At 40.2% G+C, this 72,089-nt stretch overlaps 1 protein-coding gene across 1 annotated transcript; it reads right to left on the bottom strand.

Annotated features, from left to right (window-relative positions):
• Window positions 1-42,552: 42,552 nt before the first annotated feature.
• Window positions 42,553-66,901, bottom strand: CDC7 (cell division cycle 7). Its single transcript, XM_081326090.1, has 12 exons — window positions 66,652-66,901; window positions 65,719-65,803; window positions 61,786-61,869; window positions 58,949-59,084; window positions 54,490-54,583; window positions 54,259-54,401; window positions 52,918-53,161; window positions 51,099-51,194; window positions 49,928-50,091; window positions 48,451-48,533; window positions 47,426-47,575; window positions 42,553-44,193 (listed from the first exon to the last, which is right to left on the bottom strand). The coding sequence occupies exons 1-12, from the start codon at window positions 66,772-66,774 to the stop codon at window positions 43,799-43,801; spliced, it is 1,797 nt and encodes a 598-aa protein (XP_081182216.1). The 5' UTR covers window positions 66,775-66,901; the 3' UTR covers window positions 42,553-43,798.
• Window positions 66,902-72,089: the final 5,188 nt, after the last annotated feature.

Here is a 72,089-nt window from a genome sequence, read left to right as displayed (position 1 = left end):
GTCTGTGGCCCATTGGGAACTGGGCTGCGCAAACAGCAGGCAAGCACATGAGCACACAAAGCTTCATTTGCACATGCGGTGGGCCATGTGTGAAACCATTCTCTCTCCCCCTCCTCACTGCCTCTGCCACAGAGCCGGAATAGTTGGGAACCGCTGTGTTAAATTGTTATGTATGCAGGCACCTGCATAGCAACAGCCACCAGGGGGCGTTGGCCTGAACAGTTTTTGGCGGGAAACCCAGTTTCGGCGGGAAACCTAGGGCCAACCCCATTGGCTGTCCGCTTACCTGGCTAGGTATTTAAGGAGGCCAGGTAACCCTCATTCCCCAGTGGGCCATCCCCTCCAATAAAGAGCTGAACTCACACTCTGGCTGGCGTCTCTTCCTTGCGTCGGACCCACTACACAATATAAATGATAAGATATAATTGAATGTAGCCGTGGGATGGAATGATGTGTTTTTTAAAGGTTCAAAACAAATGGGAAAATAAGCCACTCTACTAATGCTTATACTTTTCAAAAGTTGTTTAGTCCTCTCAATAACCCACCTCTCAGGGCTGCTATTGTGGGGAAAATAAGAGAAGGAAGGGGTATGAGGGATGTTCTTCACCTTGAGTTATTTGTAAAAGTAATAAAGGTGGCATACAATCAATAAATAAATATATCTTGTTTTGTTTTGTTTTTTTCTCCAGCCTCTGTCAGAATGCACTTCTGCTCATCTTCACCTTCAATGTCTCCCGTTCCATCTTTCCTTTCAAAAGATGTATTTGTTCTGTTTGTTACTACCTTCTTTGTATTCTAGGTCCCTCTTCAGATTTTCTGGAGATGGAAGTAGGCAAGGCCCATTGCCAAGCCTGCTGCAGTTCGATTCTGCCCTTTTCAACCCCATTAGGGCTATTGCTACAACCACTCCATGGGAAAAAGACACCAAATAGAAGCTCTGTAAGGCAGCAGTGTAAGCAAACAGCAAAGGTAATGAAGATGGGCCTTGATTGTGACATATACACATGCAGGCATTTTGGTGAAGATGCGTAGGTGGACCTGGAATCAGGAAAGTGTGTTTTTGTATGCAGGTTTCTGGATGGGGAGTACGTTCAATGCAGGTCTAGCATGTTCCAACTCCACCCCATCCCCAGTGAAAATGATTAAATCCAGTGCTTTTTTTGTAAAAGAAAGAAAGAAAGAAAGAAAGAAAGAAAGAAAGAAAGAAAGGTGCTGGAACTCACACACGCCATACAACCCACCTTGCCTCCCCTACAAGGTTCCATCCAAAAAAGGTGCCGGAACTTCGTTCTGGGAGTTCTATGACAAAAAAAGCCTTGATTACATCTATCCATTTTTCCTTCCTCCTGAATATTCCCAATAATGTACATATAATAAGCAGCCTGCTGGGCACATCCAGATAAATATTACAACTTTAATGAATTCTAAAAGGATACATGCCTAACATTTTAGCAAGTTGGGATCAGAGATACAAAAAGGTATTATAAAAAGGAGAGAGCTTTGAGTTTAGCATTATATATAATATAATAGAATATAATAGAATATATAATAGAATCAAGATCACGTGAAGTATTAACACCACTTTACAATGACTTGGTAAGGCCACACTTGGAATACTGCATCCAGTTTTGGTCACCATGATGTAAAAAAGATGTTGCGATATATATATATTTCTGAAAACTCCCCTGTGTTGTGTTTGTTTCTTATCACAGCATGTTTCCTTCATGTGAAAAGGTATTTTGTCAGCAGTTTATTGCCATTCGCTTGCTTAAGCTGGGAATGTCTTTTTGTAAGCCAGCATGGTGCTCCCTAGATCTCCAGTGTACACTTGGAAATAGAGGAAATGTGTATAATAGTTGAGGGGATAGATGGAATTTGCAATCCAGCAATGCTTTTTCTGCAGTTAATTGTATGGATTCGATGCATGTGTTCTGCATTAAGTTTCATAAGAAATGAATGGAATACTAAACAATGGGGAGTAAAAGCAATGTTATTTATTAAGCATCGTTTAGGCTTGTTTTTTTAAAAGATATGAGGGTGTAGTGCAACGTTGACCAGATGGTCTGATTTTATAAGCCATGTACTAAAACTATAGGAAGCCCAATAGGCCTTTTAAAAACTGTAAAGATTCCAGTATGCACACTGGTTATAGGAAGATTGTAATGTCTGGTGCACATACTGTCTGCCTCAGGTATATTTTGTTTTCACAACTGCAGCTGGTCTAGATGTAACACTACAAACCATAAGTCCATTCAGTTCAATAGGGGTTACCCAACTAGCAGTTCTCCAGATCTTCAGGTGAATAACATTCTTTCCCAACATCCACTAGTTCAGTGGCTCCCAACCTTTTCTATACCCCACATGCCTATAACGCTTCTGATATATTTTCACATCCCTTACAAAAGTTTGAAACAATGGCGATGAATTATGCATATACACTATAATTTTGAAAACCCAAGTTTTCAGACCCCCTGGAATATCTTCTCGCAGTTACAGGGGGTGTGAGCACCCCTGGTTGGGAACCCCTGCATTAGTTGATGCTTACGTTAAACTGGTGATAAACAGGACTGAATATCATCAATTTCTACATTTTATTATCTGTCTATCTGCTTGTCTGTCTGTCTGATCTCTCTCTCTCTCTCTCTCTCTCTCTCTCTCTCTCTCTCTCTCTCTCTCTCTCTCTCTCTCTCTCCATCCATTCATCCATCTTCTACAGGCAATGTATATTAGTTTTACCAAAGAGTTATTGTGAGATATAAATGTGTAGTTTTCATGTGTTATTTAAGATAGCCCAAAGTGATATGTGAAAACAAGCTATGTTTATGTCATATACATTTAAAACAAAGTTGAAGTGCAAAAGTCTCCATTACCAACAAAAACAAAAAAATAGTGTTTCCACAGTGAATAAAAAACCTCATATTACAGTGATTGAAATAAACTAAATGTGCCAAAAAAGGAAAACAATTCACTGAGAGAAAAAAAAATCCATATAACTGTAAATAATTAAATAAAGTTAATTCAACACACTACACTTATCATTAAATCGAGACCCCATAGCATCATATTGTGTCATGTTCTCTTTTTTTAGAGTGCAAAGATGTTTCCAAAATAAATAATAAACTCTGAAGCTTGGCTCTGTTTCTAAAAATGAGTTTCTTTCTAATTGCATAACATTATCTTCACTTTTATAACACGTAAATGATGTGAAACAGTGTTTTTTAAGAACAAAATGCAGGCGCAATGCAGCCCATTGCTTTTCACTGAAAACACTGGGGGAAAACCCAAAGACATTCCATATGATGCATGGCTAAACCTTTGGCATTCTCATTCCAAATTGAGAACCGCCAAACAGAAAGTATTAAATTTGGCCCCATAGTAAGCAGTTTCTAATGTGTAAATGCAAACATCAGAATATGTTGAATGATTAAAATAAGTGTTGGCTTTTTTTGCTGTTCTGTTGTTTTTGACTTATCCATAAATATTGGCTTTACAAAGGATTATTTTATTGCATACACTCGATTAGGTGCATATCTCCGTCACAGAGGTGAAGGAAGTTACTCCTTACCCTTTTTCTCCATCCATCCATGTAAGTGGACTGTGTTTGGGTGTAGCATTTATTGAAATAAAACAGAGGTGCATAAAATCATAGCAGCTTTCCAAATTATGTGCATAATAATTTGTCTAAAGAATAGCGTGGACTCTTTTCACGCATATTCCTTTTGGAAAGACTAAAATGGATAAAAGTTTTGTGAAAATTGTTCTGCAGAGAAATGAATATACAAATGAATGGCTATGCAATCATTGTGTCCCTCATTCGCATGCCTTCCAGTTGCCATTTGCACAGAGGTCTTACGTGTAGGAGTTTCTAATGTGGGTCCTTGCAAAAGCAGAGGGAGAATTAATATAGTTAATACATTTTTACATTGCTGCATTATACATTGCTACATTAGATTTAGAATCCTAGGCAAATAAACAGAGATTCAAGTTCCTATGCAAACATAGATTGGGGATCCTATGCAAATAAATTATCGAATGGGCAGAATTTGGAACAGGTGTGTGTGTGTGTGTGTGTGTGTGTGTGTGTGTGTGTGTGTGTGATATGTATGTAATTCAGGGGTGGCACTGAGCTCCTGCCAACCTAGCAGTTCAAAAGCAAGCATATGTGAGTAGATAAATAGGTCTGGGGTCCGCTGCCTTGGAATGCCAGGAGATGGAAGAAGATTCCATATTGCATTCTGTTAAGCAATTGTGTAGCAGCTATTCAGATGAATTCAAACTTGTGATTATATGTATGTATGTATGTACAGTATGTATGTATGTATGTATATGTATATGTATATGTATATGTATATGTATATGTATATGTATATGTATATGTATATGTATATGTATATGTATATGTATGTATTTATAAAATATATATTAAACATTCAAACTTACAACAGTCTTTGTCATCATCCAGAAAGAAAAAAAGCAATATAGTCAGGAACACAAGAATGTCACAAGGCAAGTACAGTGTACTGAACACACAGAAGAAAAAGGAGGGGTGGGGAGGGAAACTCCCCCTTTATATTTATGGCAACCAATCATAGCATAGATTGCATCATGCATGAGTCAGCACTCTCTAGCTCAGGGGTCTTCAAACTTGGCCCTTTTATGACTTGTGGATTTCAACTCCCAGAATTCCTCAGCCAGGCTTGTGGACTTCAACTCCCAGAATTCCTCAGCCAGGCATGCTGGCTGAGGAATTTGGGGAATTGAAGTCCACAAGTCATAAAAGGGCAAAGTTTGAAGACCCCTGCTTTAGCTAATCAACTACAACTGTGTGATCTGGCCTATTGTACACTTTACTGTTCCAGCTACTAAATTCAATACGCATTCATATACTAATCATAACAGAGTTTAGTCCTGACTTAAATGACGAACCATAAGGAACTATGATTTATAAATCCTAGTATTCAAATTTTTCCTCCAGAACGCTCATATTTTAATAGGGTCTTTGGTCCTGGTTCACTGAATTACAGATAGTGCTCAACTTACCATAGTTCATTTAGTGATCATTCAAAGTTACAATGGCACCAAAAAAAGTGACTTAAGACCGTTTTTCACACTTATGACCGTTGCAGCATCCACATGGTCATGTGATCAGAATTCAGACACTTGGCAACTGACTCCTGTTTATGATGGTTGCAATGTCCGGGGATCATGTGGTCACCTTTTGCAAATTTCTTACAAGCAAAGTCAATGAGGAAGCCAGATTCACTTAACAACCGTGTTACTAACTTAACAAGTGTACTGATTCACTTAACAACTGCTGGAAGAAAGGTCATAAAATGGGGCAAAATTCACTTAACAAATCTTTCACTTAGCAGCAGAAATTTTGGGCTCAACTGTGGTCGTAAGTCGCGGACTACCTGTTTCTCTATTTATAAGTAGAAAATTCTGATTTTATTTACAGATTGCATACACTGAGAGTTCACTTATAACACTATTGACTCTCAGCAGGGCAAATCAGTGTGTTCATTTGCTAACTCTGAGAAATTGTATAGCCAGCCATATCAGGCATGATAGCATGTTGCCTTCATTCCAGGCCTTCAGAGTTGGCCTCTGTGATGAGGAAGGCCTGCAAACTTTGTCCAAAAGTTTACAGAACCCTGAAGGTCATGCAAGCCACACAATTAATGATACTTTAGTGAAAGGCGGTTGTGTACATGTCACTGTGTGTGCGTGTCACTGTGTGCATGGTTTGCAATAAGAGAACAATGTGTCAGCAAAAATTCTGCCCTTCAGCATTCTCCCCTTGAGATGTTTCCCTCCAAAATGACCTTCAGATATGTTTTGTTGTTGTTTAAAAAAAGAAAATAAAAAATCTCAAGGATCATCAGTTTTGTGGTGCAGCTAAGACTGTGCTCAGTGTACTTTGATTACAAGACATATGGGAGAGCTTTTAATATTTTGGTGACAGGAAAATGAGTAGGAGAAATGGAGAGGCGGCTGGGCCCGCTTCGCAAGGATTCAGTTTCAGGAGGGTAGTCAAAGTGTGTTTTGCTATTGTGCATTTTTGAGATTATTGCTCCAGCACATACTTCGTTTTTGAGGCGACCCTTCCTCAATATCTCGGTTACTACTGAAATAGAGATTAATGCCATATAGCAACTTTTATCTTTTAAGTAACCCTGATTTATTCTATCACTAATGTTCTAGGGGCTGAAGAATAAGATGTGAGGAGTTGGAGGTTTATGGGGTGACAGCTATTATTTTTCCTATGGGAACGAAGCAACGGAATCTTTTGCTTTTTTATTCACTTAACAAAACATTCTTACTCCTTAGATCTTCCTCCCCACCAGCATCTTAATTACTGCTAATTCAGAGTAAGCAGTATGGTGCTTGTTAGCACAACTGTGCCCTAGAGAATACGTAGGCCTTTTTAAAAATGTTATTTATTGTATTAGATGACCATAAACTAATGAGATTAAATCCAAGTGATATGAATAGGCTTAGTGTGTGACTAATTCTGGATAAGACAATTTTTTTCTCTATGAGAGTATTTTTTTTCCTGCGTGCAACTGTTTCTGGTTGTAAGAGATTACCTGGACAAGTCCCTGCAGTTTTCTTGGTAAGGTTTTTCAGGAGCCATTGCTTCCTTCCTAGGGCTAAGACAAAGTGACTGGGCCACCCAGCCAACTTCGTGGCCAAAGTGGGACTAGAACTCCAGGTCTCCCGATTTCTAATTGGATGTCTTAACCCCTACACCAAACTGGCAAATTGTGTGGAATCATAACCACTCATTATAAAATCCATAAACCCCACTTATATTTATTTCACATTCTTTATCATCTTTATTCCAGAAGGAGTAAGATTGAAACTAGTTCCTGAATACATCATTTATTTCAGGGGGTCTCCAAACTAGGCAACTTTAAAATGTATGGACTAGAATTCCCCCAAACAGCATGGCTGGCTGAAGAACTCTGGGAAATGGAGTCCACGAGTCTTAATATTGCCAAGTTTGGAGATCCCTATCTATTGAACTAAATTGCTCTTCTCCTCTGGAGGTCTAACCTCCCAAGTCCTTTCTGAAAAAATTGTCTCCTCCTGGGTTACGGAGATATATAATATATGAAAAACTGGAACTCTGGGGTTTTTCTTTAACCCAAGTGTGCATGCTGAGGCAAGAAAATACAGTCGAGGTAATTACTTTTTGGACATTAAATATTGAGAAGGCACAGCTAAAAGGAACTGATTAATGGAGAAGGGATATAGCAGCCAGCAGCCTGGACTGAACTCCTGGCAACTTATTGACAAACACCCCATCTAGAAATAATCTTCTTAAGTTGGTGTAGAGTCCAAGCACTACCATTACAAGGCAGGCACAGCTTAAGGTCCTGAGAGATGTGTAACAGAAACTTGTAACTCGAAAGCAACCTCAAAAACACTAAGAAAAGCTATGCTGATTGGGGGGAGAAAAAGTTCAGAAAACAAATAAAGCCATAGGACCATAGGATACCTCCTGCTTTTATTAGTGATGAGCGATCTCTGCCTCTGTCTTCATTTTTAATTCATTTAAAACTTAAATTTTAATTAAATCAAGTTAAAATTTGATTTAAATTTCGTTTAATTTTTTAAGATTTGCTCAGCCTGTTATGAATTCAACACTGCAAACAAGGATGCAAGTATTTGACACAGCTTGGAATGTTTGTACATGACCAACAGTGTGCATCCTGGGAAGTAACATGTTTCAAATGTCATCTTTACCTCTTAATGCATCTTTTTCTGATTAGTTTGATGTCATACATCTTCATTTCAGGCTATGGTAGTAGGTCTATTTTAAATATATATATAAATTGGTCCCATTGGACAAAAGTGACTGAAGGATCCAAATCAATGTATATGTGCCTTGCAAATTTATTTCAAAAATTCAGTTGCTGAATTGACCTAATTGTTCAGGTTGGGCAAAAATTAGAGGACAGTAGAGGCAAAGGCAACACTTAGTTTGACTGGACAGATATCCATAGCCTGACCTTCTCACCTACCCTTCCCACCTTTCCAGTTCTGTTCCATTGAGCATCTCACAATAACCAGCACCATGAAGTGAATTCATCTAGTTTAACCAGGAGGCTGCTCATATATGCTTTACTTGTTTCCCAGATGGTGGTGTGGGAGATTCGTGGTGCCCTATTTGTATTTTTTTTAAAATCAATTCCTCTTTACATTTTTGTAAAACTTTGTCATGGAGCAATAGCCTATCATTCATTTTCCATCCCCTGACATTTTCCCCCCCAAAGCTCCATGTTTATTATTAACTTTAAAGAGTTAACACCGGTAATCTATAGACAATACTATACAAATACTACTATATCAAAATAATGTCTATGTTTTACTACAAAGTAATTAAAAAAATAATTTCTATGATTAAAAGAAGCATGCCAGCATATTTTCTAGATGAAGTAGGGCCATTACAAAATTGTGAGTATTGTTCTTAAACTGCACAGTTTTTCTTTTTCACTTTTGATTGAACGAGTGGAGGATTTAGTTATAGCAAGTAAGTAGGTTTAAAGAAGATCAGCTTGTTCTTTTAATCAAGTCACTTTGCCAAATATTTACTAAAATAGGGCAGATGCTTATAAAAGTATAAATAGTTGGTTACTTATTTAAATAGAAAGATCTTTACCGACCTTATATGGCATTACCCTGTGATAATGTTTATCTTTTTTTAAAGGATTTCCATTGTAGATTCTACTAGTATATATATATAAAAAAACCTTGCCAGAAAGAAATAAGTTATCTCTCCTATAAAACTTGATACAAAGCACACAGCTTTGTTGAATTCTAATCTCCTATAAACATGTCAGCTGTGAATTCTGCTAATAAAATATTTGTTTAGGGCAAAGAATGCTGCAGTTGTATCATATACTACCAAATAATTCATGTAGTCTAGGATAAATAAAATATTTTCTTTTGTCAAGCCAATTATGAAGATGTTAAAAGTTTCACTCTCCATTACTTTTACACTGACTTTTAAATGAGAGATAGTTTCAAGCCCAGTGAAAGCAGACATGGATGAATGCCATCCCCATCTGGACATGTTGAGAAACTCTTATTGCAGAAGTGTTTATAAAGATTGGCTAGTGTTCAAACAGACTGTGTGCGTATATTTTGTGGGTGCGTGCATGCACTTGCACATTATTATCAATTTTCCTTTTCTGTGCCTCACAGAATGGCATTTTGTTCTCCTGGCGCAGGAGTAGGTGCTTTGGGTGGAAGAGTCTGGTATTATGTGATAGACTGAACTAAGCTCCTAGTTGTTTAACTGTGTTTTCTAATCCACTTTGGTTGGATTTACTAACCTGGTTAATGCTTGGGATGATGGACTATCAGGGAAACTCAGAGCTATGGGCTAGACTGGGAAGTCCAAAAATCCTGGAAGATGTTTCGTTAACCCAACTTCTGCATTGTTTCCAAGAAAGCTATATAGCTGGGTCCATGAATTTACCAGTAAAGTTTTATCTTCAAGCAGACATTTCTTTGCTAATCTATCTTGAGCCATTCGATCTAATCTAGTCTGGAATCTGGGTGAGACAACTAAGCCTCATTTCACAGCTGAAGCCCCCCCCCCAAATCACTAGTCTCATGTAATTTTCTTGCTCCTCCAAGCTTTACTAGCTAATATCATAAGAGAAGAGGTTAATTATAGTGCTTTGAGCGGTACCAGTAAAGGTTTGGTGCTGATGTTTTCTCTACTGAATTTCTGAAGAACACGGGTACAAGGTTGTAATGGTATAAAAAAAATGCAATAGCTTTATGGTCACCAAATGCCTTTAGTGTATTTGTTTTTCATTTCTTTTCATATTTTTACCTCCCTCTTTTGATACAATACTGTTGGGAGGCTACTCAATGCATAGGCTACTAGGTGAAAAGGTACAATACCTACTGTACATGAAAGAGGTCCTCCAGTTTAATGCTGGGCATTTCCTGGCTGAGTTTAACTTTCTGAAATCATCGAAGATTGCTGTCATTCTATATGGATAATATTGAGCTGGTTCTCTCTGAGCTAGTGGTCTTCGGATGTGTTGGGAACTGCAGCCAAAATCCATGCAAACAGGGAAACTAATATACCTGGAGCCCCCCAATATACCTGAAGGACTTCAGGTTAATGAAGACAGAGCTCTAAATTAGTAGGCATTAAAGGAAGAAGCCTGGCTGTTTTTAAAAAAGTCTAATCTCATTCTCCATTCACATAAGGCGAAAATACATTCATATTCAGTCATATTCGTAAATATTATTTCAAGCAATGGATAGTCCTCTTGGAACATCTTCCTGGATTAGAGAAAAGCTGTCCTGCTAACATCTGTGAGACCTTTAGCACGAAAAAGGGCTCACATTTTGTTTTAATTTTATTTACAAAAAATAGTTGGACCCTCATACCAACTAGCCCTTACACAGTAAGGTAACTACGTCTGAAGGTCTGTACTTGGAAAAGATTGTGAACATCTTTGGAGAGGAGGAGATAAATATCCAGCTGTGTTTACAGAGGCTTGATATGGGAAAAACAGTTTGGCTTAATAGAGATTCTTGAACTTTTGAGCTCTCTGTCTGGAACCTTGAGTGTCATGTCTGGACAAGGCTGGTTGCTAGCCTGCTCTTGAAAGAAATCCCATCTAGATTTGGAGGTGGAAGTGTTGCAGTGAGGGCCACTAGTTTAGGTGGCTTCAAAAGGGCATTTAGATTAAGCAATGGACGAGAAAAAATCTTGCTGCTGCTCACTTTCTCACCCTTTGGTAATGGACCTCTAAATTCATTGCGTGGAACTGCACTGTGAAAGAAATAATGCATTGACGTTTTTTGAAAGAAATCACTCCTGTCCTTAGCCTCCTTCTAATTCACAGAATCTGGAGACAGGAAAAGAATTTGGAGAGCCTCAGTCTTGGGAACCAGATGGATAGAAACCTGCAGATTTTTCTTAGTAAGAATAGGAAAGCGGTCACATTTTGTCATAGCTCTAGTATTTCCTAATGGTTCTCATCCATACACAGATTGTATCTTTGAGCTCTATTTTGTCCATCTATAGAAAAACTAGGAATCTAGGATCAGGTGAACTGGGGCTTCGGGGTTCCTGCTGCTGTCAGCCTCAGACATTTGGACCAATGGCAAAGTTTTAGGAAAGTTGAAAAGATTTGAAGATCAGCTGCTTAACTCCAGAGAGTATACACTACACCCTAACAATGCCCTAGGCAGCCCATTCACTCTTAAGTCTTCTTAAACAGGTTGTTGACAAATGGCATTTAGCCATCAATTGGTTTACCATATACAATTGAACTCAAAATAAAAATAAAGGGGGAAAAACAATCATGTCTCTATTCTCATAGAAGAAACGTACTGTTGAAGGAAAAGTCTTCATCATGGTTCAGTCCAAGCAGGGAATAAACAACATGGCAACTGCTTTAGAAAGAGGGTTGCAGTTTATTGAAGAGGAGAGCCAGAGAGGAAGATGGCTCTGGAAGAAAAGAGAGAGCACATGTAGGGAGTGGGTTTTTATACCCTCTGGGGCTTCTGTTTGGAGTTGTTTCCTGTTCCTGCTTGAGGCTTTGTATTTCCTGTGTCATGTATTCTGACCTGTGTCCCTTTGGCATCTGTGGGCTAATTCTATTATGTCCTGTCCTGGGTGGGGTATGTAGATTTTAGGTGTCTTTGTCTTCTTAATCGTCTGTTTGGGGGCCTCCAACCTTCCTGGATTATTTACATCTGCATTTCTACAGAGCTGGTTTCTGCTTGGGGGAAGGAGACTTGGAGCTATAAAGAAAAGCTGGGCATGCTTTTCTGCCTCTTTAAGATCCTTTGAGAAAATACATTTTTCTGCCCTTTTAATATTTCCTTCTCTGGGGGGGCTGACTTCCCACAGTACCATTTGTATGAATTAGTCTCTTGGCAGAAGAAAACAGTGTTAAATTGGAACTTGTCAAAGATTTATGAAATAGCACTGTGTACAAAAGACACTGCCAGCATTGTGCAACAAAGATGTAAAGGAGATTTGTTGAAAGAAGATGGAAGCAAATGTCCTTTTAACTGAAGCTATCAAGCTGATTGTAAGGCATGCAATACCGAAACAATTTTTAAAGTGATAGACCATAAAATAGCCTTTTCCAAATAATACACCGAATTGCAGTTTTCCAGTCCATATTTATTGTGTGCAAATGCATGTGCATTTTATATTAAATACGGAATTAAAGATTAAAGTTAAAAAATAAGAATAGTATTGTTATATAGGCCTTTCAACATACTCATCTGACAACAGATAAAACTGGAAATCAATAAACCTGGTCTACCTGATTATTAAGAAACACCTTTAAGTACTGTTTTATCTTGAATAAGTAATCTTAGCATTTTGTCTGATGTTTGCACTGGTATAGAATATGCTCTCAATTTGCCCTAAAATAAGATTTATGCACCTTATATGCCTCCAGAAGTCATCCTAATTCACATTTATACAATTTGATACAGGGATAAGAGGGCAAAAAGCCTAAAGTTTTTGTCCTATTTCAGGTAAGAAGAAATTTTGAATTAAAATGTATATTAATACCAAAGTAATGACTTTTGACCATTAGGACACATGATACCACTTTGATATCCTTATTTTAGCTGAATGCTTTCTTGATAAGAACATGAAAAACTAGAAGAGCCCCATTGGAAGAGGCTAAAGGCCAATCTACTCAAACTTCTGTCATGTAGTGACCATCCAGACACAACTGGGAAACTCACATACACAAATAGGAAAGGGAGAGCCCTTTCCCTATAGTATCTTCTATTTAAACAATACTACCTATGATTCAGAAAACAGGAAATAAGTACCCATGGGAAGCTGACCTGCTGTACTATTTTGTTTGGTCTAAGGTAAAGGTAAAGGTAAAGGTTCCCCCGCACATGTGTGCTAGTCGTTTCCGACTCTAGGGGCCGGTGCTCATCTCCGTTTCATAGCCGAAGAGCCAGCGCTTGTCCGAGGACATCTCCGTGGTCATGTGGCCGGCATGACTAGACGCCAAAGGCGCACGGAACGCTGTTACCTTCCCACCGTAGTGGTCCCTATTGGTCTACAACTGTCTAAATTGGTAGCCACTGTAAAATCTAACAACAGATTGCACAATTTAACTGGTGTGCTCTAAGATGGGTGGCCATACAAATCATTTAAACAAACAAAGTTTTGGCTATACAATGAGGTCCTTTTATAGGTTTAGTTTTAGAGATGATCCCAAGTTCTAAGTGTAGTGCAATGGTATGTGGAAAAGACCTTGGAGACAGGATGAAGAAATGTTGTCCAGGGAACAGTCAGATAAGAAACAAAATAGCCCTTAGCTGGATAGTGGGGGCAAGGAATGAGTTTCAGACAGAACTTCCCAAGTTTCTCCAGCTGTAAAAGAGATGGCATGAGAACTGTACTTTCAGACTTACAAGATTCTGTTAATGTAGCTTTAAAAATAGAATTAGCTTACCTTGGTTGTATTTCTGGTCTACCTGGTAAGGCTAACAATGGGGGAGAAAATCTTTTCCTCTGTTCTCATTTGCTGCACTGTGCATTGTCTATATATCTTGATCGTGTGGTCCATTATCAGCCTGCACTCTAAGCTTAAAAGCTAAGCTAAAGCTGTAATCTGTCTTCATAAATGAATTGTTCCAGCTCCTAATTACCAAAGTTGCTTTAGCACCCATTCATTGTTCCTCAATCTTGGCAACTTTAAACATCTAGACTTCAAATCCCAGAATTCCCCAGTCAGCATATGAGCTGAGAAACACTGCTCTACATTGTTAAAAATGAACACTTTCCTAGATCCCAAGGGACAGTATGTCCAATTTACCCTCCTAGCAATTCAAATATTGTGCTTCTTTTCAGGGAGGAACTAGGGAGGGACGAGTTGTCATAGTGTTGGAACAAACAATTTGTGCAAAAAAAGAAATTTAGTAACTGCTGGGGGGGGGAAACAACACCATTGTTTTCAAATATCCAGGTGTGCCACAGAAGGGGAAAAAGCTAGATTGGTGGATGGAAAACTAAAGCAATATATTTATTTTGGCAGTTTAAAATTTAAAAGAGTACAATGTGAAAAGGAAAACTGTTGACTCTCCTTTCTACCAAATTATTTGTTGGAACACAGATTATAATAAACCTCAACTTTAAGGAGCGGCTTAGGAGAAGGGTGTCTGTTAAATCCAAATGTCTGTTAAATCCAAATGTCTGTAAACTACATGCATGTTGCATACAAATTCTGCTGAATGAGGATTTGTAAAATCGATATTTTACTGCATTTTAGTGAAGCTCCTCAATTATATCAAAAAAGGGGATTACTTCCAGCCTATAATATAACAATTTAGTTCCAGAAAATGTCTTCATAATACCCTTTGAACTGCAGCAGCATTCCCTGATGTCATTACGGATATTCAAACCAAATAGTAATTGTAATAATTTATACCCAAACTTGCAGATTTCTATGTAAGCAAAGGAGCTTTCGAGAGTAGAAATAAGGACTACCAATCCTTTGAAAATGATTTCAAAGTATTTTGGAGTCAGCATGAGCGTAGCATCCGCTGATAATAAAACAGACCTTTTTCCATGGTTCCACATGAAAAAAACAAATAGCAGCTTCAAGAGACACGTACACTTTTAGGGCTGTGGATTAAATCTGGATCTGAAAATGTGATGGACAGCATATAGGGGTTTTGTTCCTCCTGCCAGTAACTCCTTAAGAAGTTGTACCTTTTCTTTGACTCATGTGGTATCAAGCCTACAGGACCAGGAAAAGATGCATTTAAGTCAGTATGGACAGCTGCTCCAGTACATGTGTGCTTCAAATAAACATTTGTCTTCTGAGCATGATTTTTTTCTTAGTCTTTGTTAGGCATATGGTGTTAGCCTACAATGTTGGGTTGAAAATATATTAACCATGATGTTATGTCTTTAAGATGTTAATTGGCCAATGGGTGTGTAAGTGTTCTCATGGCCATAAGAGGGAGCTAGTAACATAGCTTCTCTCTCTCTCTGAATTCACTGCTCTCTACTATTACTGTTTTTGCTCTGTTACCTGAACTGTGTATTGACCTCTGGACTGGTAAGAAGACTTTGTATTTTGGATTACTTCTTAGACTGTTGCTATTTTGTATGACCTGGACTGTTTATTTTTGACTGTGCATTTTTGTTTTTACACCACCTTAAAGTAAACTATTTTTTGCTTTTACAACTCAGTGTACTCTTGTGTGACTCTTACTGCTCTCAGTACCCTTCCTTGTCTGTGCAACTCTTTGGTAGCACAAGGAGACCTCTGCACAACAAAAATTCCTTAACAGTCTTATTCACTTCATTTTTAAGTAAACAAAACTTTAATATATTGTCATCCAGTCCTGACCATCATAAATCCATTAAATGTTACCAAACATAGCAATCCGTCTTTTTTAACTTTGATCGAATAAACTGACTCTATATTCTTCCATTTTCTCAAAACAATTTTTAGTCTTCTCATACAATATCCAAACATCTGGGGGGGGGGTTATACTTGGTTTTCTCTCATAAAAGTATTGGCAACTTTAGTAAGCCCCTTTTGTAGATCTGGTATAAAGAGGTTACCCACATTACTCTTCCTATTCTCATTGTCCCTTCTCCCAAAATTGTAAACAACTTCATCAAATCTATTTTGAAAACCCAATATAAAAAGATTGTCTTCTGATTTACCATGTCTCTGTTAATTGTTAAAATATCAGTTGGTATTACTTGAATAACCAAGAATTCATTTTTTGTATACCCACTGTTTCATTTCCCCCCCCCATCTGCTTATATATTTTTAAATCCACATTTAGATCAATTTCAACTTTATTTGGTAAAATTAGTTCCTCTATTATATTTCCAGCTTGTGTATCATAGCAGATAACTTTAAAACTAATTTATGTGCCCCTAAACCACAGGTCTGCAACCATGCGGCTCTTTCAGCCATCTCCCGCAGCTCCCAGTCCTCTGCCATGTGCAGTCCCCCCAAAAAAGTGGGACTAAAAAAGTTCAACCAATCAATTCAAACTTCTCATGGGGAAAAAAAACCACCTTGCAAAGCTTGAATTGATTGGTTGAAGTTCTTTGGTTTGTGGGACTTCCCACAAGCTGTTTGTGGGACTGCCCACAAACCTCTTTTCTTCCTCGAACTGCACATGGCGGCAGCAGAGGAAGAGACAGGAGGACTGCTGGAAAGGTGAGTGGGTCAGTCAGATGGGACATGCTGGGGAGGGGGAGTTCTGTGTGTGTGTGTGTGTGTGTGTGTGTGTGTGTGTCCTCTTCCTTTGGGCCAAAGACGGAGAGCACAGTGGCTACCACGCCGGCATGGAGTACCTCCAGCATCTCTCAGCGAGTGCACTAGGCCACCCCAACAGCAGCAGCCATCGGCGGAACAATTGCTCAGCCCTTGGGGCCCGCTGCTGCCATGCGGGCCGGCCCAGGAATTTGTTTCTGCGGGGGAGGCGGAGGCTGTCAGAGATGCAGCAGACCTCCAGCATCTTTCTCGCTGCCACCTCCACTGCTACTGTTGGCTTCCGCTACGGCCGAACCCGGGCAGCCTCCTCCACCCCCAGCAGTGGCATCCAGAGGTTTTCCGGTTTCATCGGAACCAAGCAGCAAGTGGAAAACTTAGCAGTAGCAGCACTACTGAGAGTGGTTTCAATCGGCCCCTTCATTGCCAAGCATCCCCATAGAAGTCAATGGAGGCGCCAAGGCTGGCCTTTCGAGTGAATGAGAGTGAGAGAGAAGCTTTTCCAAACAAAACGTGAGTGAATGAGAGTGGAGGGGGCAGGGTAGGTGCATATCTTGCCTTGGCTCCACTCTTCAGTCAAACCCTGTTCTGCGCATGCGTGCATGTACGTGCATGCACACACATTTTTTGTGGCTCCCAGTTTTTCCTTTTGTGAGGGAACCGGTTCTGAGTGGCTCTTTCACTGTTTCAGGTTGCTGACCCCTGCCCTAAACCATTGATAAGGATCCATTGATGCATTCATTTTCTTCTGCTGCCCTCTAGTGATCAACCTTCAAAGTTACATTAGTTATTCAGATGTAAACATAGAGAGTTTCCCATGGGAAAGATTCTTTTAATTAACTTGAAATTCTTAATTCAAGCCCATCTAAATCCTTAATCCATTTAAAACTTTCTAAAGTCAACATTCTAATCCTTTTGCTATATATTCCAAAAATATCAATTATATATTACAAAAACTTGTGATCCTCTTTCTTAAAGGATTGAAGAAAAAGCTCATCCAATGAACATGATTACATGATAAAACTTGTGGTTCTGAAGATCCTCAATCTTTAAAAAGCATTTTTTTTAAAAAAAGTAAAATACAAAATTAAGAAGTCACGTTTGGTCAAACCTTGAGTCAATGAAGGCTATATTAATGGCTATAAGCTCAATGAAATACTCATGACTCCCAAATGATTACAAGCAGCTGCAAAAGAATCTTGGTTTCCGCCATCTGCACACATAAAACTGATATATTGAATATGTGCAAGTGACCTCAAAGATCTCTCCTTTTTTCGGAGCAATTTCTGTGGTCCAGAACCAATATCCATCTGCAATTTTTGGCTGCAATGTCTCCAGCTGCTCCATAAGAAGTCAGTTCACCATATCCTAACTGGAAGCCTCTCCTCTTGGTAACACTTTTGGAAGTGGTTTTCCACTTGCCTTCTATTTAGGGATGAGAAAGAATGATTAGCCCAGCATCACCCAGTTGGATTCATGCAGAAGGCAGAACTCGAACTCACAGTCTCAGGGTTTATACCCTGGTATCTTAACCATAACACCAATTGTGGTCTTTAACCCTCAATGGTTCTTATTTATTTATCTCCTTATTTAAGTAACTATCCTCCTTTACAACTTTAAAAAGATGCCTAAATATGGAACAGTTAAAAGTTGTTTGTAATTCATCTACTGGAAAATATCAGGACATAAAACAGAGTCTTGTTAAATTTACTCAGATATCAAGAGTATGCATATATGTCAAGGCCCACTCCTATTTTTTTTTCTTTAATTGCACTGATGCTTCTTTTACTCTAACCCTGCCTGCAGAAAATATGGAGTGATATGCTGTAATTTCTATAAAAGGAACATGAGCTAATTTTCAGACCCAGCAAACAGATCAGTTCACTTGAAACTTAACCTAACTTTACTAAGAAATATAGGACTGTTCAGTCCCAAAAGATATTCTATTCAAATGGCTGGAGATTTCTAAGTGAAAGATAAAACTTGTAAATATGGTCTGCTAATTAGATTAAAAAGTTATGATCTTTAATCCCTAAAGTCTACCTAGAATTTTTCCTTCAAACAAAAGTAACTCAAACCATCTGAATGGAAAAATCATTAATTAGTTCTGAGCAAGTTATTTTAGAAAAAAAAATCTACAGAACAAAATGTTCCAATTAAAAAGAAGTGTCTGTAATTTTACTGAAGTGAAAATATTCTGACATGGTGCTGCTATTGGATCTGTTTCTCCAAGGAATATAAACTGTCAAGAGAACAAGCCAAAAACTGAAGTATTTCTTTCAATAAATATAGTGCCTAGACCATTGTGAGATAATTTATTTTGCTATTTCTCATTTCTAAGTGTGTTGTCAGATTGTTAGCATATTGACAAAAATGAACACAAGCAATTTTTAGAGTGTTTAAGCATATATTTGAATAATTGAAGCTGCTATCTTATATTTTTACTCCAGAATAAGGCTAGTTAAACCTGGTTAGACCTCTGATTTATAGGATTATACAATTCAAATGCAATTTTGAATCTACTTGCCTCATAGAAATGCTTCACTGAACACAATGGGATTCAATGTATACATACATAAAAGGAGTTGTTAATTATTCTTAACAATGTTTACCAATATATAAATGTTGCATTGATTTGGAGACCTGTGAGTGCTCAATCTGCAGCAAGTTATATTTACGTACAATTCATACTTCAAAAATAATAACATTCATACATCATTACAAAGCATGGATGAGCATTGTATCTGTCCCATCATAGTTAACAAATGGGCACTGAAGACTTTATCATGGCTATTTTCTGACATAATATGGAGTTGTAGAATTTCAATTCACATAAACTTTTATTTTATTCCAGACAATATTGATTCTTGAAGTCCAACATGTCTCTAAGGCACCATCTGGGGAAAGCTGGAACAGCTGCATTCAGCATTACTTAAACACAAGTGAGTTTTAAAAGACATGTAGATTCTCAAAAGATATTCAACCCTGGGGTCACAGGAAAAAAAAGATTAGCTGAGTATCATCAGTATATTGATGACAGCTAATTCCAGACCTGCAAACAATTCTTCCCAGCAGTTTCATGTACATTAAATGTTAATACCATGGGAAACGAGATTTTTGTGTGCTTCCCGTTATCCACCCTTCCTTCCCAAAGAATCTAAACATACTGTAAGTTGACTGTACTCTTGTGGTGGCAAACATGTTACAACCAATTTAAACTTACAACCAGTTTAACCCCATCCATTCATGAAAAGGGCATCTGTCTTATAGGATAAAAAGGTATGAAGGGCATGATCTGTGTCATTCTGGATGAAGCCCAAGGCTGCTGTACACGTGCACCTTTCCAAATGACCATAGGCTGAATGTGGAAATTGATAACAAATTCACTTAATGAATTTTTATTGTTAATTTAGTCCATAATTCTGTCTCCAAAACTTGATAGATGCTTCAGGGATTCTAATAAGGAGAACATGTAGATGCTAATCTTCTGAACTGCTTGTCTACCAGAAACCGATAGACAGAAGTTGACAGTTGTGCGGGGAATTCTGCAACGTGTTCAGCAATCTTTGGAAGGCCCCAGGTTTCCCACATAATGGGAAATGGTTACTATCCACTGACAGACTTAACTTTTCTAGATTAATCTGAATGTGTTAATAAACAAATTTCGCTTTGGGGTATCTCCACTTCCTAAAACCATGTACTAGCTGCCGGCATATTCATTGTATATGTGATCCTGAGAACAAGATCTGTTATTAACGAAACTGGAAATAATTTCCAGATATGCACTTAAGCTCTCAATGTTACAGTGATCCTGTAATGATGTAGTTTGGAGCCAGTTTGTTTTAGTGGTTAAGGTATCAGACTAGAAACCAGGAGATGGTAAGTTCTAGTTCTGATTTAGGCAAGGAAGCCAAGGAAGCCAGCTGACTTTGGACCAATCACTCTCTCTCAGTCCAACCCACTTCATGGGATTGTTGTGGAGAAAATTGGAGAAGAAAGGAGTATTAGACATGTTAGTTGCTTTGAGTTAGTTATCAAAATAATAAAGTCAGGAAATAAATAAAATAATAAAATAAAATAAAAATATAGAATATAGAATAAATGGTTTTAACAGCAGGGAGTTTCAACTTTTTCAGCCTACAGAAACTGTTTGTTAAAAAAAATTCCAAAACATTGAATAAGAAGGATAGGGCTTTTGAATGTCAGCTGACAAATCAGGTCCTTTCTACTTGAACTTGGTGATTAAGTGGTGGTGGTGATGTACTCTCCACAAAATGCTATGGGAAAAATCTTCCCAAGGGGCTTCTCCCCCCACCCCACCCTTTTATGGAGAGTTTTTTTCCTTCTAAGGCAGGCTTGTCAAACTGCCTGCCCGCGGGCCAGATGTGTCATGGCAAAACCACGCCCATCCCATTGCCGGCAATGGGGAAAAAGTCCCGATAGGTCTTGCGACGTCATGTGACGTCGCGAGTTTGACATGCCTGCTCTAAGGGCTAAAATAAAAAACCTCTCTATGAGGGATTGAGAGAACACTCTTCACATGGGACTAGGCAGGGGAAAAACACCTCTTTGTTCCTCGCAGAGAGTTTTGTTTTCCTTTATCCCTTGTGGAGTAAACACCTCCCCATTCTTACTCCTGGAAAAGCCATTCAAGCCTTTGCCCGACCTTAGAATTCCAGGAAACCCACTTTGTTAAACCCCGCTAAGAGCTCATATGAAGAACATTTGTTGTCAAAGGAGGTATGTTGTCCCAAGGCTACCTGGTTGCAATGGTGAAAACATCTCCCACCATTGCTCTTCCACCATAACTGCTCTGAAGGTGAAAAAGAGGTTTGTTGGCTGTCTAGAGGCAGATTAATGAAGACCTGCATTTGCAGGAGCCGAAGAACTTTCACTGGGGGTGTGATGGGGATGCCACTATTGAAGTGAATTTCTGTACTTAACTGGACAGTAAAAAGAAAAGAAGAAAATGGACTCAGGGAACTGGAAATAAAGAAGGGAGCAATCTTCCTGCACTTCATCCAGGCCAGTAGGAACTTGGAAGAGGCAGCTACTCACATACCGATCATTTTACACATGAGGCTTAAAGTAACTATTGTTGACTTGGTTTATAAGGTGGAGGTTAAACCACAAGGCTTGTTAATAGTAAAAATTCCTTTTGCCTTTTTGCTTTTCTCTCTTTCTAATTGCTAGACATTCCTAGAAATAGCTCAAGGATGACTCAAAATGATTTGTGCCTCCTGCTCAAACTTGTTTAGTGTTTGAAAGAGACACTAGATGGCAATAGTCAAGCAGAAGTAGTACATTGTCTCCAGAGTTCCCTTGAAACTGAGAGCTTTGGTCTATATATGATTTTTCCCTATCTCTGTGTTTTAGAGCAACACAATCAAATACTCTTGGAAATTCAGGTGATGTGATAAATTCTTTTAAAACAACACACACACGCACACAAACTGACTAATGGACATCAGTTTATTCATTGGATCCATTCTCAGTGAAGCTTAATATTTATAACTGTAATGAAGATGTTGCAAATCTATTGAGGAATGGCAAGAGCATATGGTGTTATAGAATGGGATTTATGTTTTTGAGAATATATACAGGCACAGGAAACTAGAGGGGAAAAAGATCCCTAGACGTAACCCAGTGGTAGCTACAACAAGGCTGTGAGACAGTTTAGGATAAAAGAGAGTAACTACCCAAAGTCACCCAGCTGACTTTGATGCTTAAGAGAAGACCTGAACTGGCTGGTTTCTAGTTCAGCACTTGGAAGGATTCGTATTGCTTCTGCTCTGGGGATGCTGTGATTCTCATTTCCTTAGACCAGAAACTTCTCCTTCCCTCCCCCAGCCACACAACTCAGCAGAAACGAGCTTTACAAATGCAGATGTAATAATCCATTCAGGAAGGCTGGAGCTTTCCAGCTAGAAACTGAAGAGATTAGAAGACAAAGACCCTTAACATCTACATACCCCACCCAAATTCTAAGACAGGACATAATAGGATTAACCCACAAATGCCAAAGTGGCACACTCAGACTCAGGTCAAAGTACATGACACAGGAAATACAAAGCCTCAAACAGGAAAAGGAAACAACCTCAAGAGCCCCAGAAGGTATAAAAGCCCACCACTCTGCTCCATGTGGTCAGGTGTTTTTTTCCAGAGCCATCTTTCTTTCTGGCTCTCCTCTTCAATAAACTACAACTTTCTTTCTAAAGCAGTCTCCATGTTGTTTATTCCCAGTTTGGACTGGACCCTGATGAAGATTTTTCTTTCAACAATACCATATAATTATCTCCATTTGAGAGATCTCACTAACTTATCCTTCCAGTAGCCCAAAGGGTGCATCCTAGTACAATTTATGAATTACATTACCTCAAACCTTCTAAATTAAAGAATGCATAAGAAATCCAGGACACACTATTCCCATGAAATTGAATTTTTAAGGATCTTCAGACCACTTTTATTCACAAAGTTGTGGCCACTGCAGTGGTTTCATAAGTCAGAGCGCTTAGCAGGTCCAGCAAAGGACGAGTTTTTCTCTTAAAGTTTCATTGGGCATTTCTGAAGCTTAGGGGGAAAAGAAAAAAAAAGGCTCACCCTCATTGATTTACAAAGATTTTTTTATATAAAAAAATGTAGTAATAAGGATGAAAAGCCTAAATCCTTTTCTCTTCCATGTATTTTGATGTTTTGGGTAATGAATGTTCTTAGGGATTCTTCATGGCTACAATTGTGCCACGAGAAAGTGTTCTGAATTATTGATAAGTGGCTAAGAATTCATTGTTTGGACCTCATCCAGATGGGGGTATTTACTGCCACATAGATGAACATTTGCATCTATGTGTGTTTCATGCACATGAGAAAACCACAGAGAAAATGAAACCTTCCTGTTGGATCAGTAGACTTTCCCAGAGAGCTGTGGCATTGCTTCCAAATTAGCATTACATTCCTGTTCTCCCATGCTGTTGTCATCACAGGGCAGCTGAGCCAATTTAGTTATTTCTGGTTCAGCTGGTTGTTGTTGTTAGTTGTGAAGTCGTGTCTGACCCATCGCGACCACATGGACAACGTTCCTCCAGGCCTTCCTGTCCTGGTTCAGCTGGAGCATGGCACAAATCCTATTATTTGTGTTGTATGCCACCCATAGTCACTTTTTTGTGAGAATGGCCATACCCATTTGACAAATGATTTTCAAAAATCCAGTGCCCAGCTTGCAAAAAGAATTTCTTCCTGGTTCCTTGGCTTACCCTTCTCTCCACAGCTGGAAAGCTACTGTGATGGCACCCTTATACCAGATGCTGTCAGCTCTTCAATGTAAACCAAGGCAACCCACCCCCAACACACACACACACACACAGAATCATAGGGTTGAAAGGAATCTTGGAGGTCTTCTAGCCCAACCCCCTGCCCAAGGCAGGAGTCCTTATACCAAGGGTAGGCAACATTGGCTCTTTTATGACTCATGGACTTCAACTCCCAGAATTCCTGAGCCAGGAATGCTGGCTCAAGAATTCTGGGAGTTGAAGTCCACGAGTCATAAAAGAGCCAAGGTTGCCTTTTGAAAACCAGCAATGGAACATCCACCACACCAGGAGGAAAGCTGTTCCACTGAGTAATTGTTCTGATTGTCAGGAAATTCCTCATTTCCAGGTTGGATTACCCTCTGATAAGCTTTCACCCATTGCTTCTTGTCCCTGCCATCAGTTGCTATGGGAAATAAATTGACGACCTCTTTCCTGCCACAGCACCTCACAAATTGCTATTTTCTTTTTTTTTGTTGTTCTTTTCTTTTCTTTGTTATGATAACAAATTCCCTTAACCGTTCATCATAGATTTAGCCTCCAGACCCTTATCATTGTTGTCGTTCTATTTAGCCTCCAGACCCTTATCATTGTTGTCGTTCTTCTCTGCACTCTTTCTAGGGCCTCAGCATCTTTTTTGTATTGTGGTGATCAGAACTGGACACATTACAGGCAGTCCTTGACGTATATCCATTTGTTTAGCAACCCTGCAAAGTTACAATGGCACTGAAAGAAGAGACTTCTGTCTGGTTTTCACACTTCCAGCTGTTGCAGCATCCCCATGGTCACGTGATCATAATTTGGTGGCTTGGAAACTGGCATGTATTTATGACAGTTGTTTACTGTCCCAGGGTCATGTGATCACCACCTGTAACCTTCCCTGCCTGCTTCCGACAAGCAAAAACAGTGGGGGAAGCCAGATTTGCTTAATGACTGCATGATTTACTTAACAATTGTAGTGATTCTCCTAACAACCAGAGCAAAAAGGACACTATATGGGGCAAAACTCACTTAACCACTGCTTTGCTTAGCAATGGAAATATTAGGCTCAGTTGTGGTTGTAAGTTGAGGACTGTCTGTGTTCCAAGTGTGGCCTCAATAGTTCAGTATAGAACAGTATTATCACTCTCCATGATCTTCAAGCTATCCCTCTGTTAAAGCAGCCTAGGTCCGTTTTGGGTTTTTTGGGCTGCTGCAACAAACTGCTGACTCACTTAAGCAGTGGTCCACCATGACAGCTAGATCTCTCTCCCAGGCACTATTGTTGAGCCAGGAACTGCCTATTCTATACGTCTGCACCTGTGCTTAAGTGAGCCAGCAGTTTGTTGCGGCAGCTAAAAAACCCCCAAAACAGACCTAGTCTGCTTTATCAGAGGGATAGCATCAAGGTCATGGAAAGTGATAGTACTGCTGACGGTGACATCACAAAGGCTAGCAGAACTTTATTGCTAGAGAGTCAGAAGATAAAAGATGATAGTTTCTTTCAACCTTCTCTTGTACGAAAGAGGAGCCATCTCACCCCAATGGGATTGGCTCATCCCACTTGTTCCAGCCAAAGAGGCCTACTTGGCGTTCCGTCTGCCAAAGAATTTCAGCTAGTGGGATCCAGAAGATGTGATGTGGCCCTCAACCTCTGGAATATTCTCCCATCAGAGCTAAGGCCCGCCTCCATCCTCCCAGTCTTCCAGAACAGGGTTAAAACTTCTTTTGTACAAGTGTACAGTGATGTCTACTTGGTGTAGGAATGCTATGGCACTATTGGGTTATACTATAAGGCAGAGAGCCATATAAAATTTTCAAATAAATAAAACAAAACATTTTAATGTGTGGTTGTGTATACGCTAATACAGGGGTAGGCAACCGTGGCTCTTTTATGACTCGTGGACTTCAACTCCCAGAATTCCTGAGCCAGCATTGGCTCAGGAATTCTGGGAGTTGAAGTCCACGAGTCATAAAAGAGCCACGGTTGCCTACCCCGGCGCTAATAAGAAGGAAGTGTTTGGTGTAGCCAAAACACCTAGGAACTGAGGGAAAATTTACTGCTGAAAAACAAACAAACCCCAATAAGTTTCTTAGGATAGTCTGATGACCAACCCATCCTCTCCTGGATGCTCCTGCTGCTTCCATTTGGATCCTGACTAGGCCAGGACAAAAAAAAAAGCTACACATGCAGCAGCTGATTTTGAAGTGTCCCAAAGGTGCTTTTTTCACAAAGCAACTGGATTTTCTTGTTTTTCTTTGAAGACGTTTAGCTTCTCATCCAAGAAGCTTCTTCAGCTCTGAGGTAAAGAAACTTCTTGGATGAGAAGCGACATGTCTTCAAAGAAAAAGAAGAAAGTCCAGTTGGCTCCTGAAAAAGCCCCTTTGGGACAACCATGACCCGTTTTTCTATAGACACTGACTTTGAAGTGATTAAAATAGGCCGTACTATTCTGGATATGAGTTTGGGATTACATTCTAATATTCCTCATATTAAGTAAGAAGCACATATAGTTCTATACAGATAAACACCAACCATTTAACAGATCAAAGGGTGGGTTTCAGTCCTGGAATCTTTCTCTCCAGTGTTACTGTAGAAAAGAAGTCTAAAATCCACCCCTCACATGCACTCAGATTTGGTACAGTCTGTTCTGCCTCAGGATTCCATGCTGTCATTCTAACTTCCCAGGTTAAAGCCTGAGTTTGTTTGTGGGAGTGAATGGTTGATATGATTAAGAGGGAAGGAAGTTATTAATATTTCTGGGGTGCATTGGGTTAAAGGAGCAAAAAGAAAATAAGGCTAACTGACATTTTAGGTTGTTTCTATGCTTTTTGTGGCCTGTTAACTCTGAAAAGAATGGCATCTTGGCTTTTGCGGAAGAAATTCAGGATAAAAGCCATTTACTGGCCCTTGTTCAGTTCAAAATCTGGACTTTGTTAAAGTCAAATTTTAGGCGTTTAAAGAGTAGGTAATATATTGCTCAATGCACTTTGGCTTTGCACGTGTGAATTGCTTTCTGTCTTACTGCAATTACACACAGGCATGAATGTATCTGAGTTATGTCCAATCTAATGCGTTTGCTAATCTAACCTATGTATAAATTAAAGAGTTTATTTGGTTTGGTTTAGCATGTGCTTTTAGTGCATAAATTCACAAGCAGGAAATCAGTAGATTTATTTCAGATTTTTCTTGCTTTCATTATCCAATTTCCTTCTCGCAATACTGATTGAGGGGGGAGGGGGGGAATAAGTAACATTTTGCTTGTTGCGCTTGAGAAACCATTATCTAGCCTCAAGGCAATCCCTGAAATTAGTTCCTTATGTTCACAACTAAATATGTTACCCTCCCAGGAGATTTTGTGTAGATTGGGTTAGCTCTGAACAATAATTATTTGGAAGATAAAGGCAGCACCTTTAATGATCTATCCTGTTGTGTGTAGGAATCTTTGTGTCTATTGCCTTTTAAGAGTTTAAAGTTTCTCAAGCTGTCCCCTAAAATAAGAGGTGCAATAATAATACAGAATGAGTTCACTGATAGTATTCACATTCTTCTATACACACTAAACACACTAAACCTCACTTGTTTCATTGCTCTAGACCAGGGGTGTCAAACTGTCAGCCCGCGGGCCAGATTCGTCATGCCAAAACTGCGCCCACTCCACTGCCGGCAATGGCGAAAAAGTCATGATACATCGCGACACGTCACGTGACGTTGTGAGTTTCACATCCCTGCTCTAGAGCAGTGTTTCTCCATCTCTATAACTTTAAGATGTGTGGACTTCAAGTCCCAGAATTCCCCAGTCAGCATGCTGTCACGTGACATGTCGCAACGTATTGTGACTTTTTTTGCACTGCCGGAGGTGGGATGGGCACGGCCTCTGTATGATGCAACTGGTCTGTGGGCCGGCAATTAGACACCCCTGCTCTAGAGAATCTACACAAAATCATAGCCCAATAGTTATATCACTGATTTCTTTTTCAACAATTTATGGGGGTTTTCCCCTGCATTCTTTCATCTGCAAGAATATACTTGGATTGTCAAAATGATATTGATGAACTTGGTGGAAGAAGATTGCCATCACATTAGATGCATTCTCCTTTTCTGCATTGTTGCTGTGCTTTTCTGATTTGCGGAGTTCCAGCATTTAGTGCATAATCCTCTCCTGGCACAAATGTTGTCTTCCCTCTGTCCTTTTAAAACCTAATGTTGATAAATGATAAAAACATTACAGCTATAAATGGGGATCATTGTTTTTCTAAAGTGTGGTTTTACTAATAAAAATAAATGAGGAAAACCTCTAAATGTTACAACCTTTTAAATTTTACAGGCTGTTTTCTTCTTTAAAAAATAAATTGAATTATACAAAAATAGTTTGAAACACATTGTCCTGATTGGCTGTTATATAAAAAGGTGCTTTTTTTCTTGCCCTTTTGGCATTATTCTTACTAATAAATACAAAGTTAAGAAATGAGCAAGTGACTTGTGGAATTGCTGAGCTCCAAAAGTTAAATGAACTTAGAAGAAAAATAAAAAAAAATAAAAACAGAAATATTTCCTGAGCAGGGGGTTGGACTAGATGACCTGCAAGGTCCCTTCCAACTTTATTATTATTGTTATTGTTATATTTGATAGAAAGGTCTAACTTTAGCAGAGCTGTTTTATACATCAACAAATTGGGAAATTTGCCAATTCAAATTTATGATGCCCAGCTCTCTTTTTAGCTTTTGGTGAGATTTAATGCTGATGTAGATGAGAATTGGTAGATTTTTATGGGGAATAATCATACCATACAATATTAAGTGTCACATAAATCCCCAGTTTTTACTTTCCAGGTCTAAAATTGTCTAATGTGGCCAGGCTCATCTTTAGTTCTTCTGTTGCATATGCTACTGTCAGTATATATCCCATCCCCAATTCTGACAAGATTTCAGACATTATGATTAAGAAACTGTTGGTAACAACTCATTATTTTCAATTAGGGTTGGGCAGTTATCCTCTATGCATTATTACTGATGCACGATTGCTTTTCTAAATTTGGAGGTTTTGAGGTTGGCCAGGATTTTATTTTCCTGGGCTCCAATATCACTGCAGATGGGGACTGTAGCCAAGAAATTAAAAGATGCTTGCTCCTCGGGAGGAAAGCCATGGCAAATCTAGACAGCACACTAAAAAGCAGAGATATCACCCTGTCAACAAAAGTGCGTATAGTCAAGGCTATGGTCTTCCCAGTTGCAATATATGGCAGTGAAAGTAGGACCATAAGAAAGTCTGAGCGCCAAAGAATTGAGGCCTTTGAACTATGGTGCTGGAGCAGACTCCTGCAAGTCCCTTGGACTGCAAGGCGATCAAACCGGTCAGTCCTAGAGGAGATCAACCCTGACTGCTCTTTAGAAGGCCATATCCTGAAGCTAAAACTCAAATACTTTGGCCACCTAATGAGAAGGAAGGACTCACTGGAGAAGAGCCTAATGCTGGGAAAGATTGAGGGCAAGAGAAGAAGGGGATGACAGAGAATGAGGTGGCTGGTGGAGTCACTGAAGCAGTAGGCGTGAGCTTAAAAGGACTCCAGAAGATGATAGAGGACAGGAAGGCCTGGAAGAACGTTGTCCATAGGGTCGCGATGGGTCAGACACGACTTAGCAGCTAACAACAACAACAACAGGATCTCTGAAGTCCAGAAGAAGTAACAAAAACTCTGATTTATTCTACTAGGTGTTTTTTTGGACTTCAAACATTCCAATGATTTGCTTCTGTTCAGCAATTTGGATGACCCACTGAACAGAGGAAAAGAAAGATTATCAATAGCAATATGTCTACTTGCCTGTATTATTTTCATTTACGACCATCTCCCCAGTTGTTTCTACCCATCCTGTTGTGTAGTGGGTCCGACGCAAGGAAGAGACGCCAGCCGGAGTACGTGTTCAGCTTTTTATTGGAAGGGGGTAGCGTACTGGGGAATGAGGGTTACCTGGCCTCCTTAAATACCTAGCCAGGTACGCGGACAGCCAATGGGGTTGGCCCTAGGTTTCCCGCCGAAACTAGGTTCCCGCCAAAACCGTTCAGGGCAACGCCCCCTGGTGGCTGTTGCTATGCAGGTGCCTGCATACATAACACCCCTCCCCCCTTAGAGAAGAACCACATAACAACTATGGAACAATTTGTAACTAACTACATAACTATATACACTGTGTCAATGCAAGGCAACAGTGGGGCGGTCACTTGCACACATAGTCCGCTAGGTAGGCAGGTGTCCTGTGGGGCTGGGTGGACCGTCTGGGTGTGGCTTGGCCCTGGGCTTGGACAGCCGGTTCGTGAGGCCTCTATGCTGGGTTGAGCAGAGCTGGGTTCAGGAGGCCCTCCTTCTCTGGTTCCTGTTCTGTGTTGTTTCCGGTTGGGCTGACCTCTCCTGGGGTGTGGCTATCCTGTTGGGCATGTGTGGTGCACTCAGGGACCCTTCCTCTGAGCTGGTCGATGTGTCGCCTTATGTGTCTGTCCCCCTCCACCCCCATGATGTAAGAGAGGGGCCCCATTTTCTCAACCACTGTCCCCGGAATTCATGGATGCCCTGCCCCATAGTTCCTTGCCCAGACCAGGTCCCCCACGTTGAGAACTCTGTGCGTTGGTGCTGCTGCTGCTGCTGATGATGATGGTGATGGTGGCCTATCCGTCTCTGCTGCTACTCGGTCTGGGTGTAAACGGTCCAGCTTGGTGATGAGACGCCGTCCCCATCGCAGTTCTGCTGGGCTCTTTCCGGTAGCAACGCACGGTGTAGTGTGTTGGGCAAGTAGAAATTTGGCCAGTCTGTGATGCCAGTCCCCGCTGATGATGCGCCGGAGTGCGTCCTTGGTCGTCCTTACCATCCGTTCAGCTTGCCCGTTAGTCGATGGATGAAAGGGCGTGGAGGTGGCGTGTCTAATCCAGTTGGCCTTCAAGAATGCCTGGAAATCAGTAGCGGTAAACTGAGGCCCGTTATCAGACACTATTACGTTGGGGAGGCTGTGTGTGGCAAAGAGAGCTCTGAGCACCTGGATTGTCCTAGCCGAGGTCATATTGGGGACAGGGACTACCTCCAGCCACTTGGAGTGGCTGTCCACTACTACTAAGAGCAATTGGCCCTGAAATGGCCCTGCATAGTCAATGTGGATGCAGGACCAGGGTGTGTGTGTGGCCTCCCACCTGTGTACTGGTGTGCGTGGCATTTCTGGCCTGGATCTCTGGCATGTGTAACAGGCCTTGACCCAGTCCTCAATGTCCTTGTACAGCCCCGGCCACCAGAGGTAGCGTCTGGCCAGTGCCTTCATCCGAACCACCCCCGGGTGTCCCTCGTGTAAGGATTCCAATACCTTGCCCCGGACTGTGGTGGGAATAATGACCCTGCTACCCCAGAGGAGGCAACCCCTGTGCGTGGAGAGCTTGTGTTGCCTTGTGAAATAGGCCTGGAACTCCGGCCCCGGGGACTTGTCCTGCCACCCTGTGCAAACCCATGAGTGTACCCTGCTCATGATGTTGTCGGTGGCTGTGTTGCTGGCAATGTCCTTGGCATGAACTGGGCATTCTGGTAATTCCTGCAAAGCTAGGATCTGCGTTGCTGGTGCCGGGTCTGGTTCAGTTGTATCAAGGGAAAGCCTACTTAAGCCGTCTGCGTGGCCCATCTCCTTTCCTGGCTTGTGAACCAGCTTGCAATTGTAAGCTGCAAGGAAGATGGACCACCGGAGCATTCTGGGGGACAGAATTTGGGGCGTCTGCCTGTCCGTTGTGAACAGGCCCAGGAGTGGTTTGTGGTCCGTGTAAACAGTGAACTCCCTGCCATACAGATAATCGTGGAACTTTTTAATTCCAGCCACGATTGCCAGGGCTTCCCTGTCAATTTGGGCGCAGTTCCTTTCTGCTCCAGACAGCGTCCTGGAATAGTAGGCAATGGGGATTTGAGCCCCATTAGGCTCTAGGTGACTGAGGACAGTGCCCACGCCATAAGGGGATGCATCGCACGCAATGCATATGGGCTTTGTTTCTATGAAGTGTGTTACTGTGGACTTGTCATACAGTAGTGCCTTTAATGCTCTAAAGCTTTGCTCATGGACGGAAGTCCAGGCCCATGCTGCCTTTTTATCCAGTAACCTGTGAAGCGGCTATGCAATGGCTGCCTTGTGTGGGAGGAATGTATGATAGAAATTTAGCAGGCTCAGGAATGCCTGTAGCTCTGCCTTGTTCTTGGGTGTGGGTGCTAGTTTGATTGCCCTCACCTTGGACTCTGTGGGGTGGATTCCCCTGGCATCTACCCTGAATCCCAAGAATTCTGTGGAGGAAACACCTATGCTGCATTTCTCCCTCTTAAGTTTGAGGCCAGCTGTGCGCAGCCTGGACAGTACCTCCCTTAGCCTACCTGCCAGCTCTTCTGCTGATGCTCCTGCAATCAGGATGTCATCAAAATAGGGGCAGACTCCTGGGATGCCTCTGAGTGTCTTCTCCATAACTTCCTGGAAAATGCCAGGAGCAACGCTGATCCCAAACTGCAGCCTGTTCACCCGGAACGCTCCCCTGTGTGTTACTATGGTCTGAATGTCAGCTGTTGCCCTAGTAACCGTGAGTTGCTGGTACGCCTGCGCAAGATCGAGCCTTGCAAAGATGGTGCCGCCTTGGAGGGAAGCGAGAATGTGGCTGACCGTGGGGACCGGGTAAGCGTGCGGGTTTAGGGCGCGGTTCACCGAGCACTTGTAGTCGGCGCAAATCCTTATTTCCCGGTTGGATTTAAGGGGGGTGACGATTGGGGTTTCCCATTCCCCCCCATCTACAGTCTCTAAGATTCCCTGGGCCACCAGCTTATCGAGTTCGCACTTGATTTTGTGTTTGAGCGCGAAGGGGACTCGCCGTGGTTTCGCAAAAGGGCAAGCTCTTAATTTCATCCATTTAGAAGTATCAACTGATGCGATCTCGAAGAAGAGCCTTTTCTGTTGTGGAATATCGTCTCTCCAGAGATCAGAGTGGTCCCAACCCTGCTGGGTTTTCTTATGGCCCTGAAGATTTGGCTCTGTGCTTGAACCTAAGGCCCAGATATGTTAGGAAGCCTGTCATCTGCTTACATTGATTGCTGTTCATAATTTCTCATCTGCTATGATTCTTATGTCATTGTATCTTTTACCATTTTAATGTTATAAGCTGCCCAGAGTCACATATTTAAGGTAGGCAGCTATATTATAAATATCAAATAAATAGGAAAAGTATTTTCAGAAGTGTCTGTTAAAAGCCATGTTGACATCAAAACTACAGCATGCAAGTGACAGTTATGTAAGTTTGCATAATTTGTGCAGTAATGTCATGGTACATATGTCATCATTTGAGCCTCCCTTTGATAGATATTTGGGATACAACAGGCATCGATAAAGTGATGCCGGCACATGCTTCTCCTCTTGGAGAAGCTGACTTCTTTATCTTCTTTGTTTGTTAGTTTGATTGATTGATGTTTATCCCATCCTTATTATATTTATTGTATCATTTCTACTTTCCCAATAATGCTATTAGAACATTTGTGATGATCATAAAGCTACTGCTTACATCTTGTTTCTCAAACCAGTATGAGATTCTTTATATCTGGAATCTCTTTTCACCTTTCAAAATCCAGGAGGTTCTTCCTAACAGCACAAAAATCTTAAATATTACAGCCTCTAAAAGTTGTTTTTTCTTCAGACTCTCTAGCATTTTATATATCTGAGTCCTTATTAAACTGTTTTCCAGTCTTACAAAAACTGGCTTCTGGAGGTATCCCTTAATCTTTTCCATAAATTAATAGGCAGACGTTTTATTCCTTTTTTCAAACTTGACTTTATAACATTTTATGACATAAGCTAAACATTAACTGAAACAATATGCGTGGCTCTGAAGAAGTGATGGATATTTCCTCAGCGGTTGTCTGAAACCACTCTTAATATTGCTACTGTTTTGACTTCTTTTCTATGAAGAAAATTAGTTTCTGCTTTGTGTAGTTTGATGGAGAACGATAAATATTCCTAGCCAAAAATTACCTAACCTAAAATTGATTAGTTGAGAGTCTTTATGTTCAAGAAACGTGTCTGGCTGCTTCCAGTTAGAGCTTCTTGTTGTTCTTTCAATTAAAATATATTTTGTGGTTATTTCATTTTTTCTTTTCTTGCCAACTTTTTTTTAAAGTAAAGCAAAAAGGTGGAAGAAATAGTGGGACAACGTGGAAAATGTTACACTGAAGGCAGTAATTACTTCTCTACCGTGACTAGAGAACGTAATATAAAGCTTCCTAAAATAAAAACATTAATTTGAAAGTAATATGAGACTCCATAACAGTAGGGAATTAGGTAGATTTGGCAGATTTCCCAATGTTTTCTTCTAACAGCACTTTTTATATTTTTGATCGCCAAATAAGATCATCAGAAAGATAGCTGCTCATATTTCTTTAGTTTTTTTTTAAAAAAAAATTATTAAAACAAAGGATAAATTCTAGTGCTCTGCTGGGTTGCCTTATTTTCGTGACTGTCATGAGAACGGTATTTTGGATAGATTCTTGTCTCCAAGAATCAGCATGAGGTAGCTGAAGGAAACAAGGCAATAAAAGAACATTTGTTCTATATATTTTGAAGAAGGGTGGCATTACTATATGCCTTACACAATTTGGGTCTGATTTATTCACCGTTTTTATTGCATGCTGCACACAACTGGGAATCTGAGGATATTTTATTTTATTTTATTGTTTTATTTCATTTTATTTATATATTTTAGTTCAAACATTTTCCTATCTACCTACAACCAAATATTGCCAGACTAGAAATAATTGGTTCTCCTTTTTTAGGAGAAACATTATTTCGGAATGATCCTGGGGTAGGCAACCTTGGCTCTTTTATGACTTGTGGACTTCAACTCCCAGAATTCCTGAGCCAGTATGGCTGGCTCAGGAATTCTGGGAGTTGAAGTCCACGAGTCATAAAAGAGCCAAGGTTGCCTACCCCTGGAATAGACCCCTGGAATATCCTAACATAATTGACTCATTTACTCAGAAGAGGTGCCTAGAACTGAATTCTAAGTTTAGTATCTTATTTAGTATCCATACTTACAGAGGAGTAAGTCCCATTGAACTCCATTGGAATACTTTCCAAAATACCAATTTTAAGACTAAGTTAGCAGTTTCAGTGACTAAAATGACCATCCTACTTTAACATGAGAAAAAGTGGAGCTGAATCATTCTGGGAAAAAGAAAAGAAAGTTTCTTCTACCAATTCTCCCTTACATTTTTGTAAATTCTAACTTTATAATTCTTCTTCTTCCTTACTTCTACAAACCCTATTGTAATAAAAAATAATAATACTACATTGCTTTTGGTTCCTTTGTAGTTTTCATTAGGATGCCTTTGCAGAACTCATATCTAAGGTTGAAATACCACTTAAAACTATACGGATGAATGGAAAGAGGGAGAGAGAGCAGAGTAGGCTTGTATATTAGCTTCTATTCTAAGCTCATAGATTTTTGGAAACTGCCGTGCTTGAGATAAAAGACTTAACATCCTCACCAATACAAATAGATGTCCTGGTTCATTGGCTTCTGTTTTACTCTGAAAAAAAATCCTTGCTGATTCCTTGGCCAGAATTAGTGAACAAAAATGTTGGTGAAAAAAATTTCTGCCTTCCCAAATTACAGGTCACACCCTCTCAACTACTGGATAGTTTGCAAAAGAAATACCAAAATCTGAAAGCACTCTTGATTTGGCAAGCTGTAAAACCAAGTGACAAGGAGTGGTTGTTTTCATCATGTAAATCTAGTGGGGGAAAGGGACGAAAAAAGAAATGGGTGGTTGCTTAAAAGGCTTTTAGACTGATCAGCCTCTGCTGCTGATGGTCAAAGACTTCCCTGCAGCTCTGTTTCTTCTGGAAATGAAAAATATAGCTGGGGAAAGAATATAGTCTTGTGTCTTAGGCTTGCGGCAGAGTTTCAGTTCAGTTTGTCAATTTTTATTCTCTTTCAACGTGGGTTAAATGAAAACTCTTTCAAAACCTGAGAGAAATGATAGGAATCATGACAGGGTTTGTTTTGACATAGGGCTACCTCAGAACCTCATTTCCTTTGATGAAAGCTGAGAAACTGGGATTTTAGAAGCATTAAAATACTGGATTTCTTAATGGTTTTTTATGATGTAGGCCCAAAGGGAATTTTTTAAATGTATCCCCTCCAGTATGCAATTACTTCTTTAAAGCCAGGTAGGTTGGTGGAAGAAATAAGGAAGAAACACGTCTTTTGAGGCTACAATTTGATGCAAATTTATGGGGAAATAAACCCAGTAAACTCAGTAGAGCTTACTTCAGAATAAACAGATTTATTCTGCAGGCCCTAAATCCGTTCCCTTCCTTTCTCTTTCTCTCTATATTTCTCACATGCTTACTTGGAAAAAGGTCCTAAATCCATTCTTTTTTTTATTTTATTTTATTCTTCTGATAGTCTGACTTGAGAATTCAGAACTTAAGCCTGAGTCAATAAGTCCAGCCTGGGAGAAACAGACAAAAAGCAGTGAGGAAGTTTCATATGAGGGGTGGGGACAGCTACAGTGATTGGAAAAAATGAAGCAAGGGCCAAACAAAGAAAGTGGAAAAATAAGAAATGGATACAATAAAAGACGGAGCCTATTGTTTAAAAGGAATAATAATTGCCAGCAGAGGATCTCTTGAGTGTTTCCATTTTGCCATACCTTAATTTTCCTACCCAGCAAAATAGATAAAATGATATACTGTCATATTGTAAAACAGCCTTTAATTGTTTATGTTGCTCCTCTGCCTTCATTAAGCCATGAAATCTACTGGGTGGTCTTTGAAAGTTAATCACTTTCAGCCTAATCTTTTGCAGAGGCTGGCTAACATAGAATGGGGATATATTGTAATAAAGTGTAATAAAAACAAATGTAAACACATTGTTATTAGTCTTTTACTTGAGGAAATCAATTTCTTCTGCTTATTCACTGCTCCTCATCCTAACCTCTTTTGCAATTTTACTCCCACTTCAACATCCATTTCAAAATTATAATTATGAGCCACATTCCAAAAAGAGAATATATGCATGTAAGAAAGAAGAAGTGCCTCTTTGGATAGTTCTCTAAAATTCCTGCATTTTAGTAAGATTGAAACAAATTGAACTACAATGAGAATTGGCCAAAGGCATTAAATATCAAAAGGTACCAAGCTATGTTCCTAAATATTAGGGAATTTTAGAGTTCTTTTGTTGTGCTCTTTTATGGCACATAAAAATGGTATGTTTCATTACACAGGACTACACTTGCTATTTCAAACTTTCGAAGAGTTAGAACAGCCAGGGATATTCTTAAGACCTGTGGTTTGAAACCATTCCAAGATTTGATCCCAAAGCAGTTTTACAAACAAAATACCCCAGAGGAGACAGAATTACAAAAACTCAAGAAGGAATAGTCATAAAAAAAATGTTTCAAAGAAAAATGCAAGATCTCCTTAGTTAGCAGGTGTTTGGAGAGAAAATTAGGCTTGTGGAAAAAACAAAAGACCACCAGAAGATTTTTTTTTTCCAAACTAGGAAATGCAGTCCAAAAAAGGCTGAGGTGGAAGTATAGAGTGAAAAAACACACACACGACCAAACATCAAAAGAGGGGGGGGAATTACTGCATCAGATCCAGGTCTGGCACAGATCCACAGTTCTGGAGCTGTAACCCAGGATTGCAGGGCACTGAAAGTAGAAGTTCAAACTTCTCAGATGCACCCTAAAAGTGCCATTTTTTTATGCTGGTTCACTTTTGAAACAGACAGTGGGCTAACTCAAGATTGTAGATTAATAAGGAACAAGTCTCCATCTCCGACAGCCAATCCTCCATTCTCCAGATGGAAGTCTGGGTTACATTATGCACTAGAGCATCTTCAACATTTTAAAGTGATTTTAGACAAGGTCTGTATTGTATCTTACAAAACTTCCATAATGCTTGACCTGTCCATTTAGCCATAGCTATTTGTCTCTTTTACTGGAAAAGGGCTTATTAATTAATTAATTAATTTCATATCCCTGGATTAATTTACTTTGCAGCAAAACAGAAACTATAAAGCTTTTCAGCCTAACAAACTCCAAATGCTTGTTAGGTAATTTCCTGGGGGTGAAAGTTCATCTAAGTAATGGCAGGATCTGGTCAGCGTGAAACACAACATCAAAATTGTACTGCTTCAAGTCCAAACTGGCTTTTGGAGGGACTAGCGAAATCCAATATTGAACTGAGAGGTGAGGTGGTCTGAGGTTAAGTTCAGTGCCTTTCCCCGCAAGCGGAATAAATGTCATTTGGAAGAGTCAGAGCAACCCTGAAGCTCTGTGAAAATCGAATTAGTCCAGAATCTCAGACAGCAAAACCTATGTAACGTAGACAATTAAATAAAGCAATGTTGAAAGACAAAATATTTGCAGCCAAAATGTATTTAATAAAAAGCGGGAAAGAAGGAAAGCTTTAACATGAACAATTCCGATAATACATGCTTTGTAATAGTTTGCAAGACAATATAAATATGTAAATGACGGAAGCCACTAAATCAGATACTCACCGCTGAGCATTTAATCTCTGCTCTTATATACCTCTGTTGGGAGACAAACTCTTTTCATTCAGGCACATTCTGACCTCAAACCTGTTTCAGGATGAGCACTGTGAGAAGGTGTTTGAGTGCAGTTCTCTTCTTTATGCTGTCCTGTGCCTATTACTTTTTATTCACTCCCCTCTCATTTTTTTGTCCTGGATTTTCCTCTTTAACTGCTCCATAGAATTCTTATGGCAGCTCCTCTGAGTTAAAAAAGTGATGACCCAGGCAACCTACAGGGACATATAGGGTCCCATATGACAAACACATGTCCATCAACACGCACATCTGTGTTTATGTTTCTTGACCCCAAGTACTGCTATAAATTTGATTTGCATCCCAAATTAAGGACACCAATAATCTGACTGCAAACCAATGCAGTATGAAGTGGCAAAAAAGTAAGTGGCATCTCTAGCTGAAATACAGCATGTGATATGAATATATTTCAGGAGAATGTGTACATAGACCTGAAGAATATTTGGTTTGGTGCTCTAGGAAGAACAAGGAAAAGTTAAACCAGTTCATGTCTCTGCTGTATACGACAAATTCTATGTTTTGTTTAGAACACACGGAAAAGGACTTAATTTTTTTGAATTAGAAATCCTGACGTTTAAAAATAGCTAAAACTGTGGAGTCCTTGGTGCTCTCTGAGCTTGGTTGTTTTGCAGACATTTCATTACCCCACTAGGTAACATCATCAGTACTAGAAGGAAGTATGGTTTGCTCCTTTTATATACTAGTGTTTTCCCTATCAGTGTTGGTGGGAATGTTCTTATGATTAGGCTTTTGTTTACTGTAAGTTTGTTTGTCTGAATTGGTAGTTCCTTGATTGCGGTATTGTTTACTTCTTGATTGTTGGTCTATTTTTAATCTTGGTGTTAATCTCTGCTCAGTCAAGGAACTACCCACTCAGATAAATAAGCCAACAGTAAGCAACAACCTAAGGGACGCGGTGGCTCAGTGGTTTAGGACGCTGAGCTTGTCAATCAGAAGGTCGGAAGTTTGGCGGGTCGAATCCCGAGTGCCGCGTAACAGGGTGAGCGCCTGTTACTCGTCCCAGCTTCTGCCAACCTAGCAGTTCGAAAGCACATAAAAATGCAAGTAGAAAAATAGGGACCACTATGGTGGAAAGGTAACAGCGTTCCGTGCGCCTTTGGCGTCTAGTCATGCCAGCCACATGACCACGGAGACATCCTCGGACAAGCGCTGGCTCTTCGGCTTTGAAACGGAGATGAGCACCAGCCCCTAGAGTCGGAAACAACTAGCACGCATGTGCGGGGGAACCTTTACCTTTTTAAGCAACAACCTAATAAAGGAACCACCAAGAACAGTCCCACCAACATTGACAGGGCAAGCCACTTGCATATAAAGAGAGCAAACCCCGTTCCCTTCTAGCACTGATGTTGTTATCTAGTTCGGTAACAAAACGTCTGCAAGAAAACCACCAAGCTCAGAGACCACCAAGGACCTACAGTTCAACCCTAAGATATATTCTCTTCCACTGATAGTTAAAACTAAATTAAAGACATCATTGCTGAACATTTGGCCAGCTGAACAGGTACCACTTTTGTTAAAAAAAGAAAAGGGCCATTCCACTCACCTGTTCTAGACCTTAAGTCTGGTAGAAAAAAAATGGATATTAGCTAACATTTTATGATTACCATAGCACAAAGGAACGTTGGAGGAAGCAGTACCTTCATAAGCATTGCAGCAGCTTTGCCTGCCAAATTTGGCCACAGTTCTTTTAGATAAATAACTTCTCGGTGACGTGCTGTGCTGAAATTACATAAACAGCAGAAATTACTAAGACCTAGGCCCCAGGGATTTGTGGGTTTCAAGGTTTTCTGCAATCAATATTCTGACATCTGCAAACATTTATCCCTAAGAGCTGATGCCAAAAAGCTGCAAAAAATGAAAGAAATGCCATCACTTCACTCTAAGGATCTTGATTCACGAATTATTTTGCCGCTATGTATCATTATTTATTCTGTAGCTGAATTTATATGGAAAGGAGGATGGTGCAGACTTGATTCTAAATTTAACAGAAAGTGTTGCAAAGAGTGTTACGGGTGATAGTGCGTATTAATACACACACACACACACACACACGTTCTCTGGCAATCCAGCCTATGAATTTTATTAATACCAATTGCATACAATTATTTGTAGAATTATTTTCTTGTCTTTCGTCTAAGACCCCAAGGCAGCTTACACAGAAATGCTTCATTTTATCACAACACTGAGTGGTAGGCTAAGCTAAGTGACCCAATGAATTTCCGTGACTAAGAATAACCCTGGAGCTGGGTCTCCCTAGCTCATGGGTCGGCAACCTGTGGCTCTGGAGTCGCCTGCGGCTCTTTCAGCCTTCTCCTGCAGCTCCCAGTCATCCTCCGCCATTTGCAGAGAGAGAGACAGAGACAGAGAGAGGCACTTGTACTTCCCTTCTCTCTCTCTCTCTCTCTCTCTCTCTGTGTGTGTGTATAACTCACGGTGTCCTCCGAGCAGCTGACAAGCTTATTGGGCGAGGCTCCTGCCTTTGCTGCGTGTCCACAGGAAGCATTAGGAGACCCAGCCCAAGAAGAATGTGTGTCATTCAGCTTGTCCGAGAACAGTGTGAAGCCAGCTTGCCAGGTGAGCAGAAGATCGGAGAGAGGGAGAGGGGGGGAGAGGGAGGGAGAGGGAGAGAAAGAACTCATGCCCAGCAGCCTCTATTTCTTTTTAATTAAACTCTTCAGTCAAGCTCTCTTCCTTGCATGCGCACGCGCGCACGCACGCAAGTTTTGCGGCTCCCAGCGTTTTTTCTTCTTCTCTGGGAAACGGGTCCAAGTGGCTCTTTGAGTGTTTAAGGTTGCCGACCCCTCCCCTAGCTGATCCAATCGTTGTTGTATCAGACACTGAAGTTGTAGTTTTAGGATTATAACTATTTTCATGAAGATACATGGAAAGATCTAACTAGGGCAAGATGACAGTTGAAGATGCTGACAGAACTACGCCAAAGATTTTCTGAGTCTATCGGTCTCTTACTAGTTAATGTACTAGTAATATAGTTACTGGGCTCAGCAAGATTACCTGACTTTGGGCAGAAAGTAGGCAGAATTGGCCTTCATAGCTGGGAGACCTCAGGACTATAGGTTTGACTGGCAAGTCAAAATAATCTGGAAGAAGGCAATGGCAAACCATTTCCATATTGCTACCAAGAAAGTGGCATAAATATGTCCGTGACATAATCAAGAGCTGAGCTCAACTTGAAGGAAGCTTTAATGATTAATTTACCTATTACTGTCTGAACATCAAACCGTTGATCACTGTATCCTTCTGGACTGGCTTCAGAAATTGTGCCGGCTCTCCTCCTTCCTCCAAGGGCTGATTCCAGTCCACTGACTGGAGGGAGAGAAATGCAGCCCACAGCTTCTATTTTGTGGGATGCCTCAAGAGTTCTTTCTTCCTATTGAACATTTACATAAAGTCGCTGGGTGAGGTGATCCGTCAGTTTGGGATGAGATCTCTCTCTCTCAGGCCCTTTGAGTGATGCTGTGGCTGTCCTGTCCCAGTGTCTGGGGGATGATGGGGGCTGGATGGGACGAAATGAGCTCTGACTCACCCCAAGCAAAACAGTGTGGCTGTGGGTATTTGGACACTCCAGACACAGACAAGGTTTTTCCATCTTTGGTTCTGGATGGAGTTGCACTACTACAGAGACCCGGTGTGCAATCTGGGTGTCCTCCTGGACTTGCAGCTCCTGCTTGAGTAGCAAGCGAGTGGCAGCTCTGGCTAGGCCTTTGTACACCTTCAAAGGCTGCACCCTGACCTGGACTGGGAAGCCCTGCTAGCTTATGCCCTCGTAACCTGTTTAGACTATTGTAACACACTCTACATGGGGCTGCCCCTGAGGATCATTTGGAAACTTCAACTGGGGCAGAAAGCGGCTGTGCGGGTAGTAAATTGTGCCAGATACATGGCACACCTAATGACACTTCTGCGTGATCTGCATTGGTTATCAGCGTGTTTCTGGGTACAATTCAAGGTGCTAGCGATTACATTTAAAGCCCTACAGAGCTTGGGACCAGCATACCTGAGACTGCCTTTTTCCAACCAGATCTAGTAGAATGGGCATGCTACAGATCCCATTAGCCAAAGTGTATCAGCTGGCAGGGACTAGAACAGAGGTCTCCAACCTCTCTCTGTTGGTGGACTGGAGGAAGAGTGGGGGAAGCATTTTACATATGCAAACGGAGCTGCAAGCATGTGCGACACAAATGGGGCGGTGCCAGTGCCAGAGTGACACTCGCTAGCACCGCCCCATTTTTGCTGTGCGGCGGTTTTCACTGCGCAGCGCCCTGCTTTTCACTCTATAACAGAAAGTCAACACAAATCTCAGAAAACTAACCTAGCTTTATTCGAACAGAGATCTTGGAAAAGCAGTCTTAAAAAAAAGAGATAAGCATATGCATGCCTCTTCATTTCACATTGCAGTAAGATTTGACTCTAGTTTTGCCGTGGTTACTTGAATGAAGAATGCTTCTAATGCCGATTACTTTTCTCCATAGGTGTCAGAGATTATTCTCAATTATCAGAGCCTAGGCTTAGGTCTAGAAAACTCAATTTGTATTAAAGACAAGATAACTGAACATTCATTCCAATTTTACATATTTTTTTTAATTGGGAAGGGTTATGATTTCATTCTAAAGTATGTCTACCTTGTAAGCTTATTACAGTCTTAGAAAATTGGTTCCAAGAACTAAGGCAGCCCTTGGACTATGATATGTTTCTAATTTGTACAGATTGCTTTCATTACAAACATACTATCTTTTGTCTGCAGACATCATTTGTTATATTTTATATAATGGCTTTTATTTTTTTATTAAAAAAATATTTTATTTTGGTCATTCTAATAAATTCATCACAAAATTATAATACAGTTGTACATACTTAATCAATAAGCTAATGCTGTATCTGTACATTGTTTTTACAAGAAAAGAATATTATATAGTTTATACAATGAAAAGACAACAGTTCCAAAGGCATATGAAAAAGAAAGTAAATGATATATGCTCTTAAGAGGAAAAGGTTCCAGGTCCTCGGAGTGAGTGTTTTCAATACTCTTTCCTAGTCATAAAATATAAATTCTTGAGCAATGCCTTAATATCCTTTATCATATTAAGATTACACTGTCAGAATTCCCCAACAATTCTGTCAAAGGAGCTACACTTACATGTATCTTACATCTAAAATGAATGTTACTTTTCTTCTGCAAGAAACAAACAACCTAAGCATTTGTCAATAACTAGCAGAAGTTACAAATCACAAAAATCAATCCCACCCAGATCTGTGAAATTAAAAATATATAAACATTGAATTCATTGCCTACCAGAATAATTCCTTTACCATATCTGCCCAGCCAAATTTAACCCTCCTCAGATTTCAATCCCATTATATAGATTGCATGTTGCCATTTCTGAATACACCATAAAATGGTGAAATAATCAAATGCACTTTGAAATTGTTTTAAAAACCTGTCCGAAAAGCCAAATTGTATTTACTCCTTCAATACCAACACTGCGCTGTAAATAATGTTTCTCAGATTTTTGGTTTCCTCTTTAAAGAGTGACCGACTCTAATAGTACTTTAACACCCACACAATACAGTGTCAAGTCTTTTTATTGCTTCATGTTTCTGAAAAAAGGATGCAGCAAAGCATCCTTTGCAGTAATCCTTGTAGCAGGATTTAAGTCCAATAGTTTATCAAGGAGATCATAAGCGCTATTAGGAACTCTGTCCCATCCTTTGGGTTCAGGCTGCTTTTGTATAGTTTTCTTTTCTTTACCACCATCTTCATGACCACTTTGTTTTTGATATTGCACGTGCTTTTTGGATGTCTGAAGGGCGGAATCTGGACCATTGCCTATTCCAACTGGCAAAGCAAATTCCTGAGAAGGGTTGATTTGTACATCACCTGCTGAATTGTCAAAGCTGGTAGTTTTCCCCCTCAGCCTTTCACAGAGTTTCTTTAAATCCTGGGCTGGGATTTCTTTGCTACACAGGATTGATTTACCTAAATGAAAGGCACTTGTTAGAATGTTCTTCAGAATGCAGAGCCATTTTCTGCAACATGGTCTAACATTACAACGTAAGTAAAGGTTCCCCCGCACATGCGTGCTAGTCGTTTCCGACTCACATCTGTTAAGCGAATCACTGCAGTTTTTAAATTAGTCACATGGCTGTTAAGTGAATCTGGCTTCCCCATTGACTTGGCTTGTCAGAAGGTCACAAAAGGGGATCACATGACTCCAGGACACTGCAACCGTCATAAATGGGAGTCAGTTTTCAAGCATTCGAATGTGAATCACGTGACCACGGGGATGCTGCAAGTCATAAGTGTGAAAACTGGTCATAAGTCACTTTTCAATGCTGTTGTAACTTCGAACAGTCAGTAAATGAACTGTTGGGAAGTCGAAGACTATCTGCATATATAAATGGACCGTGGAATAATACATAGATACTATGTATATTATTTCATTTATTTCATTTCAACAGGACTACAAAAAGTGACTTATGACCAGTTTTCACATTTACGACCGTTGCAGCATCCCCATGGTCACGCAATCCAAATTCAGATCCTTGGCAACTTGCATGTATTTATGGAAGTTGCACTGTCCCAGGGTCATGTGGTCACCAGTTGTAACCTTCCCAGCCAGCTCCCAACAAACTTAACAGGAAGCCAGATTCGCTTAACAACTGCATTATTTATTTAACTGCAGCAATTTACTTAACAACCATAGCAAAAAAGGTGATAAAATGGAGCAAAACCCACTTAACAACTGCCTTGCTTAGCAACAGAAACTTTAGGCTCAGTTGTGGTCATTAGTCAAAGGTTATCTATATTCTAATACTGAATAGTGGTGAAGTTGTAATGTGCCCTAAAATTATTCCCCCGCACATGCGTGCTAGTCATTTCCAACTCTAGGGGCCGGTGCTCATCTCCGTTTCAAAGCTGAAGAGCCAGCGCTTGTCCGAGGACGTCTCCGTGGTCATGTGGCCGGCATGACTAGACGCCAAAGGCGCACGGAACGCTGTTACCTTCCCACCATAGTGGTCCCTATTTTTCTACTTGCATTTTTACGTGCTTTCGAACTGCTAGGTTGGCAGAAGCTGGGACGAGCAACAGGCGCGCTCACTCTATTACGCGGCACTTGGGATTCGACCCGCCAAACTGCCGACCTTCTGATCGACAAGCTCAGCGTCCTAACCCACTGCCTCCCTACGTATACTGTACACAGCTAAAAATTTTGTATAGCACCGCAAGGCTATAAAAATTAGCAGCAAGCATACAGAACAGAAGATTGCTAAGACAATTCTTACTGAATTCATTGGGAATATCAGTGTATTGCCCCAATCTGAGCCAGTCTCTCTATACGTACATCCTCATCGAGAAGGAGAGGGAGGGAGAAAAAGAGGGAGAAGGAACACATCCCACATGATTTCCAGATATGTATTTCTGGAAAAAAATAAGTGAAACTGTCAACATTCTGGGTTGATTGTCCTGCGGATGTTGGTCCCACTGTGCATGACTATGAAGATACAGCAGCCAAGAGTCAACTTAGCCAGACCTCAGCTATGCAATTCATGGCTGCACTCACCTCATCAACTGGAAGCTCTTGAAACCCCGTTGCTACAAATGAATGTATTGCCTTTCGCAGCCTAAACAAAGCAGCCTGTTTTATTCTGTACCTGACTTACAAGTCAAAGACGTGTAAGCTTTGTTCTCAGTATGGAATTGTCGACAAACTGTCAAACAGCTGTTTGAAGCACAAAATATCTTTGAGCTATTTTGCACTACCCTACGAAGGAAGAGGCTGTCTGACCGTTATCTGCCGAGCACCTCTGCTATTAAGAGACGCAGAAGACACCACAAGACATAATAACCAAGAAATATAAACAAAGACTTAACTGACACCATCCCCAGTGAGTCTGTAGTTTTTGCTGTTGCTTTGATGGATATGGGGGGGGGGGCGGGTATCTGTAAACTTTTAAATTTGGTGAAAATCTGTTATCCCCAGGTATCTGAAGTGTATTTAAACTGAATACCTGCAGCTCTTCGGAGTGCAGCAAAGGCAGCACTGACACTGTGGCTTTCATTTTATCATTTTCACTGTAATGCCAAAGACATACTATGTTTACTGAATTGCTGATTCTGCCTTAATAGGATTTTGTTGACAGATTTAGAAAGATTTTTCCCCATCGTGATCTTTTATTGTGGCAAGTTGATGTTTAGGGCAAAATATTTTGCACAAATCACTTAGGTAACTACAACTAAGCACTGTAGGTAGAATGGAAAATGAGGAATGTCATCCAGGTGAAGCCATCCTGGGAGTTGAAGCCCTTCTGTTGGCAGTCTCTTTTTGGAGAGCACAGGTAGTCCTTGACATACAACAGTTCCCTCGAAAGTTACAGTGGCACTGAAAAAAAGTGACTTACGACTATTTTCCACACTTATGACCATTGCAGCATCCCCCATGGTCAGCGGATCAAAATCTGGACGCTTGGCAACTGACTCATATTAATGACGGTTGCAGTGTCCTGGGGTCACGTGATTCCCCCCTTTTGTGACCTTCTGACAAGCAAAATCAATGGGGAAGCCAGATTCACTTAACAACCATAGTTACTAACTTAACAACTGCAGTCATTCACCCAACAACTGCGGGCAAGAAAGGTTGCAAAATGGGGCAAAGTTCACTTAACAAATGTTTCACTTAGCAATAGAAATTTTGGGCTCAATTGTGGACGTAAGTTGAGGTCTACCCTGTAGTACTATAGAGAAATGCAGCAAAAAGAGGTCTGGTTACAATTCTGGGAAAGGAGAACGGGAATGAAAGAGGAATACAAATCTGAGGAGGGGCGATTCAGAGCCGGTAACACTGATTAGAATTAACTAGCTACAGATTGGCTTGCAGCCTTTTTATTTCACAAACTGGATGCCTCTGATTTGATTTGTATGTTTGTTTTCTATGGGATTATTTAGAAGTCTGAGATGATTTAAGGAATTTGGCCCTGACGTTTAGATGAATGAATTCCAACGCCGTTTTATCTGAAATTATGTAGAAATCCATGAACATAATCCTAATTATCTACATATATCTACTGCTAAGTTTGTAAGCCGCCCTGAGTCTTCGGAGAAGGGCGGGATATAAATGGAATTAAAATAAAAATAAATAAAAAAAATATAGACAAATAATAATAACATTAGTTACAAACAGGCTCAAAAAAGAATGACAAAACCTGCGTACCAAATGTTTTAGCAGCTTGAATGGTTTCTCTGGAGCCACGAATAGTCATGATCTGTGCCAAAGCTGTTAAATCATCGCTCGCCTTGTAAAATGGATACCGACCACTCAGCAGAGAGAGAAATATAATTCCTGCAGACCACATGTCAATTGCTGTAATTAGAAACAAGACTTTAGTAACAAAGATTAGATTCCCAGTGTTAAAAAAAATCTGAAGAGTCAAAGCATATTATAGAAAGCATTATTTAATATATTTCAACATAAAGACTGCTGTGTTTCTTTGGCTTTTCATATTTTATAATCTTTCCCAAATTAACTTCAGGAAGAACCAAGCAAGGATGAAGGATCTGCAATAATACCTTATAAATACTCAGTGCAATTTATGAAAAGGGTAAAGCAAGCCGTTGTGGAAAGTTCAATGAAGGAATTAGTTCAAAATTGTATGACAGCAAAATGTTTCTGATAAGCCCGAATTTACGTGACTTTTTTTTTCAAGAGGAAACTTGGGTTCGTCACTGTCCCATTACAGTAAATACTAAAAGATATCAAAACATTATTGTTTCAGCAGCAGAAAAGTTTAAAAAAAATCTTGTAGAATTCAGATACACTGACTGAAACAGTATCAATCTGGATGGTTTTCTGAGACAGGTGGAAGTAGTATTCATATTTCCAAAATGCTTAAATTCCACATCTGACAGCTTTATTAAATATTTTTCGTCAGTTTGAAACTTTAAAAATCTGCCTGGAAGAATATTATGTTAATTATGCTTGCTCTAAGACAGCATGCTAATGGATATTACATATTCAGAACAAGGGCTTTTAAAAAAAATAGCACAAAACTAAAATCATTTGAATTTTCTACTTTTTCTCCTTTGTTTAAAATAGAAACATCGTAGTAAATACTTCAGATAAAGATAGTTTCTATCTAAGGTTCTTATTTTAGCTAACAAGTTTTAATAAAAAAAACATTTTAATAGTTTTAATAGTTTATTGGATTTAGTAGCTAGTGTAAGTTTGATTTATTGTACCTGTAGTTTGATTAGGGCACTTTGTTAATACTTCTGGTGCTCTGAATCCAGGAGTGCCTGCCCTTGGGGCAACCTGCTGACGTCTTGGGGTTAAATAGAAAACAAAAAAAGAAAATAATAGCATACAATTTGAACATTCAACAACCAAAGTACTTTCTAGATCAGGCCTGCTCTACTCACTGAGGGCAAAGGGCCATATGGCTACATTAAAAATCTTCATGGGCCACAAAGAGATTATTGGAGTGATGATTGTGTGTCTTGGGAAACAGCGGAAATGCTGGAGCCGCTTGGCAGCATGTCTTTTGTGATTGCTGTAAGTTTACATTTTTTTCAAAAAAAAAAAAAGTCTGCAGACCACACAAGGCTGCTTGGTGGGCAACATGCTACCTGTATACTATACAGGACTGATCTGGGATGTACTTTTATATGGTAATATTAAAGGATGTCTAGCAGGATAAATAGCATGCTGCGATTGCAACTCCAGAATTCTCTGCCAACACAAACACTAATTTGGAAGCCCAAAATCTGAACCAATTACACCCACAGGACACCATGCTTTTCTGATATCTTGCTCTCTAGCTACAACATTTTTAAAATTAAACCATATAATTACTTCTCCTGTTATTGGGAATATATACATACACAGCTTACATCTGTTTATACAGTACTCATGAGTAGAATTGCAAAGGATTTGTTTTGTAGTTGTATCGTTTTGGTTCTAGAGAACCTATCTATTTAAACTTATCCTATAGAACAGACATGTCAAACACAAGGCCCGGGGGCCGGATCCGGCCCACGAAGTGGTTTCATGTGGCCCGTGAAGCCATCCTGGAAACAGTGAGGGAACGGCCCCCACTGCCTTGGCCCTGACCCAGAGACCCTCCTTCTGCCAGAGACCCTCAGATCTGTCCCACTCCTGCCCAGGCCCCCATAGGCACCCTTGATGCGAACGATGTAGAGTTGGCCACGCCCACCCAGTAGGCCATACGCACTCTAGCCACGCCCACCCGGCCCCCTGAGGGAAACCGCAATGCTGATGCGGCCCTCAATGAAATTGAGTTTGACACCCCTGCTATAGAACCTGGATGCTATTTTTCCTACCGCTCTATGTCTACGATTGTTGTTTTGATACTTGTATGGACTATCTAGCTGATACTAAATCAGTTTATACAGGAAGGAGTAACAAGTAGATAATAAATCTTTTCTATGCATTCTATATCTGACATCCTCCCAAATTGACACTGCTATAATGGAAACTGGAAAGGGCTCAAGCCTATGTTGGTTGAGAATTCTTGTACTGAAAGTGTACGCCATTATAACATCATGTGGGTGAACTAAGTGTTTGATATTTTTTTCCTACTGTTACATTTCAAGGTTCTAAATGTAGCATGTGCTTGCTAAATCCATTAATTTATCTACAGTTTTAACGCTGCTTGGCAACAGAGTGAGTCCTTTTACCGCATCAATAATGAATTACCTTGAAAGACAAATGGTGCAGACGCTATCTTTTGCGTAACAGTCACAGGCCAAGTGAGTTGGGGTGCTGCTGGCAGCTTTCTTGCCTAAACCATTATTTACAACTGGAGTTGCCTTCTTCTTCACCGACAGTTTCCTAACTGGAATATCCATTATCCTGGGTTGCTTTGTGAGCAGTAAAATAAAAGCTGCATTTTAATGCAAGGCATATTCAAACACAGGAAGAGGTGTACCGATTTCTTTCATGAGACTTGTAATGGTTAACTGCACTAATGCACAATTATAAATAAAAAAGGGTTAAATATAAAAACTTACTCAAGAAAACATATCAAATTACATGGATTTTTTTTAAAAAAAAACACCATTAGAAATAAAATGCCATCCCTATTCCCTAACTGCTTAGCAGAACTCAACCAGTCCAGGCTTCCAAGTTTTATAAATACAGGTATTCCTTGGTTGATGATGGTAATTGGGACCAGAATTAAGCTACGCAGTTGTAAAGCACAGCATCACATGACTGCATCATTCAGTGACAACAATCGTGACAGTCCTGAATCCCATACGGCCATTAGGTGAAGATTCACCCTGATTCAAGCCATTCCTAGCTTGCTCCCGGCCTGTCTTGAGGCTACGCTGCCCCTTGAACCCCATCCATCCATGTTCCCCTCACCTCTTCCCTTCTGGCTATCCTACAAAGTGCCACTAGGACGAAAGTACTGCCCTGGACCTTTACTAATCAAGGCCAGCCACCATGACCCCCAGTCTATAACTCAGCTCCAGCACCACTAGCACTGCTACCACCGCAAAGTACTGCCACAAACCCCACGCTGCAGCCAGTTCCCCAGTGCAAAGCCTCCCATTGCCCCAACCACTTAGTTGGTTTGCCACAGGGCAATAGGGCTGGCAGAGGTGGTGGAGTACACAGCAGAGATGGGAGGGGGAGACAAGACAGGTGGGAGACGTTAAAGCACCCCTGTGCCACCTAACGCTCAATATTGATCACATGACCAAAGAGAAACTGCAATGGATGTAGTTTTGGGGACTAGACAGAAATACCATTTGTTCAAGACCGCTGTAACTTTGGTCACTGAATGAATGAAAATGAATGAATGGTGGTTGACCAAAGACAAACTCTTCCTCTCAACATGTTCCTCTGTGATAAGAATACTTACTTTAACTGTGGAACGGGCTTGAAATGCTGAGCTTCGCACATTGAAATTTCTCTCCCCAAAAACCGAACGCTGAACAGAATGACAGTCTGGATCCTCCTGTGATGTCAAGAAAGGACAATGAGGATTCTCTCTCTAATGCAGCATTCACAGCAGTGCAGCCTTTAAGTTAATGAGCAAATACTGAAAGAACTGTATTTATCAATTATGCTGTTTTTACTCCAGGGCTAATGACAGAATACATTGTGCTCCATCCTCCGATTTTTCAACAATATCCCTGTGAGACAGGAAATTCGCATGGTTTTGAAACTGGAAGAAGAAACATGAATAAACCTGTGCTTTATTGATGACATTATCCTTAAAGCCAAAAATGTGAAGGATCTGCAAGATCTGGTAACACAAATCAAGGAGCACAGTGAAAAAATAGGGCTAAAATTAAATATAAACCTCAAACTAACAACAGCAGGCAGAACAAACCTTACAATGAACAATGAAGGTACTGAACGATGGGTATCTTTTGCCTTTTAGGATCCACCATCAACAATAAAGGAAGAAGCATCATGAAACACACCACAGCCTAGCATTTGGTACAGCAGTCACAAAGGTCTTGGAAAAAGGTCTTATTCAAATACCACGATGCCTCTATACCTACAAAGATCAAAATTGTACAAGCTATGGCAGTGGTCCCCAACCTTTCTGGCATTCTGGGCTTATGGGGGGAGAGGATAGTTCTAGGCAGGTGGTGGGCGAGAGCACAGCTCCATTTGCACATGCGCCTGCCACCTGCACAAATCGAGCTGTGTGTGCGCTCACCCACTGCTCGCGCAAATGGAGTTGCGTGTGCTCACCTGCCACTTCCGCGGCTCGGTTCTGAACGAGCTACGGCCCAGTATTGGGCTGCAGCTCAGGGAGTTGGGGACCCCTGAGCTAACGGTACTCATGCAACACTCTACGAAAGTTAGACTCTGAAGAGGCAAGACTAAACCAGTATTGATGCCTTTGAGCATTAACATTGAAGACGACTTCTGAAAAACCACAGAGAGCCAACAAAAGAAACAAATCCATAACTGAACAAGTCAACCCAAAGAGGCACAAAAGACCAGGCTCAAATTATCTTACTTTGGATACATTATGTGAAAATCTAGATCTCTGAAGAAAACCCTCATGCTGGGAAAGGCAACGGAAAGAGAAGAAAATGCCAGCAATAATGTAGCTAGACTCAGTTATAGTGGTGAGGAACCAGCTAAGGTCAGATCATCGTGAAAAGTATGCGACCCGATTACATATAATCAACCCATTGATCAATCTTTGAGACACTGAGAAGCTGCTTGGGTCAAAGTCTCCCAGTAAGCTGCTGGGATTGAGGTGGTTCAGAACCTGGGTCTCTCCAGTACCAGTATAACAACCACTACACCATAGGTGAGATAGGAACTTGGCTTCCAAGTCCATATTAGATTGATCATATATTGCCACCCCATATTCATTCAGTGTAATGCTTCGAGTAGTTACAGCTTAATACAAAGAGGTATATAATGGAACAGACGCAGATTTTTTTTTATTCCGTAGTAACCAAACTGGAACCCATTAATACACAATACTCTCATATGAATATTATGTAAGCATAAATATTTCAGAGTAATAAAATCCGGTTTTCTGTGATATCAGATACCGATTTCCACCCCACCCACCCCAATGTTTCATATAAATACAAAAACTCTGAAACAGAATGACATATTATTCTGGTGTTATATCTCCCCCTGTTGGATAAAGTTACTTATTAAATACATCCAGCCAGCAAAATTACGAGAAAAGGAACTAGAACCTTTCTTTTGTGTCCTTGTTTAATCTGCGTTTGTGAAACGGAAGAAAGCCTTTTATTAGCTGTTTTTGTAGCTGACTGATGAATGAGCTGCCTTGATGGTGGGGAAGCAATTTGGCTTCCCACAGTTAGCAAAGGTTTGTTGTAAGCAGAACCTCTTTGCTGGGTCTCGGATGGTATGACTTTGAGAAGTTCCACTTTTGTCTCAGGAGTTCCTTGTGCCAAGCCAAAGTCAACCAATGCATATCTAAAGACAATTAAAAATAGAAACAGTTAATGATAATACTCACTTTTCTTGTAAAATAATCTAACAACTTCTTCCTTCACCCTCCGGGTGAGATTCAAGGTGCTGGTAATGACCTATAAAGCCCTAAATGGCTTGGGTCCGGGATATCTGAGGGAACACCTGCTGCCAGCATCAAGCTCCCTTCGTCCAGTGTGCTCCCACAGGGAGGGTCTTCTCAGGGTGCCGCCGGTAAGATTGCCGGCAGGTAACGCCCAGGGGGAGGGCCTTCTCAGTGGGTGCGCCTGCCCTCTGGAACCAGCTGCCCGTGGAGCTGAGGACTGCCCCCGACCTCCGTTCATTCCACCGGGACCTGAAGACCTGCCCAGGCTGAGAATTTTAATTTTAATTGGGGGTTTTACTCTTTCAGGGACTCTTATAATCTTTTTAATTGTTTTTTAATTTTTGTATTTCTTGTTTTAATTCCCTGTAAACTGCCCTGAGTCCTTCGGGAAAGGGCGGTATACAAATCCAATTAAATTAATTAATTAATTAATAATATTATTCAGATATTGAAAGCACATACCCGTGTTTCCACAAAAATAAGACCGGATCTTATATTAATTTTTATTTCAAAAGACGCATTGGGGCTTATTTTCTGGTTAAGGCTTATATTCAGGGAAATACGGTACTCAATATGTCTGTCTGGCTGACGATCTTAATTGAGGCTTATTTTGGGGGTGGGGTTTATATTACAAGCACCCTGAAAAATCATGCTAGGGCTTATTTTCCGGTTGGGTCTTATTTTCGGGGAAACACTGTATATAAAATTTGTACCATATTACGTTTAATATCCGTATTTAATAACAGAATGAGAATAACCTACTGAAAAACTGTATGCAAAAAACATGTCTGTTAAATGTGGCAAAATTGATTTGGAAATTTACCAGTTTACCAAACTGGCAGGCCACGAGGTTCAATACATCTCCTCCCATCTACCATAAATACTAGATTTTTCTCGACCTTATCGTGACATTCGTGACCCAATTATTTTTTACTAAATACATGATTAATTTACTAGATTTAATATACCATATAAGAACATGGTAGGTTAGACTTACTGTTGCAGTTGCCTGTTGTAGAGAAAATTACTGGGCTTGACATCACGGTGAATGATACCAAAGTGATGAATGCGCTTCAAAGCTTTCAAGAGGTTAAATGTGTAGTTTCTTACTTCGTCAAATGAGAGAGAATCCAAGATGTCCTGTACAAATGTTGTAATAAGTTAAGCGTGCATTAACTTGCAATCAAACTCTCTTAATTCTTTTAATAAAAAGGAATTTAGGACTCACCGAAAATGATTCATGTTCCAGATAAGGCATAACGATTACCACGTGATCATTTTTTCTAAAACAATATTTAACTCCCATGACGTTATCTTGCCCCCTACCAAAAGGGGAAAATAAAGAGAACAATAGCCTTGTTAGCATGTTTCCACTGAGCTTTTCTAAACAAATACTTCATTATTCTTTAAGGAAAACCATTTCACACTAACAGCTTTCCATTGATGAAATCCAGAAAACAAGTTTATCAAAATGGCTGATGTCATTTTTCAAAACTACTTTTGTAATTCTAAGGACATTCAAAATCATGAAGCGAGATCCAAATTTAAGTTACACAATAAAGATGATTTAAAATATTCACATCTATGCGCGCACACACACAAAATATCTTCCATGGGCTAGATATAATGCCCTAAAATATGCCTAGCAAAAAAAATGATGCATTGTGGTGCCATTACTTAAATTGATTTTGCAGCAATTTACACACACACACACACACACACATATATATGGTAAAGGTAAAAGTTCCCCCACAGATGCGTGCTAGTCGTTTCCAACTCTAGGGGCCGGTGCTCATCTCCGTTTCAAAGCCGAAGAGCCAGCGCTTGTCCGAGGACGTCTCCGTGGTCATGTGCCCGGCATATATATATATATATATATATATATATATATATATATATATATATATATATATATATATATATGTAGGTCTAGAGTCTCGGGTTTTTTCCCGCGTTCCTTTCATCTTCAGAAAGTTGTGGCGACGTTTCGACGAAATCCCATCCGTCATCATCAGGCCGGAGTATTCCTCCTGCTGCTTTCAGGAGCAATGCGTGGTCTGTCTGTTCCTTTCCTTCCAACTGCCGGTGGGGCTGTGTTCCGACTGGGTGGAGGCGTGGCTGCTTTCTGATTGGGTGGGGGTGTCTTCCGACTGGGTGGAGGCGTGGTTGTCTTCTGATTGAGTGGAGGCGTGGCTGTCTTCTGATTGGGTGGATGTGTGGTTGTCTTCCGATTGGTTGGAGGCGTGGCTGTCTTCTGATTGGGTGGGGTGTGTTCTGAATGGGTGGGGTTTTTTGTTGTGTCGTAATATCCTGAGTGTTGTGATTTGGTGTCTTGGGGAGTGGGCTGTGTAGTGGCCTCCAGAGCTTTGGCTTGGCTCCGAGTTCGAGGACCCGCCATGCATCTCTGGTATGGGTCAGTCAGGTTCGTGTGTGCGTTCTTCTGCTTGGGTGATAGCACTTTTGCTTGACTTGTTCTATCTTCTGTGTGGGAGAGTTTTTGTTCTGGGTGTGGATGAGTCTTGCTGGGGCTGGTGGCATTTGGGGTTGTTTGTTGGTTTTTTAAATCCTTGTTTGCTGAAATTCGTTTGTCTATCAATGCTGGTTTCCAAATGGCATGTAGGCGGGAGGTGTCGTCTCGCTTGTTCATACTGTCTGGGTGTTTTTCTATTTCAATGGCTTCTCTGATTATTCTGCTATTGAGATGTTCTATTTTGGCGATTGTTTTTGTACCTTCAAAATTGATGTTGTGTCCCGTAGTGTTTATGTGTTGTACTAGTGAAGATGTGCGATCTTTCTTCTGTACTGAGTTCTTATGTTCTTCTACACGTACCTCTATTCTTCTGTTAGTCTGTCCGATGTATGTTGCTGGACAGGAGGCGCATGGGATTTGGTATATGCCCTGGTTTTCCAGTTCTATTTTGTCTTTGGGATTTCTCAGGATGGTTGATATCTTTCTGTCAGTGTTAAATGCGGTTTTGATGTTATGTTTGCGTAGTACTTTACTGATTTTGTCGGTTGTTCCTTTCATGTAGGGCAAGATGGCTCGTCCGTTGTTCTGTTCTTCTTCTTGGATGTTTTTCTGTTTCGGAGTCTGCTGCTGAATTATATTGGTGATTTTGTTTTTTTGGAACTTGTTTGCTGTCAATATGTCTGTCAGGGTGTGTAGTTCTGTTTGTATATGTGTTTCATCTGCAAGGCGTCTGGTTCTTGTTATTAGTGTTTTGGCTACTGAATTTATTTGTGCTGGGTGATGATGTGATTGCGCATTGAGGTAACGGTTGGTGTGTGTTTTCTTTCGGTAGACTGTGTGTCCTAGGGTTCCGTTTTGTTTTTTGTATATAAGTACATCCAGGAAAGGTAACTGGTTGTTTGTTTCAATCTCCATGGTGAATTTTATTTTGGGATGTAGGCTATTCAGGTGTGTTAGGAAGTTTTCTAGCTCCTTTCTTCCGTGGGGCCAGATCACGAAGGTGTCATCCACATATCTGAGCCACAGTTTTGGTTTGTTTGTAGTCTTTTCTAGAGCGTTTCAAATTCTTCCATGAAAAGGTTGGCGATAACTGGTGATAGAGGGGATCCCATTGGTGCGCCTTCTATTTGTTTGTATCTCTGGCCTCTGTGTATGAAGTATGTGTTTGATAAGCAGTGTTCTGCTAGTTCTATAATATGGTTAGGTGGTTGGTATTTGCTTCTTATTGTTGATAAAGCTTCTTGGACTGGCACCTGGGTGAATAGTGATACCACATCGAAGCTGACTAGCAAGTCTTTTTGGTCTGGAGGCCACTACACAGCCCACTCCCCAAGACACCAAATCACAACACTCAGGATATTACGACACAACAAAAAACCCCACCCATTCAGAACACACCCCACCCAATCAGAAGACAGCCACGCCTCCAACCAATCGGAAGACAACCACACATCCACCCAATCAGAAGACAGCCACGCCTCCACTCAATCAGAAGACAACCACGCCTCCACCCAGTCGGAAGACACCCCCACCCAATCAGAAAGCAGCCACGCCTCCACCCAGTCGGAACACAGCCCCACCGGCAGTTGGAAGGAAAGGAACAGACAGACCACGCATTGCTCCTGAAAGCAGCAGGAGGAATACTCCGGCCTGATGATGACGGATGGGATTTCGTCGAAACGTCGCCACAACTTTCTAAAGATGAAAGGAACGCGGGAAGAAACCCGAGACTCTAGACCTACACATACAGACACCCGCGAGAATCTACGAAAATATATATATATATATATATATATATATATATATATATATATATATATATATATATATATATATATATATATATATATATATATATATATATATATATCGGAAGGTCGGCAGTTTGGCGGGTCGAATCCCGAGTGCCGCGTAACAGAGTGAGCGCCTGTTACTCGTCCCAGCTTCTGCCAACCTAGCAGTTCGAAAGCACGTAAAAATGCAAGTAGAAAAATAGGGACCACTACGGTGGGAAGGTAAAAGCGTTCCATGCGCCTTTGGCGTCCAGTCATGCCGGCCACATGACCACAGAGACGTCCTCAGACAAGCGCTGGCTCTTCTGCTTTGAAACAGAGAAACGACTAGCACGCATGTGCGGGGGAATAATTTTAGGGCACATTACAACTTCACCACTATTTAGTATTAGAATATAGATAACCTTTGACTAATGACCACAATTGAGCCTAAAGTTTCTGTTGCTAAGCAAGGCAGTTGTTAAGTGGGTTTTGCTCCATTTTATCACCTTTTTTTGCTATGGTTGTTAAGTAAATTGCTGCAGTTAAATAAATAATGCAGTTGTTAAGCGAATCTGGCTTCCTGTTAGTTTGTTGGGAGCTGGCTGGAAAGGTTACAACTGGTGACCACAGGACCCTGGGACAGTGCAACTTCCATAAATACATGCAAGTTGCCAAGGATCTGAATTTGGATTGCATGACCATGGGGATGCTGCAATGGTCGTAAATGTGAAAACTGGTCATAAGTCACTTTTTGTAGTCCTGTTGAAATGAAATAAATGAAATAATATATATAGTATCTATGTATTATTCCACGGTCCATTTATATATACAGATAGTCCTCGACTTCCCAACAGTTCATTTACTGACTGTTCGAAGTTACAACAGCATTGAAAAGTGACATGACCAGTTTTCACACTTATGACTTGCAGCATCCCCGTGGTCACGTGATTCACATTCGAATGCTTGAAAACTGACTCCCATTTATGACGGTTGCAGTGTCCTGGAGTCATGTGATCCCCTTTTGTGACCTTCTGACAAGCCAAGTCAATGGGGAAGCCAGATTCACTTAACAGCCATGTGACTAATTTAAAAACTGCAGTGATTTGCTTAACAGATGTGGAAAGAAAAGTTGTAAATTAAGAACGCACTTAACAAATTTCTCACTTAGCAACATAAATTTTGGCCTCAGCTGTGGCCGTAAGTTGAGGACTACCTGTAAATATAAATATATTATATATTACACACACACAAACACACACACCTCTGTGTGTGTGAGAGAGAGAGAGAGACAATGGAATGTTAAATGGCAGTAACAAAGGTGGTAGAAGTGAGTTTCTTTTCCTCTATAAAAAGCATAAATCAAAGTAATTTAAATGCCAAGAAGTCCATTGCGAGTCTTGTGGAAATGTAAGATCTTTGTATACGTCTACGTCCATACATACCCGGCTATTATAAGACACTGAAGTTCAGCAGCAATTCGTACAGGATGACTGGTAGGAATCAAGTGTTTCAAAGCTACTTTTTCTTCATGGCCTCCTCGTACCTGGCCTATTGCCAAGTAAACAGAACTAAATGTTCCTACAAAAAATAATATAGATATATTACATAGCAAAAATTTAGTAGTTTCCAGTTGTGAATAGTAGTCAATTTTGTTTTTCTATAAACTTTTTCTTTCTGTAAACCACCAGATCCCCATCCAAAGCTTTTTGGATCTTTGCATAAGTATTTTAAACTTTATTGTGTTTTTTTTAAAGTACTGTGCAATTGCAAGAACATGAGCCCTGTCATTGTGATACATAGTTCAGATGAACTTTTAAGAAGGAAGCTTATATTCACTGTGCTGCAGCTGTACACTTGGATTTTTAAAAATAGCTGGTGATCCTCAAAAAATTGTTGCTTGTTCTTTGTTTTTTGAGCTTCTCCAAACTTATGGATTTATATGTCTTCAAAGTATGGGAATAGAGAATATATTCTATACTGCCCAGAAAAGGGCATATTAGATTTTTATTTTTTGACAAAAGATTTAATCACATTGGCTTTTTGTATCAAAAATAAACAAAAGAGAGAAGATCAGCCCAACACCATATCCACCAAATTCATTCCCTCTGAGGTTTTGAAAAGAAATCACCCACCTTAATTCATTTGTCTTCCCAAAATAAAGGTAGATTATCAATTGCAGATACTTATAATACCTTTACAGATTTACAACTATACCTCTATAGGAATCTTACCATTTTGCAAAGTTTAAAGTTCCGAATACACTTTTAATACTCTAATTCAGACAAGATTGGTTACTAATTTAAACAATTTCCATTTTTTAAAATCTGCTCTGAGTTAGTGTATTGAAAAAATAGTTACTTGGAATAATATTTTTGTTTTCTTTTTCCTTTAATGACATTTTCCCCCTTCTTTAAAATCCTTCCACCTAATTTGAAGCTGTTTCAGCCACACAACCTGTGCCTGTGATACTATTGTAGAGCTACTTCCTTGTTCTTCAAAGAGGTTTCTAACCTATCAGAGTTAAGAAAAAAGCACTACTAAAGAAAATGAATGGACAAGTCCTAAGCAAGTTACTATTGACTTGCCATACTCCTGAATAATGTCAAAATAATGGCAAGCATGAAGTTGGATATCTCCCAACTATGTATACAGAGTCCACTTATGACCACAAATGGGATCAGGATATCCATTGTAAGCAAGGCGGTTTTTAAGTGAGTTGCACCCAATGTTTTGCCAACCTTTCCCCCCCACCCACCACCACCACGGTAAAACAATCACTGCAGTTATTAAGTGAATCACATGATCATCAAGTGAATCCCCATTGACTCTGCTTGTTAGAAGCCATCTGGGAAGGTTGCAAATGGCGATCACGTGACCTGAGATGCTACATGCCAGTCACCGAGTGCTTGAATTTTGATCATGTGTCCATGGGGATGTTGCAATGGTTTTAAGTCTGAGGACAGTTGTAAGTCACTCTTTTCAGTGCTGCTGTAAGTTTGAATAGTCAGTAACCAAACCACTGTAAGATGAGGACTACCTGTATTGTTCCAGAGCACAGATCAGCCTTACAATGGTCACCTACAAACCTAATTATAGCTTTGAAATGGGAAATCTGCTACTGGCTAGTTCCACTTCAATTGCAGGAGGAACTCACAGAGGTACATACTTTTCTTCTCCATAAAGGGAAGTTCTTGAATAAGGTCCTCCACTTAAAAGCATAATAAAGCCTGTTTATCACAGTCATTAAGTTATGATAGTCATAAAGCATGTTACTCGTGAGACTGACCTGATTTTATTATCTTTTTTTGCGAGTCGTTAAGCTAATGCCATGGTCATTAAACAAGCCAGTGGGTTTGTTATATGGGAGTTTCCATGAAAACTGAAAGTTTTCACCAAAAGTGTCATAAAATGAGGTCATACGATCACAGAATGGGGCAAACTGCTGTAAATGCAGGCTATTATGCACCCTAAGCAACTGGTCATAAGTCAAGGGCTACTAGCATCTTGAATAACCAGTTTCTATCTTAGCCTTTTTAAAGACTTTTGGTGGCAGTGGGGATTATGGGGAATACTCAGTCTTGCAGGCTTCCATCTATAACCTGAAGAAACATTGTTTATTGTTTAGTAATGCTATATCTAAGAGCCAAGAGACCTACTGCAATTGCAAGTAAAATGTAAAGCAGTTCCCAGAGGAAAATGTCTAGATAGATTCTCAATCATCCAGGCCATGGTTGTACCAAAGGTGCCTCTTCAAAAGCAATTGGACTTGTTTTTCCTAGAAGACGTTTCACTTCTCATCAAAGAAGCTTCTTCAGCTTCTTGAATGAGACGTAAAACAGCCTTTGAAAAAGCACCTTTGGTATTCCCAGAGGAAAATGAAGACAGAAGAAGAATCCGAACTATGACACAAGAAAAAAATTGAGTTAACTCTTTCCTACCTACTATTCATTGTAGGATGGAAATGATAAGAGAACCTATCTACCAGGCAAACTAACAATATGTAGGGGTGGTTAAGAAGCTTACTTGTAGAGCAACACGGCCAAATTAAATTCTCCCTGTATTCCAAAGCACTGATTAAGTCTTTTTTCCCTGTTGTTTAAATTTTTAAAATTAGACACATTGTCTATAAGGTTTCAGATAATCCAGTCTGTAGTTTAACCAAGCAGGCAAAAATACTAAACTCTGAAATAATGTATATAAAAAGGGCTCTAGAAAATTTGGATATATGATCTATAGTCCTCTTAACTTTGATTTTCAAAAAGCTTTAAATCATATTCACCTTCACCAATTTTCCCTTTGATTCTGAACACATTTGAAAGCTGAGGTACTGCTTGATAAAGCTTTTCAATATCTGTAAGTGCTCCTATGGAGAAAATTTTAAAATAAGTCATTTTAGAAACTGAAATCATTATCCCTTACTTTTACATAATGTTTGCAATGTAATGAATAGTGACATTTAAAGCACCAAGTGCTGTCCTTTAAAGAGAGCTAGGAAATCTGTAGCCCAAATGCAGCTGCTTAGCATTTCAAAATTAAAAAAAAACCAACTTACATAATAAATAGTAATCAAAATAAAAAAAAATTAAAACCTCTACGTAATAAACAGTAATAAGACAAATGACACTAAACATCACCTCCAGTTTACAACATGCTGAAAGCTGATACTGAAGTATGGCTAACACCCCTCAAATTTTTATTGAGATATTTTATATGGCCATCTTAAACAGATAACTGGATTGTGAACTATCAATTTACAAAAAAAGGCCCAGTATTAAAAAAACTATGACCAAAGTTAAAAATAATGCAATTCAGAAAAGAAAAATTGAGGCACACAAAAGCAATTCCACAAAATAAACGAACACATATTTAACTCCACTAATGTCTGGTGATAGAGAGTTGCAGCCCAAAGCATTTCACACTCAACTTTTCCCCACCACACTAGAACCAACCTTGGATAAATGGAGAATCACTACAAAATAGTTCCTTGTATTCAACTCCCTCCAAAGATGGCCCAACAGAATACCATGATTGATGGTACTGAAAGCCACTCAAGAGATCAAGGAGGGCGAGGCAGGATCAATCCTACACATCTTGAGCCCTACACATATCTTCCACAAGTGTAACTAACGCTATCTTGATGCTATAGTATGTCTGAAATCTGACTGAAAAGTCCCAAATAATCAGTAATTATTATTTTCAGATAAAATCACAAAAGTGGACTATAACCCAAAACTTTCCAGGAAGCTTGAGGAAATTAAATTCAATTCAGAAAAATTAAAGTTGTGGCTTTTCATGTTTCTATCACTAGATGGCACAGCAGTGATGTTGTATTTATTTTCTGTATATGTGTAATGGAACCCGAGTTGGTAGCTATATTAAACAACTATCAAGCAGGAAGAAAAGGAAAAGAGATTGAATAGCTAAGATGCTGTGTTTGGAGTCATAGTTTAAGCCTTTCCTGGACTGTTTTATCAGAAGTTTCAACTCTTGCTATTGATGCCATTACTGTCCTGGCAGTTTTTTCCTGCCTGGAGTTGCAAAGTAGTAACAACTTCTACATAAACATATAATCGGTTACTTACCAGCCCTTCTACAGTTCCAAGAAGTTTCATGTATTCTAGTTATATTTATAACTAGTTATATTTATAAATAAATTCCATATATTAAGCCTAAGCCAAATAAACATCTCATGACTTAGACTATGGCTTAGACTGATGTGCAAATCCAGCTTCTGTATTTTTAATCAATTATTTACGGAAAGCAAGTTGTTCTGAAATGTTAAATAAACCAGTAAATTAAAAATTATGTTATTCTTGAAATATTCAACTGTATTCTTCTAAACCCCAGACCAGTTTTCGATCTCTGTAAAATTTATATCAATTCCTGGTATGTCTATGGAGATTCTCAATCACCCAGGTCACGGTTGTCACAAAGGTGCTTTTCAAAAAGCAACTGGACTTGGGGTTTTTAAAAACATTTTGCTTCTCGTCCAAAAAGCTTCTTCAAGTTCTGAACTGAATGGTGGGGAATACAGGTAGTCCTTGAGGTACGAACCTAATGGAGCCTGCCCATTAGGCTCGTAAGTCAAAAAATTTGTCAAATGGCTCAGATTCAATTTTAGAAATTTTTAAAATAAATTCATTAATAGAATCAAATGGATTGAATCCCGAGTGCCACGTAACAGAGTGAGTGCCTGTTACTCGTCCCAGCTTCTGCCAACCTAGCAGTTCGAAAGCACGTAAAAATGCAAGTAAAAAAATAGGGACCACTACGGTGGGAAGGTAACAGCGTTCCGTGCGCCTTTGGCGTCTAGTCATACCGGCCACATGACCACGGAGACGTCCTCGGACAAGCGCTGGCTCTTAGGCTTTGAAACGGAGATGAGCACCGGCCCCTAGAGTCGGAAACGACTAGCACGCATGTGCGGGGGAACCTTTACCTTTTACCTTACAGAAGGTCAGCTTGCAACAGTAACAGAGATGGAAGAGACCTTGAGGTCATCTAGTCTAACCCACTGCTCTCACAAGAGAGTATTTCTGATAAATGCCTATCCAATTTCTTCTTAAATGTTTTCAGTGATGGGGCACCTACAACTTCTAGAGGCAATTTAAATTTAAAACCTACAAACTACATTAACATATGCAAATCTCCAAAATAAAAGCACTTTTTAGAATGCTTTGTGCTTTTCCAAAGCATTATAGAGTAACAACAACAACAAAATTAAAAACTTAACAGAAGCAATTCTAGCACTCCAGTCCAGGCAGCAGCAGATCCTCCACCAGCACCCAAAAACCAAAAACTAACTGGTGCAGGTTGCAAAAATCACCAGCTCTTGTTTGGCCATGTGACCAGGGACAAAAAAAATTACAAATTTAAAAAAAAAACCTGCTGGCTTCAGGAAATTGCATTTGTAACCCAGACAGCCCAGGCAAGTCACAGTGTTAAAAATGGCTGCCATTGCAACAGTGACTGAATCCAAGCCACATGGCTACAGAAGCCTCTTTTTGGTCATAGTTTTGAATTCCTAATGTAAGTATCCTTTCTGAATGTGAAAAGGATGTGAAAACTCACTAAATGAACTTTCCTACCTGGGGGATTACCTTAGGAGTGTCAAACTCAATTTCATTGAGGGCCGCATCAGCATTGCGGTTGCCCTCAGGGGGCCGGGTGGGTATGGCCAGGGTGGGCGTGGCCTACTGGGTGGGCGTGGCTTTCAAATGCAGATATACTGCTGAATCTTATCCTGATAGGTTTGTTCTATGCTGTGCTATGCCTTTCTGAAGTGATGTGTTGATTCCCCAAGGTCCAGATCTGCACATCTCACTGCACTGTATTGCATATACTACATTGCTCAGCTTGTGTTTGGGTGTTTTATCTTTGGGGTGGACAAGCTTCTGCCTTACGTGTATTCTTGGGTTTAAAGTGTGCATGTATGTTGTGTTAGTTGAAAATCCTCCTATACTCCCTTCACAGGAATTCCACCTACTCATTGGTATAGGTATGTGAATGACACTTGGGTTAAGATTAAAACATAGGAAGCAGAAGCTATCACCAAACATATCAACTCTCAGGTACCTTAAGTTCACATGGGAAGATATTAAGGAAAATAGTCTGGCTTTCCTGGACTAAGTCGTAACATTAAGGAAGACAGAAATCTGAAGACTGAAGCATACAGAAGACCCACACACAGAGATCAGTGTTACATTTTGATTCTCACCACATACTGGTGAGCACAAAATGGGAGTGATCAGAATTCTACCTCACCAGGCTGAAGGTTTGCCTACCAGCAAAGGGGGAACAGAAAAAGAACTAAAACACATCAAGGAACCCTTCAGAACTTAGGCCTTCATCAAATCTAGAAAAAGATCCAGCAGAAGCTCCTCCATAACAAAGAGGAGAACTGCAAACGAAGCAACACTGTCATTCCATATTTTACAGGAATATCTGAAAACCTCAGGAGTATTTTCAACCAACAAAACATACATGACAATGAAGTCAGAACTGAAGAAGCTTCTTGGAGAAGAAGCGAAACATTTTCAAGGAAAAAACTAAGAAAGTCCAACTGCCTTTTGAAAAGCATCTTTGGGTACTATGAAAATTGAAGAATCATTTGTGGAGTGTTAAAAAGCTAATCAAGATTCCAAAAGGAGAAGCATAAATTTTCAGGAAAATGATAATGAGAAGTTTTTAGACTACTGTTAAATATACATACCTTTCTTGTTGCTCTCATGTTTTTTAAATGAGTTTTCGGCATTCAAGGGAGGTTGTTCATCTAGATGAATTGCCTCCATGACCAACTATTTGAAAGGAAACAAATAATACAGAATGAAATATTTTCAAAGTAATGTCTGAGGCTTCCTAAGAGTAAACAGAATCACTTAAACAAGCTTCTTCTTGTTTCCCCTAAATAAGTCTGGGAAATGGGTGTGCATATGTGGAGCCTATACTAAACACAGGCCAGGGGACTTTTTTGTTGTTTTTATTTTTATCCCACCTTTATTACTTTTTAATTCAATGAGGCGAACATACCTAATACTCCTTCCTCCTATTTTCCCCAGAAAACAACCTCATGAGGTAAGTTGGGCTGAGAGAATGACTGGCCCAAAGGCACCCAACCTTTTACTCCAAAAGCAAGACTCGAACTCAGTCTCCTGGTTTCTAGTCTTGTGCCTTCACCACTACACCAAACATGTTCCCTTTGTGTAATATAATTTGATCCTGGATACTTGGAAGTCCTTAGGTGTCTAGTGAGGCTGTTCAGCAGTGGTGTAGCTTTATTTAAAACCGAACTGCGCTATAAAGAAAGAAAATTAATACATTGGACCATGTTTTAGTACACAACAAAATCAAGAGTGCTGCATAAAAACAAAAAATCTTCTGGTAATGCAAAATTCCCGATTTGATTAACTGCATCAGCTTTTTCCATCTAGACTAGTATACCGAACAAACATCTCCCAGAATACCCAGCCACACACGTTCCCTACAACAAAGACCTCTCGATTTTTGGTGTAAAACACAACGAAATACTCTACGATGGGAGAATGAAGCCATGTCCCAGCCAGGAAGCCCCAGACCCCAATTACAGGCCCCGCAGAATTCATTTTTTCAGCCTCGAGGAAAGGATGTCATTCTTTTAACTCCTTACTGGGCTGTTTCCTTCCTTGTTCTTCTCGCCCTCTAAAACACGCGCGACTCCTCGGCTTAGTGGCGTGAAAGTGGGCTCTCCAACTGTAACGATCCAGCCGATTTCCCCTGCAGGATCCCGCATCTCCCGTGGCGTGTTTTTTTTTTTACCGTGTACAACAACCACCGGCGGCGACACGCGAGCCGCCCTTTCCGAGAACTTCCAATTCCCCCATTTGTACCTAGCGCCAAGCGCGTGGTTGGCAGCTGAAAAGGCGAAAAGAGGCCGGCCCGTGAGGACGAGACCTGGGGTGGGGGGGAAGGGGGGAAAAGAGAGGATACACGTGACAAGGGGCAGATGCTGGCTGGCTGAACTGGTGCTGTCACTCAGACGACGTCTTGGGGAGAGGCGGGAAGTTACTCTACACGCAAGAGGGCGAAAGAGGAGAGGAGGGATAGAAGCCGCGTCCCTTTCCTTCCGCTGGGTTAAGGGCGGGAAAGGGGAGGAGGCTGGTTTCTGTTTTGTTTTGTTTTTGTCTCAGTATTTTAAAACCTGACCTCTGCCGGCAATGACAGAAGAAACGTATTGAGGGAGAGGGGGGGGGGACAGGTTTGTTTTTTTTAATGCTAAAGTGTTGAGACATTTAAAGCAACTTTCTTGGATTGGGTTGGGTTTAGTGGGCAGAGCGAAGGCAGGTGGGAGGCTTGATCTTATTATTCTTAGAATTCCTGGAAGCTAAATCACCTACATTCAATTGAAAAGGTCTTGGTATTTAAAAAAAAAGGATGGGTCTGGAAGTAGTGTGCTCATTTCTAGAGAGTTCACACATGAGTTGTTTAACATGCTAAGCTTGTAAGCCGCCCTGAGTCTTCGGAGAAGGGCGGGATATAAATGGAATTAAAATAAATAAATAAATAAATAAATATACTTCAGTGGCTAAGTTCACCTTGTTTTACACATCGTGCTTGCTTGTTTCCAATCTTAATATATGAATGAGTGCAGTATTTTCCAAACTTGGCAGCTTTTAAGATGTCTGGACTTCAACTCCCAGCATTCCCCAGCCAGTATTCTGGCTGGGGAATGCTGGGAGTTGAAGTCCAGACATCTTAAAAGCTGCCAAGTTTGGAAAACACAGGCTTGGTGCAGTGTGCAAATGTACTCCCTGGGACTGGGATAGAAGATGGCAGCATTTACCTTGTTAAAACATGCAATGTGTGACCCCTTCCCCACAAATTTTGGGTTAGGTGCTTCCTTGCCGGTGGCTGAAAATGAGGGGAAATGTTTGGAAATGGGGTACTGATTTCAAAAGTATACATAAAAGTTAGTGTCTTTTCTGCAAAGGCTTTAATCCTTTTTTTTTTTGAATCTCATGGTTGGTTTGCTTCCAGAGGTAGAATATTTCTTAAATTTATATTTAATGAATAAAACAACACTAGATAAAACAGTTGTTTAAAAACAGTGCTATAACTTCACCTAAAGCAGGCTGCAATAAAAGAATGCCTTCCCACAGCTAATCACAAATTGCCTGTAGTTACATACCCTTGCATTCAGTTGTTTTATCTTGTACAGTGTGGTCTCCAGTCTCTGATCTGAGAAAAAAAAGTTACAGTGGGGAAGAAGCTTTATCTTGTAGCTATCTATATAAATAATTACTATAGGATAGCCTGGGCTGTGCCCCTCAGCAGCTCGGAGCTTTGTTCTCTCTGAAAACATTTCTCACTAGTAAAAATAAAAAATAATGGATTTTTAAAGTGTAAATTAAACTAGAAGGCAAGGGGCAGTCCCTGGGTCGGAGATTGCCAGCATTTGGGGTCAGTTAGACACAGTTGTAATTTTGAGAATGTTTTCTGGGCATTCTACTGCGTCAGTTTTCCCGTTGACTAAATGATTGCCTTAAGCCATATAATCATTAGTATCAGTTTGCCCAAGTTCCTGAATCTCCCTGTATATGAACATTTGTTAGAAGGTTGGCATACTTCCAAAAAAAAACCACTTGACTTCTCATACAGTATTTCTTTTTTTAAAAAAAATAGATGAAGCAAAAGTCTGTTTGACAAAAAAAGGGAGATGGCTGCAAGCATAGGTGCTGTACTAAGTATCTTGAACTTATAATCTTATTTAATCTTTTTTAATTGTTTTAACTTTTGTATTGATTTTCTTTTAAATATCCTGAGTCCTTCGGGAAAGGGCGGTATATAAATCTAAATAATAATAATAATCATCATCATCATCATCATCATCATCACAAAAAGTCTTCCAAAAAAATCCAGGTTTTAAAATAACCTTCGGAAAGCCATAGAGTAGACACCATTCTTGCCTCAGGGGATAGGCCAAATTCTTTCAGCTCCTTGACCTCTTCATAAAGGTTCAGATTGTTCACTGATCCCTAAACATTTATTATATGAAAATAATAAATTGTACTTGACTAACAATACTACAGGTAATAATAACAATGCTGGATAGCCCTATTGACACTTTGTGGCCGATATTGATTACTTTGGGGAACCCTGCTCTAGCTATCCAAAAGAGCCACCAAGAATTCCTGCCCCTCACATACCTCCTTGGTGTCATACCTCCTCACACTTTACCTCCTAATGGGACGGGACCTTCAGCAGGCACTCCTGTTTATCCAGATCAGGTAGACAGAGTAGATTTAGGATCTCTAAGGTACCAAGACCAAAAACCATACATGAATTTATAAGTAATACCTTGAATTATACTTGGAAACAACTCAGCAACCAGTGTAGCTCACATGGAACAATGTTAAGTGGCAATACTGTGGCTGTCCATTAAGCACCCAAGCAGCTGCATTTTGTATCAGTTAAAGGTTCTGGGTAGCCTTCAAGGGCAGCCCCATGTTGAGTGAATCCAAGTGCAAGGTGCCAAGCAACAATCTTCCAAGTATAATCCTAGCCTTGCTAAAGCTCAAGGTGATGTATTAGTTAAAACTCAGCAAAGGTCCTTTGGTGGACTCCCTGATTGCAAGTCTGAACTTTTGAGGGAGGACAATCCCATAAAGAGTCAAGGATGGTATTATTATAGAACTGGTTGGCTTTTGAATCAACATTAACTCTGAGCTGTTTGCATTGATTCTGAGCCTGTTTCCGTGCAAGTCCTGACAGCCTCCAGACACTGGATCAGGATTTCCATCGTATTCATTCTGAGGCAGAAAGGTATACTTGGGTACTGTCGGCATACTGATCATACCTTTTCTGCCAGTGATGGCAGAGAACCTCTTCTAGTGGAAGTTAAACAGGATACTGGAGAGATCTGAGCCTTAAAGTACTCCATAAGAGTATTCCAAAGGAGTGAAATAATTCCAGAAAAGTGCCTCCCATTTCAAGCTCTCATAGGCAGTTTAGAAGGATCCTGTGGTCAACAGTGTCAAAAGGTGTTGAGGTTGATAGCAGGACGGAATGGTTATATTCACGCTACTCGTGCATTGTCAGAAGTCATAAATGAAATGACCAGTGTGATTTCTTCCCAAGTACCACTTTTCCTCTGTTGTTGTTCCACCACTTTCCCTACACTTTTTCCTCAAGGGGAGGATGTGCATTGGTCAATAGTTATCCAATTGTTGGATCAAGGGCAGGTCTCTTAAGAAATGGGCAAGCCAATGCCTCTTTCAAGGCAGGCGGAACGTTCCTCTCCATAATGAAATACTGTAGGTATAAGCAATCTGATGAAGAAAGAGCCCAAACCTTTACCGTATTTTCCGGCGTATAAGATGACTTTTTAACCCATGAAAATCATCTCAAAAGTTGGGGGGTCGTCTTATACGCCCAGTCGTCTTATACGCCAGAAAATCAGCGAGCCTGGGAAGGCACGCCCTCCCCTCTCACTGTGGAGGAAGCAGGGCAGGCTGGCGTCTGGCGGGAGCCGGCAGGGCAGTCCTGCACACGCGCAGCCGGAGTGCGCGCGTGTGCAGGACTGCCCTGCCGGCTCCCGCCCGATGCTCTTCCCTCTTGAGGCAGCATCCCCGAGGACTCCTTAGGAGCCGGGGAGCGATGCTGCCTCAAGAGGGAAGAGCGTCGGGCGGGAGCCGGCAGGGCAGTCCTGCACACGTGCGCACTCCCCGGCTACTAAGGAGTGCTCCTTAACAGCCGGGGAGCGCGCGCGTGCGCAGGACTGCCCTGCCAGCTCCCGCCAGACGCCAGCCTGCCCTGCTTCCTCCACAGTGAGAGGGGAGGGCGTGCCTTCCCGGGCTCGCTGATTTTCCGGCGTATAAGATGAAAAATCTTGAAAATCATCTCAAAAGTTGGGGGGTCGTCTTATACGCCCAGTCGTCTTATACGCCGGAAAATATGGTAACTACATAGAACACTGAAACTATTGGGCTCCTTGTCCTAAAACATTACATTTCCATAACAATAATCAGGTTTATTTTTACAAATAATATTACATATTCTGTTCCCATAGCAGAAAATGATACAGAAATGTATTTACCTTTGATTATATTTGCAGGCCAGGTCCATTGTCCCCAACACTTCGGGAGCATGACTATTCCATAAGTGATAGAAATATTTCATGCAGTAATTTGATGGACTCAGTTAGAGCAATAATCAAATGATTACATCACAAAGGACATTGTTTTAACAGCATAAAAAGGTGAAAGTGTTATTTTCTCAATACAATTTTTTTTAAAAAAATTGACATGAAAATAACAGGTAGAATTGTACTTTTTTACAGCACAATCATGTATCCAGGTCAGTTATACTGTATATAGAATAATAATAAGAAACCAGTGGTTGTTAACTGAACACTATCAGTTAAAAAAGTTAGTCTTTGTGGAATAATTTCAATGTTGGTAGTTTTTATGACTAGAGGAACTAGGGTTTTGTTCTGAGAAGATTTCAAATTTAATAAGCAATTAACAGTTCTATACTTTTTAAAAAGTGAAGAAAATGTTTCAGTTTTCTGGTTTCTACAGTGCTTCTATTTTAAGTGAAATTGAAACAGAATAAACTTCACTACAATAATCAAAATTTAGGTAGCACTAGTGAGTCATCTTTGAGAAAATATATTTTGGATCTTACATTAGAATGGCTTCCATGTTTATCTTTTGAATATAAATATGTCAATATTTTAATATGCTTTGAAAAATTCTTGTATTTTAGAAGTATTTCCATAAGTTAAAAATATAAAGATTATAAAATAATTTTCTATGTTTATCTTTCCTATAGTTCTTTTAAAAATGTCTGGTTTCCATGCATCTCTTCTACATGCTTCAGTATTGAGGAAAAAGTTTACATACTGTATATTACATTTTCACAGTATTAGTACAAATACTAGTAATATTACATATAACGCATTATTCCGCACAATTTTGGATTTGCCTAATTCAGGTATCAAGGAACTATGCCCTCCTAGATATCATTATAGACTTCCATTTTACCTCACAGTTTATTCTGAGGTAATAGTAGACAGCCAAGTGGAGACAAGTATGAAATATGATTACA

Source organism: Vipera berus, assembly GCF_964194415.1.
Source record: "Vipera berus genome assembly, chromosome: 3".
NCBI classification, from domain to species: Eukaryota; Metazoa; Chordata; class Lepidosauria; order Squamata; family Viperidae; genus Vipera; species Vipera berus.
The sequence above is the reverse complement of the archived record's forward strand: the minus strand, read 5'-3'. Positions and strand labels throughout refer to the sequence as shown.

Coding starts and splice junctions, on each gene's coding strand:
- CDC7 (XM_081326090.1), bottom strand. CDS start 66,774: ATGCGGGATCCTGCAGGGGAAATCGGCTGGATCGTTACAGTTGGAGAG. Junction 65,804..66,651: donor ACAAGGAAGGAAACAGCCCA/GTAAGGAGTTAA, acceptor CCTTTCAAATAG/TTGGTCATGGAGGCAATTCA. Junction 53,162..54,258: donor TACAACAGGCAACTGCAACA/GTAAGTCTAACC, acceptor AATTGTCTTTAG/ATATGCATTGGTTGACTTTG.